This window comes from Lotus japonicus, chromosome 2 (genome assembly GCF_012489685.1).
Source record: "Lotus japonicus ecotype B-129 chromosome 2, LjGifu_v1.2".
NCBI classification, from domain to species: domain Eukaryota; kingdom Viridiplantae; phylum Streptophyta; class Magnoliopsida; order Fabales; family Fabaceae; genus Lotus; species Lotus japonicus.
Genome location: NC_080042.1, coordinates 90,224,445 through 90,295,093, shown reverse-complemented (window position 1 = coordinate 90,295,093; position 70,649 = coordinate 90,224,445). Strand labels below are relative to the sequence as shown.

The 70,649-nt window shown below is 36.7% G+C and overlaps 7 protein-coding genes and 1 pseudogene across 10 annotated transcripts; 1 reads left to right on the top strand and 7 right to left on the bottom strand.

Annotated features, from left to right (window-relative positions):
- Positions 1–25,721: 25,721 nt before the first annotated feature.
- LOC130737256 (phosphoenolpyruvate carboxylase kinase 1-like) lies at positions 25,722–27,461 on the bottom strand (annotated as a pseudogene).
- A 1,919-nt stretch (positions 27,462–29,380) lies between these two features.
- LOC130737255 (uncharacterized) lies at positions 29,381–30,084 on the bottom strand. Its single transcript, XM_057589009.1, has 3 exons — positions 30,019–30,084; positions 29,582–29,935; positions 29,381–29,470 (listed from the first exon to the last, which is right to left on the bottom strand). The coding sequence occupies exons 1-3, from the start codon at positions 30,082–30,084 to the stop codon at positions 29,381–29,383; spliced, it is 510 nt and encodes a 169-aa protein (XP_057444992.1).
- A 2,179-nt stretch (positions 30,085–32,263) lies between these two features.
- LOC130737254 (uncharacterized) lies at positions 32,264–35,645 on the bottom strand. Its single transcript, XM_057589008.1, has 3 exons — positions 34,112–35,645; positions 33,131–34,001; positions 32,264–33,020 (listed from the first exon to the last, which is right to left on the bottom strand). The coding sequence occupies exons 1-3, from the start codon at positions 35,643–35,645 to the stop codon at positions 32,264–32,266; spliced, it is 3,162 nt and encodes a 1,053-aa protein (XP_057444991.1).
- Positions 35,646–41,571: 5,926 nt separating this feature from the next.
- LOC130740877 (protein NONRESPONDING TO OXYLIPINS 2, mitochondrial-like) lies at positions 41,572–42,541 on the bottom strand. Its single transcript, XM_057593594.1, has 3 exons — positions 42,328–42,541; positions 42,135–42,253; positions 41,572–42,050 (listed from the first exon to the last, which is right to left on the bottom strand). Exons 1-3 carry the CDS (start codon positions 42,462–42,464, stop codon positions 42,043–42,045), a joined length of 264 nt encoding a protein of 87 aa, XP_057449577.1. The 5' UTR covers positions 42,465–42,541; the 3' UTR covers positions 41,572–42,042.
- Positions 42,542–43,478: 937 nt separating this feature from the next.
- Positions 43,479–51,463, bottom strand: LOC130740876 (WD40 repeat-containing protein HOS15). Its single transcript, XM_057593593.1, has 14 exons — positions 51,221–51,463; positions 49,782–49,927; positions 49,325–49,658; positions 48,495–48,589; positions 48,354–48,400; positions 47,447–47,597; positions 46,736–46,799; positions 45,664–45,822; positions 45,454–45,575; positions 44,971–45,045; positions 44,788–44,841; positions 44,615–44,688; positions 44,116–44,190; positions 43,479–43,937 (listed from the first exon to the last, which is right to left on the bottom strand). Exons 1-14 carry the CDS (start codon positions 51,279–51,281, stop codon positions 43,718–43,720), a joined length of 1,677 nt encoding a protein of 558 aa, XP_057449576.1. The 5' UTR covers positions 51,282–51,463; the 3' UTR covers positions 43,479–43,717.
- A 1,330-nt stretch (positions 51,464–52,793) lies between these two features.
- Positions 52,794–59,803, bottom strand: LOC130740875 (solanesyl diphosphate synthase 3, chloroplastic/mitochondrial-like). 3 transcript variants are annotated; one of them, XM_057593590.1, is made up of 12 exons: positions 59,423–59,803; positions 58,193–58,282; positions 57,732–57,812; positions 57,538–57,609; positions 57,122–57,256; positions 55,415–55,501; positions 55,228–55,299; positions 55,028–55,107; positions 54,597–54,729; positions 54,324–54,413; positions 53,370–53,468; positions 52,794–53,115 (listed from the first exon to the last, which is right to left on the bottom strand). In XM_057593590.1, the coding sequence occupies exons 1-12, from the start codon at positions 59,567–59,569 to the stop codon at positions 52,936–52,938; spliced, it is 1,266 nt and encodes a 421-aa protein (XP_057449573.1). In that variant the 5' UTR covers positions 59,570–59,803; the 3' UTR covers positions 52,794–52,935. The 3 variants fall into 3 exon arrangements, with proteins under 3 accessions (XP_057449573.1, XP_057449572.1, XP_057449574.1); XM_057593589.1 differs by having other exon boundaries at positions 55,022–55,107; positions 59,423–59,802; XM_057593591.1 differs by having other exon boundaries at positions 55,022–55,107; positions 58,193–58,305; positions 59,423–59,540.
- Positions 59,804–61,617: 1,814 nt separating this feature from the next.
- LOC130740874 (cytochrome P450 81E8-like) lies at positions 61,618–64,125 on the top strand. The gene is made up of 2 exons (XM_057593588.1): positions 61,618–62,671; positions 63,344–64,125. Exons 1-2 carry the CDS (start codon positions 61,772–61,774, stop codon positions 63,953–63,955), a joined length of 1,512 nt encoding a protein of 503 aa, XP_057449571.1. The 5' UTR covers positions 61,618–61,771; the 3' UTR covers positions 63,956–64,125.
- A 56-nt stretch (positions 64,126–64,181) lies between these two features.
- Positions 64,182–68,107, bottom strand: LOC130740873 (uncharacterized). 2 transcript variants are annotated; one of them, XM_057593585.1, is made up of 6 exons: positions 68,037–68,107; positions 67,075–67,522; positions 66,550–66,993; positions 65,673–66,302; positions 65,360–65,487; positions 64,182–64,518 (listed from the first exon to the last, which is right to left on the bottom strand). In XM_057593585.1, exons 2-6 carry the CDS (start codon positions 67,432–67,434, stop codon positions 64,515–64,517), a joined length of 1,566 nt encoding a protein of 521 aa, XP_057449568.1. In that variant the 5' UTR covers positions 67,435–67,522; positions 68,037–68,107; the 3' UTR covers positions 64,182–64,514. The 2 variants fall into 2 exon arrangements, with proteins under 2 accessions (XP_057449568.1, XP_057449569.1); XM_057593586.1 differs by having other exon boundaries at positions 67,830–68,053.
- Positions 68,108–70,649: the final 2,542 nt, after the last annotated feature.

Below are 70,649 nucleotides of genomic sequence, written 5' to 3'. Positions count from 1 at the left end.
AAATGTAACTTGTCTAGTATCATCAGAGGATAATACATGGCTTTGGCATAGGAAGCTAGGGCATGCATCCTTAAGGACCATTACTAAAATCATAAGTAATGACTTAGTACGTGGTTTGCCAAAACTATCTATTAAATCTGATACTACATGTTCTGCATGTACTCAAAGCAAACAGCATCGTACCTCCTGTCGTGCTAAAAACTTTGTCAGTACTAGCAAACCTCTGGACCTCTTACATATGGATTTGTTTGGTCCCACTAGGGTAGCTAGTGTTTCTGGAAAAAGATTTTGTTTTGTCATTATCGATGACTACACAAGATTCTGTTGGGTCTACTTCCTAAGAAGCAAGGATGAAACATTCCAAGCATTCAAGATCTTCAGCAAAAGAGTTCAAAATGAAAAGGGCTACTGCATCACAACCATTCGCAGTGACAGAGGAGGAGAGTTTGTGAATGAAGATTTTGAAAAATTCTGTGCACAAGAAGGTATCAGCCATCAGTTCTCAGCTCCAAGGACACCACAGCAAAACGGTGTAGCTGAACGGAAGAACAAATCACTTCAAGAAATGGCAAGGACAATGCTCAGTGAAACTTCCCTACCAAAGTATTTCTGGGCTGAAGCTATTGAAACTGCATGCTACATTCAGAATAGAATATCTATGCGACCCATGTTGAAAAAGACTCCATATGAACTATGGAAAGATAGAAAGCCAACTGTATCGTACTTTCATCCATTTGGATGCAAGTGTTACATTCTCAACACCAAGGACAACATCGGAAAATTTGACAATAAGTCTGATCAAGGAATTCTCCTTGGATATTCTTCTCACTCCAAAGCCTATAGAGTTTACAACTCAAGAACAAAAGTTGTTGAAGAATCTATCAATGTCAAGTTCGATGATAGTTCAATCAAGGCCGTTGATCGTTTAGAAAGAGATTTTCTCAATCTAGACCTATCAGATCATGATGAAGCAGATGACGACACAACAAGAGCTCAACCATCAGAATCAGTTCATGAAGATCAATCTCCGTCACCTCTTGGTACTATTCCTGAACAGTCTGACCAAGTCATGACTTCAAGCGGAATCTCACTTCCAAAGGAGTGGAAGTACAGAAGTGATCATCCACCAGAGCAAATCATTGGAAGTGTATCAGAAAGAGTAAAGACCAGATCAGCATTCAGAGAAGAATCAAACAGCGCATTCATCTCAGAGATTGAACCAAAGAACGTTGAAGAGGCTCTACAAGATGAAGGATGGATTCTGGCTATGCAAGAAGAACTAAATCAATTTGAAAGAAGTCAAGTATGGACCCTAGTTCCAAGACCAACTGGAAAATCTATCATTGGTACTAAATGGGTCTTCAGAAACAAGATGGATGAAAATGGGAAAGTCACTAGAAACAAAGCGAGACTAGTAGCACAAGGTTACAACCAACAAGAAGGAATTGACTACACTGAAACGTTCGCACTAGTTGCAAGAATTGAAGCAATAAGGATACTCCTAGCTTTTGCATGTCAACATTTCATCAAGCTATATCAAATGGATGTCAAAAGCGCCTTTCTGAACGGAGTAATTGAAGAGGAAGTCTATGTGAAGCAACCTCCAGGCTTTGAAGAACCATCCACTCCAGACTACGTGTACAGGTTGAAGAAAGCTCTGTACGGTTTAAAACAAGCCCCAAGGGCTTGGTATGATCGTCTAAGCAACTTTCTCATGAAGAATGGTTTTTCAAGAGGAAAGATTGACAACACCCTCTTCAGGAAGCAATTGAAGGACGACTACATCCTTGTACAATTGTATGTTGATGATATCATCTTCGGTGCAACTAGCGATAAACTGTGTAAAGAATTTTCCACTCTCATGCAAAGTGAATTTGAAATGAGTATGATGGGAGAACTGAAATTCTTTCTGGGACTTCAAATCAAGCAAGAGAAAGACAAGATCTTCATACATCAGTCCAAGTACATAAAGGATATGCTCAAGAAATACAACATGCACAAGTCAAATGAGATGAGTACTCCTATGTATCCCAACACTGTTCTGGACAAAAGTGATGAAAGCTCACCAGTTGACCCAACATCGTACAGAGGGATGATTGGTTCACTTCTTTATTTAACGTCCAGCAGACCAGACATAATGTTTAGTGTTTGTCTATGTGCAAGGTTTCAGGTAAACCCACAACAATCTCATCTTAGTGCTGTTAAGCGAATCTTTAGATATTTAATTGGTACTGCTAATCTTGGTCTATTATATGAGAAAGGTGAAGATTTCAGGTTGAAAGGATTTTGTGATGCGGATTATGCTGGTGATCGAGTTGAACGGAAAAGCACTAGTGGAGGATGTCACTTTCTGGGAAACTGTTTAGTATCCTGGACAAGTAAACGTCAAAGCACTATTTCCTTATCCACTGCTGAAGCTGAATATGTGGCAGCAAGTTCTTGTTGTACACAACTCCTATGGATAAAGCATCAACTTGAGGATTACAACATTCATGAAAACAAGATACCTCTTTTATGTGATAACACAAGTGCTATCAATATTGCCAAGAATCCAGTTCAGCATTCAAGAACAAAGCACATTGAGATCAAACATCATTTCATTAGAGACCTTGTGGCAAAGGGAAACATTGATATATCTCATATACACACAGAAGATCAACTTGCTGACATACTCACGAAACCTCTTTTAGAAGGCAGATTCTCAGATCTAAGAACAAGGATAAATATGCACTCTGCTCAATAAAAGGTATGGAAACAAAGGTTTCTATTTTGCAGGTTTCGTTCTTCGAAGAACATCCGCACTGTTCTGTCTCCTCACTGTTCAACCAGTAGATCAAATCGTTCAACAACTCTCTGTTCAATGAAGTTGCTCTCAAGAAATCTATATCGTTTGGTTAACAGCTGGCAAAGACATTGTTTAGTTCAAGCATCATTACTCCTGCACGTGCTACAACAGTGAACTTTGAAAGGTCTCATCACATTAAATGCGAAGCAGTTATCTCGCTTACTTTTAACGCGCGTGGTCTCAACTGCTCAATTGTTTAATAGTTTCTCTCTCATGAAAAGAAAACCGCCATCTGCACACCATCCAAAACTGCCATTCCTTATTCCAAATCAAATATATCCAAAAGATTTCCTTCTCTCTCTTTCACCTCACTTCATTTGACACTTACTCTCTCTCTCTTCCAAGTAAAGAAACCCTAAGCCTTCTCTGAAACTTCCTCTCATTCCCAAATGGCCGGAGTTCTTGCTACCTCTTCCAAAGCCCCTTCCAAATCTAAGGCCCAATCCAAGAAAGGTGGTAAAACACCTTACTCTGCTGAAGAAATGGAGATCATCCAGAGGAGATCAGAGAGGATCAACCGCCAACGCTCTGTTCAACTCAAGGAGGTTGGAGCCGTGAAAACTGAGAAACTGGGTGACAACTCTCTTGTGTCCCCAAGGTACTTTGATCTGAAGGTGTTTGCCTTCGTGAAGATGGCTGGGCTTGCAGACTTACTTCATCAGGACTGGGAGACGGTGTACACCATGGATCAGCGCGAAGTGTATGTGCCTTTGGTAAAGGAATTTTATGACTGTGCCGTTGTGATAAATCACAGACAAGTCATTAATTCCAAAGTAAATGACAAGATCATCTCAGTGACTCTCAACGACATGGCTGAAGCACTGAATGTGAAGTTGGAAGTTGGTGAAAAATGTAAGATCAAGTTTTGATCTAGTAGTACAACTCTATGTTTTGATGATTACAAGTTAACCTTTTGATATGAACAATTGTGGTACTCTAACGTGTTTTTCTGAGTGTGCTATTTACAGGCTCTGACCCTGACTCAATTTCACACAAATCAGAAGCACTGTGTATAAAGGGTAACCCAAGCAACGCTTTCGCATTCACCATGTTCAGTATGAACAGTGGAAAAGCTTCAGAAGATCTGAAGCTATACAAACTCTGATGAGGACTCAGTCGCTAGAAGCTCTGATGATCCAGAAGTTCTGACAACCAAGAAACACTGAAGGTTCAGATGTTCCGATGGTGTAGAAGACTCTGAAGATCCAGAAGCTGAATAGTGGAAACTCTGAAGTCCAGAAGCAAGAAACTCTGAAGGCCATGTTCTTCCCTCTGAGTTCAGAATCAGAAGATACAATGGTCAGAGGATCTGTGCTTTCCCTCTGACTCTGATCAACCTGCTTCTCAAGTTCCAATACGAAGCATTCCTCTGATCAGAAGTCTCCTAGGTTAAAAGGTCAAGTCGCTATCCAAGTACAAAAGCAAGTGTACCTTCCTGACGACCTACCTAACGTTCTCAGCCACAGCAGAAGCTGGATTTTCCAGAACTGCCCTCCAACGGTAGCATTTCCATGCAACGCTCAACCCTAATCCTTGGAGTATATATAGAGGCTGAAGATTGAAAGAAGCGGCTAGAAGAAGAAAAAAAAAATATACAAGAAGCAATACACACGCGCAAGACATATTCTAAGCTTTCTTTTATCTTGTAATTTATTTTAGTTTACACTCAGCTTATTCAGAAGCAAACCCTTGTAAACACCAACCTCAAACAGTTGTTTGATTTTCCTTTAGGAGATCAAGGTTGATCGGATCCTAGAGAAGACTAAGAGAGTGAATCTTAGTGTGAGCTAAGTCAGTGTAATTGTTAGTCACTTGTAGGTTTCAAGTGCAGTTGTAACTCTTACCTGATTAGTGGATTGCCTTCATTCTAAGAAGGAAGAAATCACCTTAACGGGTGGACTGGAGTAGCTTGAGTGATTTATCAAGTGAACCAGGATAAAATCCTTGTGTGCTTTTCTATCTCTATCTTTTGCACTTAGTTCTCGAAAAGATTTGTTAAAATCTTTAAGGTGGTAGTTTTTGTACTGAAAACGTTATTCAAACCCCCCTTTCTACCGTTTTTCATACCTTCAATTGGTATCAGAGCGCAAGTTCTGATTACCACACCTAACAGTGTTCAGTGATCCGGGCCGGTGTGAAAAACAATGGCTGCCACCACCAGTGAAACTCAAAGAGATGGTTACAACGCAAAGCCTCCTATGTTCGATGGTCAAAGGTTCGAATATTGGAAAGATAGACTGGAAAGTTTCTTTCTGGGTTTCGATGCAGATCTCTGGGATATTATTGTGGATGGCTATGAGCGTCCAGTTGATGCAGATGGCAAAAAGATCCCAAGGTCAGAGATGTCTGCAGATCAAAAGAAGCTGTACTCACAACATCATAAAGCAAGAGCAATTCTTCTAAGTGCTATCTCCTATGAGGAGTACCAGAAGATTACAGATCGTGAGTTTGCTAAAGGCATTTTTGATTCTCTGAAGATGTCTCATGAAGGAAACAAGAAAGTCAAAGAATCAAAGGCATTGTCTTTGATCCAAAAGTATGAATCCTTCATCATGGAGCCAAATGAGTCCATTGAAGAAATGTTCTCCAGATTTCAACTGCTTGTAGCTGGCATACGTCCTCTCAACAAGAGCTACACAACAAAAGATCACGTCATAAGGGTCATCAGATGTCTTCCTGAAAGTTGGATGCCTTTGGTGACTTCAATAGAGCTCACGAGAGATGTTGAGAATATGAGTTTAGAAGAACTCATCAGCATTTTGAAATGCCATGAGCTGAAGCGCTCAGAGATGCAAGATCTGAGGAAAAAGTCCATAGCCTTGAAATCCAAATCTGAAAAGGCTAAGGTTGAGAAGTCAAAGGCTCTTCAAGCTGAAGAAGAAGAATCTGAAGAAGCATCAGAAGATTCTGATGAAGATGAGCTGACTCTGATCTCCAAGAGACTCAACCGCATCTGGAAGCACAGGCAGAGCAAGTTCAAAGGCTCTGGAAAGGCAAGAGGAAAGTCTGAATCCTCAGGTCAGAAGAAGTCATCAATCAAGGAAGTCACTTGCTTTGAGTGCAAAGAATCAGGGCACTACAAAAGTGACTGTCCAAAATTGAAGAAGGACAAGAAGCCAAAGAAGCACTTCAAGACCAAGAAGAGTCTGATGGTGACATTCGATGAATCAGAGTCAGAGGATGTTGACTCTGATGGTGAAGTCCAAGGACTCATGGCTATTGTCAAAGACAAAGGAACAGAGTTAAAGGAAGCTGTTGACTCTGACTCAGAATCAGAAGGAGATCCAGACTCTGACGATGAAAATGAGGTATTTGCTTCCTTCTCTACCTCTGAACTGAAACATGCTTTGTCTGATATCATGGATAAGTATAACTCCTTGTTGTCTAAGCATAAGAAGCTGAAAAAGAACTTATCTGCTGTTTCTAAAACTCCTTCTGAACATGAGAAAATCATATCTGATTTGAAAAATGATAACCATGCTTTAGTTAATTCTAACTCTGTGCTTAAGAATCAAATTGCAAAGTTAGAAGAAGTTATTGCCTGCGATGCCTCTGATAGTAAGCATGAATCTAAGTATGAAAAATCTTTTCAAAGATTCCTGGCTAAAAGCGTAGATAGAAGCTTAATGGCTTCAATGATCTATGGTGTAAGCAGAAATGGAATGCATGGCATTGGCTATTCTAAATCAATTAGAAATTAGCCTTCTGTGTCTAAAGCTAAATCCTTGTATGAATGCTTTATTCCCTCTGGTACCATATTGCCTGATTATGTACCTGCTGAAGTTGCTAAAAACCCTCTTAAAAAGGGATCTTTCTCTATGACTAAATATCATGCAAATATTCCTTTAAAATATCATGTTGAGACACCCAAGGTGATCAGAACCCTTGGGGTAACTAACAAAAGAGGACCCAGAAAGTGGGTACCTAAGGACAAGATTATCTATGTTGCAGATATCCTTGATAGCTCCACTGAAACACCAATCATGGTATCTGGACAGTGGATGCTCGCGTCACATGACGGGAGAAAAGCGTATGTTCCGAGAGCTGAAACTTAAGCCTGGAGGCAAAGTTGGCTTTGGAGGAAATGAAAAGGGTAAAATTATTGGTACTGGTACTATTTGTGTAGATAGTAGTCCATGCATTGATAATGTTTTATTGGTAGACGGCTTAACACATAACTTATTGTCTATAAGTCAATTAGCTGACAAGGGTTATGATGTTATATTCAATCAAAAGTCCTGCCGGGCTGTAAGTCAGATCGATGGCTCTGTTCTGTTTAACAGCAAGAGGAAGAACAACATTTATAAGATCAGATTATCTGAGTTGGAGGCTCAGAATGTGAAGTGCCTTCTGTCTGTTAATGAAGAGCAGTGGGTATGGCATAGACGGTTAGGGCATGCCAGTATGAGAAAGATTTCTCAGCTGAGCAAGCTAAACCTTGTCAGGGGCTTACCCAATCTGAAGTTCGCTTCAGACGCTCTTTGTGAAGCATGTCAGAAAGGCAAATTCACAAAAGTCCCTTTCAAGGCAAAGAATGTTGTCTCAACCTCAAGGCCGTTAGAACTTCTGCATATCGACCTGTTTGGACCAGTGAAAACTGAGTCTATAGGTGGCAAGAGATATGGGATGGTTATCGTTGATGACTATAGCCGCTGGACATGGGTAAAGTTTCTAACCCGCAAGGATGAGTCTCATGCTGTGTTCTCTACCTTCATTGCTCAAGTGCAAAACGAGAAGGCTTGTAGAATTGTGCGTGTCAGAAGTGACCATGGTGGAGAGTTTGAGAATGACAAGTTTGAGAGTCTGTTTGATTCCTATGGAATTACACATGATTTCTCTTGTCCCAGAACTCCTCAACAAAATGGTGTTGTTGAGAGGAAGAATAGAACTCTTCAGGAGATGGCTAGAACCATGCTCCAAGAAACTGGCATGGCTAAGCACTTTTGGGCAGAGGCAGTAAATACAGCATGTTACATTCAGAACAGAATCTCTGTGAGACCAATTCTGAAAAAGACTCCTTATGAATTGTGGAAGAACATAAAACCCAACATTTCTTATTTTCATCCTTTTGGCTGTGTTTGTTATGTTCTCAATACTAAGGATAGATTGCATAAATTTGATGCTAAATCTTCTAAGTGTCTATTACTTGGTTATTCTGATAGATCTAAAGGTTTTAGATTTTATAATACTGATGCTAAGACTATTGAAGAATCTATTCATGTTAGATTTGATGATAAGCTTGACTCTGACCAGTCAAAGCTAGTTGAAAAGTTTGCAGATTTAAGCATTAATGTTTCTGACAAAGGCAAAGCTCCAGAGGAAGTTGAGCCAGAGGAAGATGAACCAGAGGAAGAAGCTGGTCCCTCTAACTCACAAACTCTGAAGAAGAGCAGAATCACTGCAGCTCATCCTAAGGAATTGATTCTGGGCAACAAAGATGAACCAGTCAGAACCAGATCTGCCTTCAGACCCTCTGAAGAGACCTTGCTGAGTCTGAAAGGATTGGTGTCCTTAATTGAACCCAAGTCCATAGATGAAGCTCTTCAGGACAAGGATTGGATTCTGGCCATGGAAGAAGAATTGAATCAATTCTCCAAGAACGATGTTTGGAGCTTAGTGAAGAAGCCTGAGAATGTCCATGTTATTGGAACGAAATGGGTATTCAGAAACAAGCTAAATGAGAAAGGAGATGTAGTCAGAAACAAGGCAAGGCTAGTTGCTCAAGGCTACAGCCAGCAGGAAGGAATAGACTACACTGAAACATTTGCTCCAGTAGCAAGACTGGAAGCAATCAGACTATTGATTTCTTTCTCAGTAAATCACAACATAGTTCTACATCAGATGGATGTAAAGAGTGCCTTCCTAAATGGTTATATCTCAGAGGAAGTCTATGTTCATCAACCCCCAGGTTTTGAAGATGAAAAGAAACCAGACCATGTGTTCAAATTGAAGAAATCACTCTACGGTCTGAAGCAAGCTCCCAGAGCATGGTATGAGAGACTTAGCTCATTCCTTCTGGAGAATGAGTTTGTAAGGGGTAAAGTAGATACAACTCTCTTTTGCAAGACTTATAAAGATGATATCTTAATTGTGCAAATTTATGTTGATGATATTATATTTGGTTCTGCTAATCAATCTCTATGCAAAGAATTTTCTGAGATGATGCAGGCTGAATTTGAGATGAGTATGATGGGAGAATTAAAGTACTTTCTGGGAATACAAGTTGATCAAACACCAGAAGGAACATATATCCATCAGAGCAAGTACACTAAGGAACTTCTGAAGAAGTTCAATATGCTGGAATCTACAGTGGCCAAGACTCCAATGCATCCAACATGCATTCTGGAAAAAGAAGATATAAGTGGTAAAGTATGTCAGAAGCTCTATCGTGGCATGATAGGTTCACTTCTGTACTTAACTGCATCTAGGCCAGACATACTATTTAGTGTTCATTTATGTGCTCGTTTCCAATCAGATCCAAGGGAAACCCACTTAACTGCTGTTAAGAGGATCCTAAGGTATCTGAAAGGCACCACTAACCTTGGCTTGATGTATAAGAAAACATCAGAGTATAAGCTTTCAGGTTATTGTGATGCTGATTATGCTGGAGATAGAACAGAGAGAAAAAGTACTTCTGGAAATTGTCAATTTCTGGGAAGCAATCTAGTCTCATGGGCAAGCAAGAGGCAATCAACCATTGCTCTATCAACTGCAGAGGCAGAATATATCTCAGCAGCAATATGCAGCACTCAGATGCTCTGGATGAAACATCAGCTGGAGGATTATCAGATCCTTGAGAGCAATATCCCAATCTATTGTGATAACACTGCTGCAATTTCGTTGAGCAAGAATCCTATCTTGCATTCAAGGGCAAAGCACATTGAGGTAAAGTATCACTTCATTAGAGATTATGTGCAGAAGGGCGTACTTCTTCTGAAGTTTGTTGATACTGACCATCAATGGGCAGATATCTTTACAAAGCCCTTAGCTGAAGATAGATTTAATTTTATTCTGAAAAATCTAAACATGGACTTTTGTCCAGAGTGAAGATAGATCAGAACCTCTGACTATGATACTTCTTGATCAGAAGATGTCTAGTCCAGAAGGTAACTCAATCAGAGTGTGTGTGCCCACTGGTACTGACTCTGAAGCTGAGACAACAACACGTGCGTCAGAATTTCTGATGCATAGTTCCTTGTGCCCGTGTGACAGTCTGTTGTGATTGCGTGTAGATATGCTTATCTTCTGTGTGTGATTGTGTATTTTACTGTTACTGTCTATCTTTAATTTTCAACCGTTGATCTTAAAGTGCTTTTTGAATCAACAACGGTTACTTGATAAAACCCACTATACACACACGTTCTCTCTCACTTCCGGTTTTCACTCTCGCACTCCCTGCTTTTCAAAACCGCCTCCTTCGTGATTTCTCTCTCGATCTCTCTTCATCCTTCAAACTTCATCTTCTACCTCAAACCTTCAACCTCTTCAAAATGGTGAGACAAACCAGAAGATCTACTGCAGATGCACCTCAGTTCCCTCACATGGTAGTCGGGTTGGCAACGAGTCAACGGGGCTCTGAGAACCCAGCACAAGAACAAGCTCAAGCTCAAGAGGAGATTGTTCCTATTGCAGAACGGGGCTGTGCCGTTCACTGTGTATTTCCTCCTGAGGAACTCCAAGTCCTTGCAGAATGGAGATTCAACCTCGACAACTTGGCTGCAAATGGGTTTGATCTCCGTCCTGAAGTCCAAGCTCAAGGTTGGGGAAACTACTTCAATCGACTTCGAGGACCGGTGTATGAGAAGCTGGTAAAGGAATTCTGGAAGCACGCTGATTGTGATGACACTCAGGTGGTCTCTTACATACTGGGTAGGAAGATCATCATCACGGAGAAGTCATTCGTGAATCTGCTAGGTGCAGAAACTGCTCATGGGTATCGGTTCTCACTGACGGAATCGAAGCTGAAACCCAGAACCAAGGACATCGTCAACAAGGCCCTGTACACCACCTTCAAACCGGGCAAGACGAGCTACAAAGTGATGGACCTTCAACCCAAACTCAGGGTCTGGCACAAGATCCTGCTCAACTGCATCAATCAACGACCAAAGGGCAGTTCTCCAGACTACATCAACTTCAATCAGAAGGCGATGCTGTTCTTCATTCAAGACAAGGAGAAGATCTGCCTTCCCTACTTCCTGTTCTCCTATTTGAAGGAATGCATCCGGAAGTCTCGCACCACCTCCTCCATCAAGTCAGCCATCAAATATATCCCTTTTGGGAGGCTGATCTCAGACTTTCTCATTGAAAGCAACTTGGTGCAAGATTTGATCAATGCTGGTTGCACAGAGGATTTGAGCACAATTGTTAGCGATGTCTTCACTGCCAACTCTCTGAAGAAGATGGGTTTGGTCCAGAAGAAGATTGCTCCTGCTCATGAGGACACATCTTCTGAGATCAGAGGAAGAAGAATGCCTCTGAATGACTACCCTCTGTGGACTCAAGCAGACCATCCTGAAGCCATCAGATGCTATGTTGAAGACCTCAGGGCTCAAGGATTCGAGATTGACCTTGATGATTTCGTCAGCAGACTTCCACCAGCTCCAGAGTTTCCTTCTCCTCCCAAGAAGAAAACCAAGAGGAAGATGGTTCTGGACGAATCCTCAGAGGAATCTGATGTCCCTCTGGTCAAGAAGGCGAAGAGCAAGCCTGATGATGATGATGGTGATGATAGTGAGGATGGTCCTCCAAAGAAGAAGCAGAAGAAAGTCAGAATTGTGGTGAAGCCTACTCGGGTGGAACCAGCTGCTGCAGAGGTCAGAAGGACTGAACCTCCTGCCAGAGTGACTCGATCATCAGCACATACAAGTAAGCCTGCACTTACCTCTGATGATGATTTGAATTTATTTGATGCACTCCTAATTTCTGCCTTACTCCAACACTCTTCAAATCCCCTCACTCCTATTCATGAATCCCAGCCAGCCGCACAAACCACCTCTCCACCACATTCCCCAAGATCTTCATTCTTTCAACCTTCTCCTACTGAAGCACCACTCTGGAATTTGCTTCAGAACCAACCCTCTAGGTCAGAAGATCCAACCTCTCTCCTTACCATTCCATACGACCCATTAACTTCTGAACCCATCATCCCCAACCAACCAGAACCCAAACCAACAGAACCACAACCCAGAACGTCTGATCACTCTGCTCCCAGAGCATCAGCACGTCCTGCTGTCAGAACCACGGATACAGACTCTTCATCAGCCTTCACACCTGTATCCTTCCCCATCAATGTCTTTGACTCTCCTCCCTCCAATACCTCTGAATCACTTAGAAAATTCATGGAGGTTAGGAAAGAGAAGGTATCTGCCTTGGAAGAATATTACCTTACCTGTCCAAGCCCTAGGCAATATCCTGGCCCTAGACCTGAACGTCTAGTTGACCCAGATGAACCTATCTTGGCCAATCCTATCCAAGAGGCAGACCCCTTAGTCCAACAGGCTCACCCTGTCCCTGACCAACAAGAGCCAATTCAACCAGACCCTGAACCTGAACAATCAGTATCTAACCAATCCTCGGTTAGATCACCTCACCCTCTGGTTGAAACTTCAGACCCTCACCGTGGAACCTCTGAACCCAACGCTCCCATAATTAACATTGGTTCTCCACAAGGTGCCTCTGAAGCTCATAGCAGCAATCACCCAGCCTCTCCTGCACCCAACCTCTCCATCATTCCCTATACTCACCTTCAACCCACATCTCTCTCTGAGTGCATCAATATTTTCAATCATGAAGCCTCCTTGAGGCTCCGCAATGTGCACGGTCAGACTGACCTCAGTGAGAATGCTGAAAATGTGGCTGATGAGTGGAACAATTTGAGCACTTGGCTGGTGGCTCAGTTTCCCGTTATGCTGCAGCTCCTGCATGCAGAGGGAAGTCAGAGCATTGAGGCTGCAAAGCAAAGGTTTGCTAAGAGGGTGGCTCTTCATGAACTCGAACAGAGAACCAAGCTTCTTGAAGCCATTGAAGAAGCCAAGAGACAGAAAGAACAAGAAGAAGAAGCTGCACGTCAAGCAGCAGCTCAGGCTGAACAAGCCAGACTTGAGGCCGAACGTCTTGAAGCTGAGGCTGAGGCAGAGCGACTTGCACCAGTTCTGTTTACTCCTGCTGCTTCTGCTTCCATTCCAGAACCTCAAGCTGCTCAGAACGTTCCTTCCCGCTCTACTCCGACAAGCTCATCCAGACTCGACATCATGGAACAACGTCTTGACACTCATGAATCCATGCTGATTGAGATGAAGCACATGATGATGGAACTTCTGCGCCGTACTGACAAATCTTAGTTTTTAGGATCTCTTCTTTTTCTTCCTTTTCCTTTTTATTTAACGTTGTTTTATTTAAACTCTGCTTATTTACTTACTTTAATTTGTTCATTTGTGATTCTATATGCATATATCTATATATATTTGTGGCACATATGTTTGCAAAACCTGTTTTATTCATAATTGTTCTATGTTTACATCATAATTCTTTCCATCATACATTATTCCCTATATCTAGAATGGAGGATCCTTCCTCATTCTTCTGCATTCTTGGCGCTGCTCCACTCTTTCCTTCTCCAGACGATCCAATGCATACTCTATGTTGCCAAGTTTGATGCTCAGATCATCTTTTTCTAGACTATCTTCTGTCGTCTTGAGTCTCTTTTCCACAGTCTCCTTCTCTTCCAGCAGATTCAGCTCCCGCTGGCAAAGCTCCTGAATCTCTTCCACGAAGCAGAGGAACTCCTTCAGATCTTTCTCCATCTCTGGACCAAGATCTTCTTCAAGCAGTGTCTTCGTCAGCTCTTGTATGGTCTTTGTACTATCGGGATGCCTAATATTGAGGAACATATCTTCCTCAAACGCCTTCCTTCTGAGCTCTTCTAATGCCATTCTGTATGATGCCATTTTTTTTCTGAATATTATTCGAGGTGTGAAGCTTACCTTTCTCTCCAACGTTTTTATAGGCTTCACTTTCTCTCTGAAAGTTAATGCTCTTACAGTTTCTCGAGGTTAAGTACTTGGTAACTGACCCTTCTATTTCCTCACTTGACCGGTGGTAAACGTTCATCCCTTGCATTAACTCTTCTATTTATTATCGCCTCACTCTGATTCTTACATCGTCTTCATTTTCTTTCAACTTAGACCTTCTCTAAGTTTTTCACACCCCAAGCTTTTTGCTTATGACAAAAAGGGGGAGTAAACCCAGTTTTTGATGTGTAAGATGTGTTAGTGTGACTTATTTTTCTTTTGGAGATTTTAAGAGTTCCACCTTCATGACCATAGATGTGTCACTGGGCAAATACAAGGAATACATTTCACTTCTTCTGAAGTGATTCTAAGTTGTCTCTGATACCCAAGACTCTGATACCTTGTCCATGACTCTGATCACTTATGCGCTCTGATTATTCGTTTTTCATCTATGTCATAAGCTTTTCACTCTGAACTCTTATATGATTTAGCTCAGAATCTAGACTTTACTAACGTTTTCATCAAGTATTAGATTCAGGGGGAGCTAAGCTCAGAATCAAGCAGTGACTTGAATTCAGAATGAGCAAGATAAACTATTCACATCAGGATAAGTCTTATTCTATATCTCTAAACTCTGAGTGAATTCAGTTTAATGTTTAAGAATTGTTCATCAAAAATCTTAGTTTTGTCATCATCAAAAAGGGGGAGATTGTAAGATCAAGTTTTGATCTAGTAGTACAACTCTATGTTTTGATGATTACAAGTTAACCTTTTGATATGAACAATTGTGGTACTCTAACGTGTTTTTCTGAGTGTGCTATTTACAGGCTCTGACCCTGACTCAATTTCACACAAATCAGAAGCACTGTGTATAAAGGGTAACCCAAGCAACGCTTTCGCATTCACCATGTTCAGTATGAACAGTGGAAAAGCTTCAGAAGATCTGAAGCTATACAAACTCTGATGAGGACTCAGTCGCTAGAAGCTCTGATGATCCAGAAGTTCTGACAACCAAGAAACACTGAAGGTTCAGATGTTCCGATGGTGTAGAAGACTCTGAAGATCCAGAAGCTGAATAGTGGAAACTCTGAAGTCCAGAAGCAAGAAACTCTGAAGGCCATGTTCTTCCCTCTGAGTTCAGAATCAGAAGATACAATGGTCAGAGGATCTGTGCTTTCCCTCTGACTCTGATCAACCTGCTTCTCAAGTTCCAATACGAAGCATTCCTCTGATCAGAAGTCTCCTAGGTTAAAAGGTCAAGTCGCTATCCAAGTACAAAAGCAAGTGTACCTTCCTGACGACCTACCTAACGTTCTCAGCCACAGCAGAAGCTGGATTTTCCAGAACTGCCCTCCAACGGTAGCATTTCCATGCAACGCTCAACCCTAATCCTTGGAGTATATATAGAGGCTGAAGATTGAAAGAAGCGGCTAGAAGAAGAAAAAAAAAATATACAAGAAGCAATACACACGCGCAAGACATATTCTAAGCTTTCTTTTATCTTGTAATTTATTTTAGTTTACACTCAGCTTATTCAGAAGCAAACCCTTGTAAACACCAACCTCAAACAGTTGTTTGATTTTCCTTTAGGAGATCAAGGTTGATCGGATCCTAGAGAAGACTAAGAGAGTGAATCTTAGTGTGAGCTAAGTCAGTGTAATTGTTAGTCACTTGTAGGTTTCAAGTGCAGTTGTAACTCTTACCTGATTAGTGGATTGCCTTCATTCTAAGAAGGAAGAAATCACCTTAACGGGTGGACTGGAGTAGCTTGAGTGATTTATCAAGTGAACCAGGATAAAATCCTTGTGTGCTTTTCTATCTCTATCTTTTGCACTTAGTTCTCGAAAAGATTTGTTAAAATCTTTAAGGTGGTAGTTTTTGTACTGAAAACGTTATTCAAACCCCCCTTTCTACCGTTTTTCATACCTTCAAAAAATATTCCCCAAATTGGTTTGCAAAAGTTGATGACTGGAAGTGCATTTGGAAGAACCAAGAGGAACCACTGACTGTGGAAGTGGGCAATCTCATTGATGATGTAAAGTTCAACAATGCTGTGATTAGCAAGGTTATCTTACCAAAGGATGGTGCAAGAAATTATGTAAATGCGCATGCAAGGTACGCATTGTACAAGATCTTGAAAAGAGTGAAAATTAACCCTGCACACTTGATGTGGAACTACTTGATCAACTATCTGGAGAAAAGCCAAGGATACCTTCCTTTTGGCTCGCTGCTGACCGTCATTTTCGAAAAGAAAGGTATTATCAAAGAGTTTATGGAATCAGAGGATCGCTTGAATGAAGATGTGATCTTTCCTTCACCGATCAGGCTGGGAGATGTGAGCAAAATGAACATTCCCTTTGATGCCTCTGAAGTTCCTGAAGAATTCTTGCCCAGAACAAGGAAAACCACCAAAGGAAAAGAAAAGGTATCTGCTGAACAGACTGTCCAGACAAGGAAGAAAAATATGACAGAACTGTCCGATGTGTCAAAGAAGGAACCGTCCAAGAGAACTGTTCCTGCATCTCTCCGCATCGCACCGTTCCCTGAGGACGAGGAAGAACAGTCTGTTCGAATCAAGATTGTGAAGAGTGGTGAACCATTGCAGTCTCAATCCAACCCCATCGCTTCAAGAACCAGATCAGGAAAAGGTTCTCCGCCTGTCAAGAAGGCTGAACCCAAAAAGCTAAAGAGATTGAGGAAGCAATTTGAAGAATCTCAAGTTACTATTGTACCACAACCTGCATATCAGAAAAGGAAGATTCTCTCTGCTGAACCTGAGGAGCCCTTCTTTGATGAGGACATTGTCCTTCACACAAGGTTAGCAAACTCTCTCTTACCTTATCAAGAAATTCCTTCTGAAATGTCCAACAAAGAATTTCTGGATTCACTGTTTGTTGACAATACTCAAACACCACACTCCTCTCCAACACATTCACAACACCACACTGAACCATTGCCAAAACTCCAACCAAACACAAACCTCAATGAACCCTTGACTGAAACAACAAATGAACCACTCACATCTCAACCAAACTCTACCATGAACACTGCTTTCATCACTGACCAAACTGTCGTTGCACAAGAGAATGCCTCTGCATTCCAACTTGCTCAATCTTTGCCTAAGTCATTGATTGCTGATGAGCATATGACTTCTACTCTCAAACCGTTCACGGAAGCAAGCACTAAGAAGGCAAGCAGATCCGATACTGTTCTCTATTTTTCTCAAGCAAGAAAGAGGCGCCTTCAGACGCAAGTGTCCTCTGCTATCCAACGCAGACGCACCTTGAGGACTACCAAGGGATCGTTCAAAAGCTACCTGAACCTTCTGGCAAGAAAGATTGACAAGTCTTCAAGCAATCAGCTCACCGCCACATGGAAACGACAAGAGGGTGACAACTACTTGTTCCAACTTCACGCTTGCAAAGTTCCTGATCCAGAGTTCTGGAAATTGAGTGTCCCTGAGGGATATGTTGGTACTCTGCCATATTCTCTCATGAATCGGACCTCCGCGCTCTCACTGAAATTTGGAACTTGGGTGTTTGTACTCCTACCCACTCACATTCCTGAAGTTGTTTCTCATTCTAAGAAAGCCAACGCTGACAAAGGAAAGGAGAAGATGCTTGAAGAAGCAGAAGATACAGAGTCACAACTGAACAGTTCTGCTGATGGAAAAAAAGAAGATGAATCTGAGGGACTTCAAGCTGATTTCAAGACTGAAGGTGGAAGCTCAAGTGCTCAAGTCTTGGCGACTCAATTTGTCACCAGAGAAGACTTTGAAGACCACCGTGACCACATCAACCAGCAGTTCATGACTCTTGCCCAGAAAATCGATCAGCTGCTGACACGCTTTGGCTAATGGCCAACTCTCTATCCTGAACAATTCGCATTTACTTTTATGTTTTCAGACAATTGTTCACTGATTATGCATATTTTATCGTTCCATCATGCTTATCGTTTTATAACTAACGTTTGCCATGTTTACTATGCATATTATACCTCTCTACTACATTCTTTTCCCTTTCTTTTTAATAATGCCAAAGGGGGAGAAAATAGGAACTAGGAATTATAGAAAAGTTAAGATCAAGTTCAAGGTTGTTTCCTTAACCTAACACCAAAGTTTTATACAACTCAGGGGGAGTAATATGTTTTGAATAAGTTGTTTTTAACATTTATCTTACCCAATTTAGGGGGAACATAAATTCTTTTTACTCTTGATCATTATCCTTTTCAACAAAAATTGTCATTATCAAAAAGGGGGAGATTGTTAAGTTCAAACGTGTTACAACGTGTTTCAATCTTATTTTGATCCTAACAATTTTTATAAATACTTTTCTCTACTAAAATCTAATTCCAGATGTTAATGACATTTTTCAGGAAATATATATTATAAGGTCGCATGCTTCAACGAATATGTCTAAGCCTTATAAGGAAAAAGAAGTTTACACAAGATATGACCGCATCGTCCAGTAAACAAGGAAGACACTTATTCTGTATCGTTTCATGCCACGTCATACCTCAGAATTTCAGAAGATGCCTTTGAGCGGGAAAGTCAAAATTGTATCTCAACTATCTGCCCCATGCTTTAGTCAGAAGGAAACTAATCTGGTCACGTGCAAACTGATTTACTTTTGAAGAGAGAAGTCTCGATGACCAATGAAGAGGAAAAAGGACAACACGTCAACATCACTTTTCCAAAATGTCTCTCTTCTGCAAAGTAGCCCAAAGCTATCACCACCTACTAGCTGACAAAGTACACCTTTTTGGCTAAAGGATAGCTTTGAACAGCAGCATGCATTTAATGAAGCTACCAACCGGAGATTTGAATCAATGGTTAGATGACACTCACAACGGCTACAAACAACGGCCAGATTTTGTGTCTCAACGGCTACACAACTAGCAAGATCATATATAAAGGACATATCTGAAGATTGAAGAAGAAGAGAAAAATTTATTGCAAGAAAAGAAAGAACTCAGAGCAGTTAATCAAAACATTCTTCAAAGCATTAAAAGCTCACAGCAGATTTCCTAAGAGTCAAATCCGATCTCATACCTCTGCTAAATCAAGAGAGAATACCAAACCTTAAAAGAGTCAAACCTCTTCTCTTACTTCTCTCTTAGATTCTGAACTCCTGTGTGTTCCAACGTCCTTTCAGAACCCAAAACACTTGAGAGTTCCAGTGCCATAAATTGTCTACACCAACTCTTTTAAGAAGAGATTTCTTGTAGAGCCAAACAATCTTGTTGATTGTAGGAGGAGTCCTGTACAATACTTGGAGAAGTCCGTGATAATACTAGGAGGAGTCCTGTACAATACTTGGAGAAGTCCGTGATAATACTAGGAGGAGTCCTGTACAATACTTGGAGAAGTCCGTGATAATACTTGGAGAAGTCCTGTCTAATACTTGTATTGGAGAAGTCCTTGATACTTGCTAGTGAAAATCTTGGTGGTGGCCAAGTACTGGACGTAGCCCAATCGTTTAGGGTGAACCAGTATAAATTCCTGTGTGCTGATCGTTCTGCTTTATTTACTTACTTCCGCTGCACTAAACAGTTTTTGAAAAGTCACCAGAACAATTTTCTTAAGAACTCATCTTCTTTTCATAAACTAAAGTTTTAACAAGTAATTTTTAAGAACACAATTCAAACCCCCCCTTTCTTGTGTTACTTATTTACATATCAAGTATTTGCACTAATAGTCCCAAATTTTATCTAATATAGTTTCAATTTTCAAAGTTAAATCTCTCTACTTCAACTTTTGAACAAATTTGATCATATAATAATTTACTATTTAATAACTCATGAATTCACAATTTATATATTACATAATTGATATTTTAAGATGATTTATACCGCCTTAGATAGCATGCATGTCAATTTGTATAATTAGTTATTGAATGGCAAATTAACATCTTGACTAGATTTTTAGTCTTGAAAGTAAAATGATTTATATTGAGCAATTGGAATTGTAGGACCAAAACCACAGAAACTACATGACAAAAATGTAACTATGCCCTAAATGTATTAAAGAATCTTTATTTATAAAAAAACGTATATATAATGAAAGACGGCATGTCAAACTTTTTTTTGAACGTGGCATGTCAAACTTTGAATGCAATGAAATAAGTGCTATAATTTCCCTAAATCACAATTTACAGTGGAATATAATTTTAGAAGTCAGATATTTCAAATATACATATGATGATGCACATGAGAATATACATATGATGATGCACATGAGACAAAAAAAATATAATGATAAAAAATATTAAACGCCTTACATTCTGTACTTAGACCAATAATAAACACATGATATGTCATTTGGTGTTTCAAAGTTTAGGAAAATAAGTTGTAATTTGTTATGATTATAGAACGAAATATAATGATATAAATTAAATGATCAGGAGTAATAATATAGATTAATGAGGAATAAAGTATAATTTAATACTAATGTGCCATGTTTTTATTGGTTTAAGTAGAGAATGTATTGAAAGTTGAAACCACTTCTTATGGAGAGGCACTTCAGACTCGATAGCACTATATTTATTATTTAAAACCTTGGAGAACATTTACCTTAATTAGTTTTTAAAAGGTCCTTCATGTCAATGTCACCGGTTGTTATAGGATATTCAAAGTGAGATGGTTGAACTTTTTTTTTATAAGAGAAGCGCCAGCAAAAACACCTTTTTAAACCTGTTTCTAACACAATCTAAGCTAATGTGATTGGTCTATATGCAACATACTTCTCTCATTTATTAAAAATGTGTTGTTTTTTTTTTAAAAATTAAATCAGTTACATTGAAATATGTTAAAAGTTTCTTCCAAAGAGAGTTATGACAGTTGCATTACGGCAACAATATTTTTTTTAAAGTAAAAGTATATTAATATAGAGTACTAGAGTACTCCAACCCACTCTATAGAAGAGGAATTATTAATCAATATTTATCATATCATAGTATTAGTTTTTTTATAAGCCATATCATAGTATTAGTATATTTATAAAGTTGAAATAGTAAATATTATTACTCTCTCCATTTCAATATAAGTGTCAGCATGAAGTAAAAATATTTGTTTCATAATAATTGTTTACTTAGAATTTTAAGTTTTCATTAATTGATGTTTTTTCATATAATACCCATATGAGAACAATAGATGAGAAGAGATATAAATACACCTTAAATTAAGAGGTAAACTATTAAAATAAACAATATATTTATAATAAGAGTTAGTAATATGTTTCTTATCTTTCTAAACACTTATATTGAAACAAATGGAGTTCATGTTAAAAGGAATGGTAGGAAGTTTTTGATGAGACTATTTCGTTGAATAATTTATTTAAATTTATCTTATAACACAACATTTATACATGTGTTTTGAGTTTATTTATATAAATTGCTTAGAATAGCTTATGAATAAGAATATATATATATATATATATATAATATTTTCAACTATTTTGATAAATTTCTCAAATTAGTTTATGAGAAAACACATATATATTTTCCAAACACACGGGACCGTTATTGTCATACCTTGTAATCTTTGGTTATAAGAAGTTTAGTGTAAGAGAATAGTGCCGCAATATAAAGCAGAGAAAACTGTCAAGTTCATACACCACTTTTTTTTTTATCATTGAACTTCCCTGTATTCATGGGAAGAAAGGTGGAGTTTTAAAAAGTCTACAAAGACGTAAACTAATTTACCCATCCTCAAAGGAAACTAGCGGAAGTTCAAACTTACGACCTATCATCAAACTGTGACATGCTAACTCCATCATACTAATCCCTTAATGTGTATACATTTCATTTTTGAGATATATATATTGTAGTATTGTGTGCCGCGCGCACTTACATAAAATATTAATTTGACCACACAATATTGATTGGTGCTTGCTACCATACCACAAGAAAAATTGTGGGTATGATACATGAGCTGATGTGGACCAGTAGAATTTAAGTGGGTTAGTTTAATTTATCATTTTTCGTTTTATTGTATTTTAATATTAAAAAGTTGGAAAATAATTTTTCTTAACCCATGGTTAACCAACCCTAGTTAGATTTCAGTAACTTATTGTATTCCCAATACTTTAAACAGGGTTTAATATTTTCTCCTTCATCCCCTTCCTCTTACTAAACTTCACCTTGCTTCCAAACCATCTTCAAATCAAACCTCATCCTCTCCCTGAAACCTCCTTGCCACCCAGCCACCATCAATCCCACGGCAACCACCCGCCAAAACCCCACGAACCCACCACCCACGACAACCACCGTCCCTTCCTTCCTCCACCTCCAACACCACTATCTTCTTCCCTCTCACCACCACCACCACCACTAGATCTGTCATAGCCGAACCAACACCAAACAAATTCCTTCTTCCTCGTACCAGATCTTCATCTTCTCCATCTCTGGGTACTGAGTAACCCATCTTCAATCGCCGCATTAACCTCGCGGCCGTCGGCGAAGGCTGCGCTCCAGCGGCGGTCGCACCGCGTTGACTGCGGCGGCGACGAGCTCGAGATCCTCTACCTCTCCCAGATCTCGCCCCTCCTACGCCACCAACCCCGACTGGTTCAATGAAGCTCAGATCTGGTTATTGAAGCTTAGGGTTTGAGATTCTGGAGACTGGATTATTTTAGTTAATTTAAATCTGGGTTTTTTTGTTGCTAGATGATAAAGATGGATGAGGGAGATGAAGATGGGTTTTGTTTCTGTTGTGTATGGTTATAGTTTTTTTCTATTCTCTAAGGCCCTTTGATATCTTGATAAGCCCCTAATTCTCATTGTACTAAAACGTGAAACTTCAATTTCCAGAACTAATTTCTTCACATTGTAAATCTGTTGTAATATTGTTCAATAACCGCACAATAAAGCTTTCACTCTCAATCATGAACTTGACAATTATAAAGCTGATTTTAAGATGATGAACATGAAGCTTTTGGGATGTTGGGGAGTATTGGGGAAGGTTAACCTTAATCTGGTACATCAATGGTGAATATGATGAATCTGGAAAAAGAGTGGGAGAGAATAAAGGAAGAAGAATGGAGATGAACTCAGAAGAAACTAACTCATCAATTGATTGTGCAAATAAGCTGCCTTTGTGAACTGAATTGACAAATCCATTGCTAATTCTCAAGAAACGGTAGAAGGAATTGGGAGAGGCTGCCGTAGATCCCTAATTCTCTCCATGCTATGGTCATTTAAATCTGAATAGTGACTATTTCTAGTTTCTATTCTGAAATTGTAAACTAAATAACGTGATGGTTGAAAAACAAAATGCAAACAGTATATCTATGATTAAAATAATATAATATTTTAAAAACAAATACAACATTAAGATTTCATTAGAAAAAGTAAATAAAATATTTTTAAAATAAATACAACATTAAGATTTCATTAGAAACAATAATATAATGTTTTGAAAATAAATACAACATTAATATTTTATTAGAAAAAAATAAACATAATATTTTGAAAACAAATACAACATTAATATTTCATTAGAAAAAAAATGAATATAATATTTTGAAATTAAATACAACATTAAGATTTTATTATAAAAAATAAATATAATATTTTGAAAATAAATACAACATTAAGATTTCGTTAGCAAAAATGAATAAAATATTTTGAAAATACAACATTAAGATTTCTTTAGAAAAAATAAATTAATATTTTGAAAGGTAGTTAGGGTTGATGACACACTCAGAGAAACTAATCACTAAGGGAAGGGTGGAGAGGTACATAGGGTTGATGACACACTTAGAGCAACTATTAACTAAGGGAAAGGTGGGAGAGGTACATAGGGTTGATGACACACTCGAAGCAACTAAGCACTAAGGGATGCGTCAAAGAGGTAGTTAGGGCTGAGGACACACTAGGAGCAACTAATCACTAAGGGAAGGGTCGGAAAGGTAGTTAGGTTAGGGTTGATGACACACTCGGAGCAACTAAGCACTAAGGGAAGCGTCAAAAAAGTAGTTAGGGTTCATGACACACTTGGAGCAACTAATCACTAAGGGAAGGGTCGGAGAGGTAGTTAGGGTTGATGACACACTCGGAGCAACTAAGCACTAAGGTCTAAGGGAAGCGTCAGAGAGGTAGTTAGGGTTGATGACACACTCGGAGCAACTAATCACTAACGGAAGGGTCAGAGATGTAGTTAGGGTTGGTGCCTTAAACTAAGCGCGACTAAGCACTAAGGGAAGGGTCGGAGAGGTACTTAGGGTTGATGCCTTAAATTAAGCGCGACTAAGCACTAAGGGAAGCGTCAAAGAGGTAGATAGGGTTGATGCCTTAAACTAAGCGCGATTAAGCACTAAGGGAAGGGACTGAAAGGTAGTTAGGGTTGATGCCTTAAATTAAGGGCGACTAAGCACTAAGGGAAGGGGCGGATAGGTAGTTAGAGTTGATGCCTTAATCTAAATTGTTTTAACTTAAGCTAATTAAGATATTAATTATTGATTTGCACACTTTACATAACTTAACCAGTATCTTAATGGTACATGTGGTTGCAAATTTATCACTTGTCCATGGTTCAATTCTTGTTGAGTGAATTTATCCTCCATTATACCCTTTTCTTTTATTATGAATTGATTTTTACGAACTATTTTATTAATTTATCAATATCTTTTAACAAAATCATACCTAGTGGTGTAGTGGTTACCTCTATGCTATAAATATGCGAAGTCCTGTGTTCGAAACCTTACTTCTGCGTTTTTTTCCTTGAAAAAACATCATTAACATAATACTTATATGACTCTTGGAGCCTTAAATAAAAAACTGTCAACGTAGTACAATGGTTGGTGCTTGGGCCAAATACTTTCAGGTCTTGTGTTCAACACCTATTTTCCTTTTTTTATTATTAAATGCAACCTATACTTTAATTTTTTCTAATAAAAGATGAAAGGACAAAAGGGGTACCATATTTTTTTTTGGTAAGCCAAAATGTATTATTACTAGCACAAGGGTTGCTACTTGCTAGAACCAAGTACATGAAAAAAAGAAGCCACAAAACAGAGCACATTAAAGTACCACTGATGCTGCCCAGAAAACTTACAAAAGAATCAAAAGATTAAAAGAAAGAACACTAGAAGCAGTTTGCAAAACAATTCATTAAACCCCTTAGGAGACATATACCAGCAGCCCCAAAATTACAATGTGCAGTAACCAATAGAGCCCTTCATCATTCCTTTTGACAACAAACCAGAGTTATACCAGTATCCTCACCAATTCCATACTTCCACATATATTGCTAAGTAGAAATTCCCTTCCCCACAAATGCTTACACTATATTGGACATACATGCCTGTGATTCCCTGAACCAGTCTTGAAAGGAGTATTTGAACTCTTTTTAAAGGGGTACCATATAAAATTAGATAACTCAAAAAGGCCAACCAAAGGGCATTTAACCATGTCTGAAGCATAAAAATTTGGCATACACATACAATGCCTTTCTAACAATGTCAATATATAATCTTAACCAGCATGATGATCACTCAAATCATGTTACATACCATGGAGTTAGACACACTCAAATCCAAAATTTATTTGCATATTCACAAAAGCTACATTGAAAGCATCAAACTCTTCTCTTCTATTATGAAGGAGATTTGAAGCCATTCAGATTTTTCACCCCTCTCACTTCTCAGTTCCCATGTTCCTTTACATGAAGAAAATATGAAAACCAAACAGAGAAGATAGAAGAAAAACCCCAAAAGACAAAGACCCTCTAAAACTCACATCTAAGAGTCTTCACCTCCCTAAACCCTAAAAACACAAGAAAAAACTACTTGCACCGCATCACCAGAATTTACAGCAACCTCCTCTGTTTCCTCTGCCAAAACTAGCTACATGTAGCTTCAGGTCATGTCTCTATTTCCTTCCAGTAAAACCCTCCACATTTTCTAAAGTCACACTAGCAGTATCACCAGCACTCAAGAACCAAGGGTGCCCTGAAAATCAAAATCCACAAGAATCAGAATCAAACCCCATTGAAATTAACCACACAAAAATCAAAATCTCAATTGAAAGTAACAAGAACATACTCAATGCTTGTTCTGCAGAGATTCTGTTAGAAGGGTTCCTGCAAATCATCTTCCTTAAGAGATCCTTAGCAGCAGGAGAAACATTCCGGAAGATTCTAAAGGAAACCTCAGATTCCCCCTAATAACCGCCTCAAAAATCACTCCACAGCTCCACACATCCACCTTCTCTCCATTCTCCCACCCCATCAAAACCTCCGGCGCGACGTAATACGGCGTCCCAACCACCCCACTCATCCTCCTCCCGTCACCAAACCACTCCGCCGAACCAAAATCCGCCAGTTTCAGATCTCCACCGGCACCAAACAAAACATTATCCGGCTTCACATCATGGTGCGCGACGCCGAGCCGGTGACAGTGCGTGATGGCTTCAAGAAGCTGCTTCATTAGGCTAGCAACCTCAACCTCCGGGATGGGGCCGCCGCCGACGACCAACAACAGCCCAGATGATGAACCCTGACTCTCTCTATTTTCCCTCTTCTGGAAACTTCAATAATCTCAATTTTCGTATCATCTCCTTAATGTTGAAATTCAAAATCCTCATTAATGTTAACCACACTAGGTTAACTTAACCCAAGCTGACAATTTTAATTATCAATTTTCTATTTTTTTTTATATTTTTAGATATTTTTTAAAAAATAAAATAAAAAGTCAAAACTTACAGTCAAACGTTTTTTAATTGGTACAAGTCACTAAGGTATGATACAATTGTGGTATGGTAGTATTTACCATATTGATTAATGGTAAGATTCAATAAAAATAAATTTAATGTAATCATCATTTATATATTGTAGTTTAATAGGAGTACTAGAATATTCTTTCACTTCTTATGTTCCCATTTCCTACACGTACACACTCAAAAGGGCAACAATATGGTACTCAATAACAGTTAATCCATATTTAATTTTAACTTAAGTTATGGTGTCACGGACACTTCATTATTGTGCTGCTATTCTTATTTTGGCTTGGATATAGATTCTTACAACAAACCTTAAAATAAGTTTAATGAAGCAAGTGGCAGTCCCAATCGGAGAAAATCATAATAATAATTTTTTTTGTTACAAAATCATAATAATACTAGTAATATAAAATTAAAATAAATTAATTAATCGTTTGAACTTCAAGTTTCCACCAAGGGAAACTTCCTGTGGTAAGAATGGTATAACATTAAACTTCTGTGTGTGTGACAAAATTACAAACATGGTCGACGACCAAAACATTATCAATTTTTATTGACTGGGCTTCATCAATTACGTGAACATTACAGATTTTAGAGTGTGGTGCCGTCAAGAAACCCTGTTTGAATAAAAACTACATGCTTTGTTATAAAATGTAATATTCGATTTGACCAACTGCATGTACTTCCCCTCTCTTCGTTTCCGTGGTCAATTGCCTCTCTCTTTGACACATTGTTTCAATTTTTTGCAGTTCAGTCTTCAAAAACAGGAACCGAACCTTACGCAGCCATATGTTAAATGTGAGAAAATGATTGATGAGAAATTTAAATTTGGCATGCCCAAGTATGCGCGCAGAAGGTCATAAATTACCTTAAAAGGCAGAAACCTAACATTTATTCTTTTAGAAATAGAGAGCTTTCGTGCACGGTGATGAATGAGGGGAAGAGTGCGGCGGAGTAATTAAGTGAATTCACGGAAAGCTGAACACATTCTGACGCTTAAGTCAGGTTAAAATCAGAAAGACTCAAAGTCTTACAAGAGCATGTAACAAATGAGTGTGCTTAATTATGTTATGAATTATCAAATCTGAATCTATAGTATTCTAGATGAGTATGTGATGAACGTGTTTAACCTTTGTTTAGCTAGCTGTGAATAGTTTTCGGGATAGTGACTTTGCTTGACCGATTAGTTTTACTTGTGCTTGGCTAGCTATTTAGATGACTTTGGCTGACTATTACGATATTTATTGATTGTTAATCCTCTAAACTGACCATTCCCATATTGGAGCTTGTGCTCATTTAATTTGAGCTGGCAGAATAGGTGAAAATATATAAATTAAACAAGTTCAGAACAGAAGAAGAAGGAATTAGATTTAACTAAAATGGGATCAAGGCCTGCCCCTATAGCTGTAACATATAGGCAGTATAAAACCATCTATATATAATCATATTCATAAGTTTTCATTTAACATGCCTGCTTCAAGCCTTCAAGGATGCATTATCTTTCACACGAGACAATTGTAATTGAGTTTAGAATATTTGCATTATGGCACGTTAACTCAACTTTCATAGTTGAGTTATTTTTTATTCATAAGACCACTACAGCATTTTTCACATACAACAACGCCTGAAAAGTGTAGCCTAAACCAAAAAAACCGTTGCTGAAGGTTCTAAGAACGGTTTTCCGTATGTCGCATAAAAAGCCGTTGCCTATACCTTCCAGCAACGGTTTTTCATCTTACGGCAACAGTCCACCTAAACCGTAGCCTTTGGTACAGACTCCAACAACGGTTTTGCTTCTCCTTAACGGCAACGGTTTTTACTTGCAGCTACGCATTAAACATGTTGTCTAAATATTAGGCAACGCTTCTTGTGCTCCATTACAGCAACGGATTCTTCTTTCAGCTACGCATTAAACATGTAGTCGATATATATTAGGCAACGGTTTTAAATTCAAACAACGCAAAGTTTTCAGTTTTGGCAACGGTTTTGTAGTTATAGGGGACTTTTTCTAACGGCTGGTATTTATTTTTGCAACTGGTTTTTTGTTTTTTGTTTTGAAAAGATTTTTGCAACTGGTTGATAAAGCAGAATTGATGTTATACATTACCAATATTTTTTAAACCATTTAGGTCATGCACATCTACTATGTTATTCTAGAAAACAATAAATTATTTAGACATAATGATATATGATGATTATATAAATATTTCTATTAATAAGATAAACTTATTTGTAATCATTATCATCAAAATTAAACAATTGTACGATAAAAGTCTCAACTAATAATATAAAATTGCATGAATTTGTTCAAAGTATGTCAATTAAAAAATAGTACCAACACCATATTAATCCCTAAATAAAAAATTGCAAAAGTTTGCATATGCTATTTCAAAATAATGCATCCACGTGCGCGTAAACAACATCATTCTTCTCCAATATCTTGCGGTTCATCTTCTTCATCAACCAAATTTTGCTGCACACATGAAAAATGTGTATTAGAATATTTTTTTTATTTTTTTAAAGCAAAAGAAACATATAAGATATAACACACCCTCACAAGTGTGGATAGCTGAATTTAAAACATCAACATCATATAATATAATTTTTTTTTGAAAAATAAGACACTAACCTTATGATTTACACTAGTAACGTACCAAAATATTTTACAGCCAGAAAACTAAACCAATAAGAAGTTAACAACCGAACAATATTGGAGTGACTAGAATACCAAAGTGCGCCTTGAAATGAACAAACTTTCAAGCTCAAGAGTGCAAGTGAAAGATTAACATATTCCAAAGCCAAAACAGTGATCAGCACTTTAAACTCTCCACATAATGCAGATAAACCAACTTTTGCAGCTTGGTGATTTCATAGGATGTTAAACAAGCATTAAGACCAGTCTAATTTCATAATGAAAACACTTAATTTCATAATGAAAGAATTAAATCAATATTCAAGACATCAGGAAATCAAAGACAAACTAAAAGACAGATTAACAATAGGAATTATACCTTTTCGTAATTAGGATTATGGGTTGATGTAGATGAACGAGGCGCTGCACTACTTTCATTGCTTAAAGCATTTTCCATTATATTATTCAAAGCTTCATCATCCAAATTTGGATTGACTTGCTTCATCAAGCATCTTACAAGCCCTTCAAGCCCTTGCATCTTCTTGGTCATTTGGTTCATCTCATGAGAATGTTGTTTATTTATAGCAGCAATTTCTTCATTTCTCTTTAACATAGTTGGTGTGACTGTTCTTCCTAAGCAGCGAACTCTACCTGGTTTTTCTTCACCAAAGAGTGATTGGAAAGTTTTCCCAGCAGATTCACTTGAATCTTGAACTGATTCCTGAAGTTTAGTCTAATAAAAAGAGCATCAACTTCAAAGTTAATATCAAAACTAGTTTATATATATATATATATATATCATATAACTAGACTTACTAGAGCAACTTGTGTATCTTGATCCACTTTCTTTCCTTTTCGACTTTGGCGAGTTTCGATAAACATTTCAGCTTGAGAGATATCCTCTCCATTCTCCTTCTTTGCACGCTACATCAATTATAGTTTGAGAAATAAGAAACAAATATTGAAAGTGAGAATTACTTGTTTTAGTTAAACAAACATAGATACATTACCAATTTGGCACGGATTCTGGAAAAATTTGTGGGTCCCATGCGGTGCCTATATTTCTGTTTAGCCCTATTCAAAGCATTTTTTTTGCTGATATTCTGCATTACGAAAGAAATCATGTAAGTCTAATAACAAAACGCAAGTTTAAAAACAGTTTCAGGTATGGACTCGTCATACTTGGACAACATCACTTCTCCAATAACTCATCAACTTTCTAAAATGAGTTTCAGGAATAGACTTGGGACGATTTTTAAGCCTTTCCGCCAAATTTGAGTACTTCAAGTAATGATTCCTCTTGATAAAGTTCTTATAGCGTCTCCAAGCATCATTTATTCGAGCCAGTACTGCTTTCCTTCCAGCATCAGGAATAATAAATTTTTCCTGTGAAAAAGAAATAACATCATCAATTTTTTTATAAACAATTCAGTATTCAATAAAATCTAAAATTGGTTTACACATACATTAACAAACTTCCATATCCGCTCCCTTTCATCTATAGTCAAGGCTTTGAAGCTTGTGTAAATTAGAGGGCAAAAGTTTCCATTCCTTGCCAAAGTGCCTAAAAAATAACTCAGATCAGATACGACTTGATCAGTAGGCCCAATCGGTTTTCCATTTTCATCTAATGTGACTTCTTGACGCTCTTCAACTGGTCTTGCATGTATTTGTAAGCATCGTGTTGGACCTCGTGTTCTTTTCTTAGATGTACCTATTTTGTTGAAGTAGTAAGAGTTCAAGATAATTAAAGAAAAACAAGTAACACATGATAAAATACCAAATATGGTGAACATATAAAAGAAGGACAAGGTAAAAAGAACAAATAACCAGATTACGCTTTATCTTACCAGCACCTTCCTTCTCCAGTACATTTTCTCCTTCTTCTTCTCCTGCTACTTCCTCTTCATCATCCATTTCATTTTCTTCCTCCTCTCCTTCACTTCCCACTCCATTTTCTTCAAGGAATTCATCAATTAACATGGCTGGACACATTGGTATTCTTTTTATCTTCTTTCTTGGGCTGCGCTGCTTTTCATGTGAGTCATTATGTTCAATCATTCCCTTTTTCAAGGGCTGCCTAGAGCTTTGATAATTTTCCATTAACTCATTAGCTTCAGCAACAATCCTCTTTGTCGGATTCCTCTTGGGTTCTTGGATTTGTAAACATCCTTTTCTTTGTGTCTTACCTTCCTCCATTCTCATTTGATTTCCATCCATGCATTGGCTATTTGATTCTAGAACTTGTCTAGATCCTTTGCTTTGATTTGGGGGAATCAGCCTATTTGAAGGTTGTTGGTTGCTTCCCTTAATTTGTCTTTCATACCCTTTTGTTTTGGATGTAGCTGGGGTAGGATGAATTTGTATTTTTGAGGGTTGTTGGCTACTTCCTTCAATTTTTTTGTCAAACCCTCTAGGTTTGGAGGTAGCTGTTGTGGAGGGAAGAATCTGCCTAGTTGAAGGTTGCTGGTTGGTTACTTTAGTTGCCTTCTCAAACCCTCTAGCCATGGCTTCCTTGGTTCCACCCACATTTCTCATCATTACTTTCTCCTGCTTAATTTGAAACTTCCTAACTAACTCAGCACTTGATCTTACCTGTCCTCCAATATTGAAACTCCTTGCTTGAGCATTCTCATGATCAATATTCATTTTCTGTTTGGAGCTTGCTTGCTTCATATTTTGTTTGGAGCTTGCTTGCTTCATTTTCTATCTGGATATGAAAACAAAAAGGATTACAGATTGCCTTCCCTCTTATGAAAAAAAAAACTAAAAGAAATAGATCATCCTTGCAAAACAAGTATATATATATATATGATACAAGAACATATAATTAAAATAATAACTTTAAACAAGATTACACAACTGAAATAGTACTATATGTCTTAACTTTCGACACTACCACATTAGCTTGCAAATAACAAGAAAAATGACTTATTCTCATTTGTTTAAGTCAATCTAACATAAAATTTTGTAGCCAATAGAAATTACAAAGGAAATCAGCATAGTTCATTTATATAAATAGTAAAAAGACAAATGAAAGTAACATGACTCATTTAACACATTAGTCCATGTAGTCCAATAACGTGTCATCAAAATCTGAATCTTCTTCTATTTCTTGCACCGGAGGTGGTGTAGGCATCTCAGTTATTGTTGCCGGTATATCTTCCCTGACTAAGTTGAGTTCATCATCAGTATTTGGCTCATCTACACTTGTACCATCAAACGGTTCACTCTGATAAGCATCTTGAGCATGCAACTCTGATTGATCAGCCATGTTGAATAATTCTCGTGGAACTGTTTTCATAACATAATACCTATTTTCTTTCAAAGGATCTTCAACATAAAAACACTGGTGGACTTGAGTAGGTAGCACAAAAGGATCATTTTGATAACATTTTTTGTTGAAGTGTACACAAGTAAGTCCATATTTGTCTTCTTCAGCTTCAAACCAATCACACTGAAATAAGACAAATTTGAAGTGCCCATAATAGTCTAACTCTATTATATCATTAATGGCTCCATAATAAGTTACAGGTTCAGTCTTGGGATTTTCATCCTTAGAGCTAGCAAAACTTGAAGTCAACGAAACCAAAGTAACACCAGAATTCTGAGTTTTGCGTTTCGCATCTCGTTGTGCAGTATGGAATCTATATCCATTAATGAGGTAGCCTGAGTACCTCTTTGCCACAGTATTTGGTCCTCTAGAAAATTCTTGAAGTTGGAATGGTACATCATCTTCTGCGGCTCGAGTTTTAAACCACTCACTAAAATCTTGACTTTGAGCCTTGGCTTTAGCCCACTTTCGTTTTTTAGTGCGACTGTTAACAATATGATCATGTTCACTACAAAGACACAAATGCTACTAGTTAGTCTAAATTTAAAATAAGTTTTTGGAGAAGAGTAGGGAGACAAGGATATGATTGCAAACCTGATGTAAACTTGAACACTATCACAATTGAATAAGAGATATCGATGCGCTTGGGCCATAGACTCTATATCCAAGGCAAACGGTTTCCCATTTTCCCCCCCTAATGGACGACCAATAATTGAAAAGTAATCAGCTTCATCTACTTCACATGAACCATGGTTATCGTCGTTTCGACTCTTTCTATTCAACCTTGTCTGTACACTTTTATGCAAGTATCTTGAGCAAAGAGTCAATGCTTCTTCAGCCAAATACCCCTCAGCAATTGAACCTTCTGGATAATTTCTATTACGAACATAACCCTTAAGCTTACATAGATATCTTTCAATGGGATACATCCATCTGAACTGAACCGGACCACCCAATCTAACCTCATTTGAGAGATGGATAGGCAAGTGAACCATTATGTCAAAGAAACTAGGAGGAAAAATCATCTCCAATTGACAAAGTATTTCCACAATCTCTGCTTGTAAGTAATTCAGATCTTGCACTTGGATAACTTTTTGGCACAGAGAACGGAAAAAAGAACCAAGACGAATGAGAGGTGACTGCACTCCATTAGGCATTGTGCTTCTTATTGCTATCTGTAATAAGTAATGCAACATGAAATGTGCATCGTGACTCTTATAACCAGATATTTTCTTCTCAACGACATTCACACATCTTGAAATATTGGATGCAGTGCCATCTGGTAATTTGGCAGCCTTCAAAACACCACAAAAAGTAGACTTCTCTTCTGAAGTCATTGAAAAACATGCTTTTACAAACTCTGCACGACCTCCACCAACATCCCTAGGATGAAGATTTTTTCTAATGCCCATGTCTTGCAAATCATAACGAGCATTAATATGGTCTTTTGTCTTCCCTGGGATATCTAACAAAGTCCCAATAATGTTATCACAAATGTTCTTTTCGATGTGCATTACATCAAGGTTATGACGTAATGTATTATGGGCCCAATAAGGCAATTCAAAAAAAATTGACCTCTTCCTCCATGGACCATCAAATTTTTGCTTTTTGTCTTTCCAAATACATTGTTGAAATTCTTTAAGATTTCTAGTATCTCTGTCCCTTTCAACAAAGGAGATGCTGTTCTGAATTCCATCTTGCCATTAAATAAATTTTCAGTAGTTCTCCAAGTATGGTCTGCTGGCAAAAAAACACGATGATCCATGTAACACATCTTATGACTATGTTTCAAATAGGTTGAAGAAGTGTTATAGTTGCAACAAGCACACGCCAACTTTCCTTTCGTGCTCCAACCTGACAACATGGCATATGCAGGGTAATCATTAATTGTCCATAATAGTGCAGCATGCATTTGGAATGTTTCTTTTCTCGAGGCATCATATGTCTCTACTCCTACTTCCCATAATTCCTTCAACTCCTCAATCAACGGTTGAAGATACACATCAATATTTTTTCCAGGTGATTGTTGACCAGGAATAAGTAATGACATCATCATGTACTCAGACTTCATGCACAACCACGGCGGATAATTGTATACCACCAACAAGACAGGCCAGGTACTATGTGATATGCTCATCGTCCTGAACGGATTGAATCCATCACTAGCCAAACCAAGTCTTACATTTCGAGGATCGGATGCAAAATCAAGATGTAGCCCATCAAAGTCCTGCCATGCTTGGCCATCAACAGGATGTCTCAACTTCCCATCCTTTGAACGCTCTTCTTCATGCCACCTCATTGAATCAGAAGTCCTTGAACACATAAACAACCTTTGAAGCCTAGGAATCAAGGGAAAGTGTCTCAGGACTTTTGCAGGAACTTTATACTCACTTTCAGATTTCTCAAATTCACCGGCAACTTGAGGAAATTCTTTCCATCGTGAAGCTTTACAAGTTCTGCAGGAATTGTCATTTTCGTACTCTTTCCAATAGAGCATGCAATCATTTGGGCATGCATGAATCCTTTTATAATCAAGGCCAAGATCCCTAATCATGCCCTTTGTTTTGTTAAAGGATTCAGGAATATTTAGATCAGGCATAGCTTCTTTCAGTAACTCTAACAGGGCGGTGAATGACACATTGCTCCACCCATGAGTACACTTCAACAAGTACATTCGAATTATAAATGATAAGGTAGAGAAATTTTTGCATCCTGGGTACAATTCTTTTTGTGACTCATCAATCAAATTGTAGAATTTTCTAGCATCCTCATTAGGACCCTCTGGCTCTGCTCCTGCCACATATTTAAATGTTTCGTACAACAATCCATCAATGTCATCATGATAGTCCTCTTCCATTTCTTCATCAATTTCCATCATTTGCTCCCCATGATGTATCCAAACATTGTAGCCTTCTAGAAATCCCGTGCAGATTAAATGATTGTAAATCACATTTCTTTTTTCCCAACAACAATTCCCGCACTTAGCACATGGGCATAAAATCTCATCTCCTTGAGGTCTTCCTTTTGTATAGGCAAAATCTAAGAATGATTCAACACCATTGATATACTCGCTACTAAACCTTGGTTGTTTAGTCCACTCTTTGTCCATCTTTTTAAATCTAAGTAAAAATGAGAGTTCATACATATGCTATAAGTCACCATGAGAATACAATTTTGAATCTAAGAAAAGTTATTACTTGGTATAAGCATAGTTAGTCCTATTAAAAGACATCATAGGCAAATCAATATTTTCAAACTGATAAGAAAACTATAATATGTCAAACCAGTAGGTACCATTATGGATATAAAAAATCAGGATTTTAGAGGATTCCTATGAATTCAGCTACAATTGAACAAAGTGAGACAATAATATGATTGTCAACCTTTAGGGATCTTTATCTAGTGTCACTTATGATATCAGTAGACCATAGCAATATGGATCAGTTACCATGAAGAATCACTCAAGAATCTACCTAGTTTATGTAATTCACTGATTTGAGGGACCCCATAACAAGTCTAAACTTTACCCCACCACCTTCCAAAATACTAAGCTGAATAGCCCCACCATTCCAATTGAATTCACGCAGGACCAGAAACAATGCTTGAAATCAAACCTCCATGGTAATATCAAAAACAACACACGGTTCATCTACATAAATACAATAAGCATTCAAGAATTGATACAAGCAATAAACATCCACATGTGGTGTTCTACAATTTGCCAAAATATGGGTTCCTAGTTACAATATATCATAATCAGATTAAATTAGATAACACAATAAAATTGGATTTTTGTTAAATCGATAAATTCACATGAATAATGAACTTCAAGCATGAATTGCAGACAAGCAAATACAAATACAACAGTCAATTAAAAATTCAATGAAGAGAAAAGAGAATACAACTAAAAGGGGTTTAGATATCTAACATATTGAGAAGAGCTTGAGTCAACTGGGTGAGGTTCTCTTAAACCAAAGAGGTGAACTGCAAATAACAGAAAAGAGATGGAAATCAGAATCAAAACGGAAAGAGGCGGAAATCAGAATCACATGAGAAGAGAGAACGAAAAAATCACTTGTGGAGGAGAGCGTTGTGTGAATTACGAGTTGCTTGTTGCGATCAGAAGGCGTGAAGAGAGGGCGATAACTGGTAGACAATACGGGAAGAGAAAAGGTGAAGACGTCAAAAACATGAAGACCTGAAAACGTGACGGCGTGAAGAGAAGTACCTGATGGTAGACGTGAAGAGATGAGCGCTGATGGAATCCCTAGAGAGGAAGATGAACGGCGTGCCATGCCATGGAGAGAAGAGGCTAGGGTGTGCGTGAGTACTGTTAGGGTTGGGTTTGGGGTTTTCAGAGACTGGCAAATGTGGGAGGGAAGGAATTAGCGTTTTAGGGAAGAAAAAAAATAGAAAAAAGAACCGGGAAAGATTAGCGGTTTTTTTTCTCTTAAACCAGATTTAATTTACTTCTTAAAATTAATAAATGTTGCCTAATTTTTACTATGAGAACGGTTCATCAATTGTCGTTGAATATTAATTAGGCAACACTTTACAAGTGTAGCACTTGTCCAGTTTTAAGGACAAGATTACAATTGTAGCCTTTGATCTAGAACACTGTTGCCTAAAATTGCTTGTAGAAACAGTTACCAAATTGTTTTTAAAAAAATATCAAGTTTTATAAAACCGTACTCGTTTTATGTTCTAAGAACATTTAAGCAATTGTTGACAAGTCAAATGGCTACACTTCATTAAACCGTTGCCTCATCTATAATACAAGAACAATTATAAAAATGTAGGTACGAAAATTATGTACAATTAAAAAACCGTTGTCGGATCAACTTTTCAAGAACATTTTTTTGTTTGTTGCTGAGGCATATGTTGCCTAAAGTCCAAAATGTTGTAGTGGACTCAATTAAACTTGAGACATTGTTGAAGAGGAGTTAAACATGTACTATTTGAACTAACTATCCGTTAGTGCCTTACTTTTGTTTTTGACTAGTTTTTACTTTTATTTTTTGAGAAACAAACGATATACATTGATAGAAATTAAACATAATTAATACAATACAGAAGTCCAGCAACAACAGATACTACAAGGAAAAAGGAAAAGGGGAAAACAGCCCCATTAACGAAAGAAGAAGCTAAAAAAAGACTAGAAATTAAAGCCAGACAGGAAGCCACAGCAGCTACCTAGGGAAGACAGAGAGAAGGCAACTATCAGATACCGATCGATATGCAACGAACCAGAAAGTGGCAAAACAGAAGGAGGAAAGACAAATTAAGGTCATTTTCAAGAAAAGAAAAATTAATCATCATTATTGGCCTTGGTCTTATCAAATATCCGTAAGAAATTCCGTGAAGAATCAAATCCTCGTGCTTTGTTGGGGTCAGATTAAAATTTCGTCTAAGCTAGTAAAATTTTGAAGCTAGAGATTTGTGTCGAGGGCATAATCACTTTAAAAATTAAGCTGCGTAAGACATTAATATTTTGCATGTTACTTTGGTAGGAACCGCTGCTATATATTTATGCTTATATAGTTCAGATCATCATCCTTTTCAAAGTGGTCCTAACCTCGAATTAATGGCTTCCTCTAATGTAGAACCGCAAGCTATAAAAGGTAGACAGACATGCCCTAAGTAAATGAGAGTGGAGCTTGTTTAACCCGTGAGGATTCACTTGTCTCCCTCCAACATGTAGGGGGGAAATTAAATAATGTTTCATAATTGCCTTATGTTTTTTAAAATAAAAGTACTGGATTTCTATGAAGAGATATTTATTATTACTCAATGACAATAAAATTGGATGTTCTATTTTCTTTTAAAAAAAGAGTTTAATTTTTATGTATTGACGGTGTAAAATTTACACTATCAGTGCATCATTATTTTTCTCTTAAAAAAATTATGTAACAAAAGAAAAAAAAAGATGTTTAGCGGAATTAAAATAAAATAATCTATTATCCTAATTTTTGTAAAAATGTATAGCAACAAGAAGAAAAACAAAATTAATAAACTTAACAATTTCAATTATTAAAATATATATGTAACATCATGAAAAACTTTAAAGCAATTGTGGGTTGACAACTTGACATAGTAGTTCAAAAACTTTGTATCTTAAGCGAATCGTTGAGGTTTGAATCTCAACTCTTGTGAATAAGAAAAATTCATTAGGTAACTCCTATCGCTTAGTGCGTTGAACTTTAATTGAGAAATTAGTTTCACGCCTACCAACTGTATGAATACTTTCATAAAAAAAGTATTTGATAAAAGTATCAAATTTTGTGTAGATTTATTTATTAAATATAATTTTTTAATTTATGTAAACAAATTTATTTATCAAAGAACTACCGGCTTTGGTGGTCTTGTTTGTAATGCTTCGACTTCTTGTTTGATTTCTCGAGTTTCTCTGATGGGTCTTATGCGCTCTCGGCTGAGTTGATTGTCATCAAGCATGAACTTCTCTTAGTTTGGGAGTAAGATTTTCGGCATGTCATTTGTGATAGTGACTCACTTAATGCTTTTCGGATGTTAGATTATATCCCTTTAACGTCGCACTTAAGAGATTTGCTTCAAGAGATTTGCTTCATTGAGGTTGTGTTGTCAATTTGATCTCTGAAATTTGTCATTACCGCCGACTGAGTTGATCAGTCTACTTCTTACTTTGGACAAACGTTAGTGTGTTGATCTTATTTGGTTTGTTGCTTTTTTTTAGTTGCATAGAAAAATAAGCTTTCTTGGTCTTTAATTCATTTATTCACTAAAAAATTCTAAGGTTGTATTATAAGTTTTTAGGGTATACATCTTATCGTATCGGTATATATAAATTAAATCCATAAAATATACATAAAATAATAGATAAAGAAACGGTTGATATCAAAGATACTCTGTCATGCATTAAGAATGAAAATATATTCATAGAACTATTCTCATTTCAGGAAAAAAACTCAAATCTAATAATACAGTATTTAATTATTCATAGCTCCTAGAATGCGTCATCTAATATGTCCCTTTAACTTTTCCCTCTGGTTAATTATCAAATTTTGTCGGAATAAGAAGTACTCCATGAAAAGGAACATATATATATGCCACAGATACATAGAAAAAGCCATATAGATGGGGGGATAAAAAATAATAACATGTCTCTTACATTTAAATTATGTTTATAATTTAGTTACGTAAGACATTTCAAGGATGGCACTCAATCTTAAGAGTATGAGATTACCCGGAATCATAATTTAATTACCATGTGTAAATCACATTACTGTGGCTTGATGGTGGCTACAATTTTATTTATTTTTTGTATCTAAAGCACACCACAAATATATTTCAATCAAACCAACTTATTCAAGTTAATTAAGTACCATCTTTGTAGATGATAAATCTTCAAATATTTAGGAGTTATGATATATACACACCTCTTCACTTTTTTTCCACCTCCATTTCTATCTATTTCTCTTTTTTCTATCAATCAAATCACATATCACATGTTTACTTTCTCTCTCATTTCTTCATATTTCTCTCTTCTTCCACCTCTCTACACCTCAAAAATAAGGTGTGAAAATATAATTATTCAATATTTAACGCAAATTTGTGCCTACATTCAAGCTTGAAAACTCTGATTAAGTTGCATCATCCTTCCTAGAGCTAGTAGTAGCTAATTAATAGTGGTTGGCGGCTACTAATATACTAACAAATTAAGCATCAATGTTGTTTGATACAAAAACATTATTCACATCACTATTGTGTACTATTTAGAGAGTAATAAAATAAAGGGAAAAAATAACTATTGCCTAATCTTAAACGTATAGTACTCTTGGTGCAGAGTAACTTATATTCTACGGGGTCCAACAGGCGGAAATGTATTATACCAAGCAATTGGTTGAAAAGCAAAAGGAATCCGATTATCCTAAGACGGCAGGGAAGGCTAAACAGACGTGTTAGGAAGTCTCAATCCCTCCAATAGATTTTTTTTTCTTTAGATTAGAATATCCACTCCTAACAGTAAAGAATTAAGGACTAATTTTTTAATATATAATAATGTCGAGTTCCTTATCAATTTAATTATGTACGTTCATACATAGTGCAGACTGCAACATTGCCACGACATCAACTTATGACCTAATAATCACATTTCATATTACATGTGAGTTTTTTTTATCATATTACATTACTTAAGACATCAAAAGATTCAAAATGCCTTAAAATCTCCATGGGGAAAATTAGAAGAAAAAAAAATTAAGAGAAAAAACTAGAGCACTCGCATGTGTTTTAGACAGTTGGGCATGCTTCTGACTAAGCCCAAAGCCTGAACCATGGATCGATATTGGTCCAAATACAAAACCCAGTTCGGGAAGTTTGATAACAAGGGCCCAATGAAGTGGTAATCTAGAAGATGATATGATTGGATGCGGAATGTAAGTGTCATTTTTTTTACCACAGGACAAGAAAGAAAACATACAACAAACAGAAACAAGACACATGGGTTAACTTAACTAATCTCGAGTGAAACTAGTTCCCGTATCTTCGCCAATGTAAGATACATTTGATAACAGGATGTTAATTTAAGCACTGCTCACTGAAAAAAAGTTTAGTATCTAAATCTAGCTTAGTGTGAGTGTTACCTGATGAATGAATATACAACTTTTTTTTTTCACATTCAAGCCAGACACTACATTCTCAAGCACCATGTGTGATCAGAGTGTCATTAGTCGGGCGCTCGACCTTCAACCCCATAAGACGGGGACAAATTGTCTCAGTATTCATCAATTCCAACCCAAAGTAACGGTATGTCTAAAGTAAATCACTAAACTTATATACATGAGAATTGAGATCAGCCCTGCCCAGCTTCCAAGCAATACCATAACTAGGTGTTACAGAGAAGGGAGAACTCTTCAAACGCTTACATGGAGGAAGCTGAGGCAAGGTATCAGGCTGAGCAAAGCTTTAACAATGACATTTCTGAACACATAACTATATGCTGTAGAATATGCATCATATAATCATATTTGATAATAATAATGGATCGCATTAAGCCCTGAGTTAGAATGGAAGGAACTCTGATTCAACTAAAATCATAGAACTTCCAAATTTGGTTCAAGAGCAAAACAAAACCATTGCGAGTTTGCACCTGCTCAAACGATGATGAGACACTATCAACTAATATCTACACATCCACTTAACCCGGAATCAAAACAAGATTCAGGACCAGGACCCGTTATTATCTTCTACAAATCAAAACAAAGTCTATAAACCTTCAATTAGGTTCAAAAGTTTCTTAAATCCTAATAATAGAAGAATGGATATACTTATTTAATTTTGATAAAAAGTATAGAATAATTGAAATGCTAGTCAAATTCACTACCCAAACCTCAATCAAGACCATAAAAACAGTTTTGAAAAGTGAGAGCAGGCTTCCTGCTTCACAGAATCCACCATCATTTCTATGTCCAACCAACCAACCAAACATGTGTGCACAACTGGTGCTGATTGCTGATTGTAAAGGCCATTCAAGTACCTATTGGATGTAGCATTTTAAGAAATTAAACAATGAAAGATGCATATCCAGCAATGAATTTTGAGAATTAGGAAGCAAAACTACCTTGAGACAATTCGCAGCAAGCGCGCAATTCGACGGAAATGTGGGAAGTGAGACGAGCGGCGGCGTCAGCGCTGTGCAGCGGCAACAGCGACTGCGTGCACCCTAGAATCCCCATAGTTCTACAAAAACGAGCATGAATGTGTGAAAATGATGTAAGAATGAAAAAATGGAGAGAGGTGAGGTTAGTTGTTACCTAGGGACAGTAACGAGGGGGCGGCGAGGGTGGAGAAGATGAGAGCGAATGGAAGGGCGAGGGATAGAGGAACGGCGAGGTATGGTTCTCGCGGCGGAGAGCAATGACCTTGAGAGAGATCCGGAGCGCAACGCCATGTCTTTGCTTTTGCTATCACTGGAATACAAGGCAGAAGAAGTAGGGGTGTAGACAGAGAAATGGATGAACGAAGCTAAACCCTACTGCGGTTAACGGAATTTGTATCAACTTCAGCCCACATTAGGCCCAGGCCCAAAGAGAGTTCTTTTGTATGACAAAAACAAATCAGTATTTTTGTCTATTGAGTGAGTAGTCTTACACTCTTACGCCTATGATGTGCTCTTCGAGTTCCTCTTGAGGGAACATGTGTAGAATCTAAATTGGATATTATCATATGTTCACTTTTTGCACCATGTATCTCACAGTCGAAATTCTCTTGAAACTTTGAAATCACATTAAGTTGATAAGCCTCTCACAACAGACAGTCATAAAACTAATTTCTGAGACTCTTAAATTGTGTTAAGAGGATACGTTTCTACCAAAAAATCATTCTCTATATGCACCGGCTAAGGATCGAACCATTGATTAAATACTTAAAAAGTTCAGCTATCTACCAATCAGTTAGACCTAGTTGGTTTTTTTTTTTTTTCTGGAATTCATGATCAAGAGTCAGATGATAGCCTTTTCATTAGGAAATTATAAAAATTTCATGGTTATCTATCTTCTAGCATTAGTTAGTTTTAAAAAAAAAAAATCTTCTAGCATTAGCTCTACATAAAACATAGGTTGGTTCCTTATCTGCTGAATGAGAGCGTAAATTATCTTGAAACTGAAATGACCTAGTACCAAATCAAAACAGCATAAATTAGGGGAGCTTGCCTATGCTCTTGTAATGCTATAAATTTTTATAGCATTTCAATGCAGCTCAGCCTCAACGCATATATCTAATGCCCACTGAATTCAACAAGTACTAGCCTCTCTCAACTTCAATACAAACAACTGCTATTTTTATTTACGAAAATGTTCTATAAACTATGTTTCTTCTGTAAAAGGTTAACTTTTAAAAAAATCCTAAGCGCTGATAAAAGAAAATATGAATGGCGCATTGAAAGGCGCGAAGATTATAGAGGATCTTGTCCAACTAAATCTATATAAATATAAATTAAGAATGTATACTCCGACTGGCTACTTCTTTCTACAGATTATGTAGAATTACGTCAGGATCCATGAGCCCTGAGTCACAACTACAACAAATCAAGTTAATAAAGAAACCTACCCACAGAAAATACACTTCCACAGATCTTCATCTAGAGGGAAGATTAATAATTTAAGTAACTAGCCAAAACAACTTGGTGCTTCTTCTCAAGGAACTTTACATTCTGAAATCCAGAACACAAACTGTATTATTGGCAAAACAGGCAGCGATCTTGTCACCCTCCTTATTCCAACAGACCTCAAAAATGCCACCGCTGCCAGTGTATGTTTTCACGATCTTGCCTTCCTTCAACGACCATATATGAATGGATTTATCAGGAGAGCCACTTGCTAAATACTCACCATTGGGACTGAATGCAACAGAATATACACCATCCCTGTAGGACCGAATAAACAAAGTCGAGATCAAAAGAAGGTACAAAGTATTTTCAAACACATAATGGAAGTAATGGCTTCAAGTTTATAACTTAGAAACAGAAAGGAAAGAGGTGATTCTAGCAATTTTATACTTCTGTTCTATCCATATTAAATAAATAAGGTAAAGCTAAAAGATACCTATGTCCATTCAAGCTGTAGATTAGTTTCCCGACTTCCACATCCCATAACTTTACAGTAGAGTCAAATGATGCACTGCACAAAAAAGATGACTCAGTAGTTTTAAAATGAAACAAACATTTATAAAGAATCAAGCTACAAGACAACAGAGAGTCAGAGAGTAATATCCAGGCAAAGTAGATATTTAGCAATGTAAACTGGGTGTTGACTGTATATAATCAAGCATACTGGAGAGGCAGTAAATTAAGAACAACAGAGTCAGACAGCAATATCCAGGAAATAATAATCAACTGGAATCAGTAAAATGCCAAAGGTGGCGCATTAATCTATAGCACAATCGCTACCTATTTCAGTTTAACAAATGCAGTTATTAGTCAGCAACCTAAGATTTTTCAGTTTTAACTTTTAACTGTCAGGAAACACAGATTAAAGAATCAACCAATTCTAAATTTCAAGACAATAGTAAATGCATGTAAGCGCAATCAGGCAGCTGATGTACCTAGCCAAGACCAATTTTTTATTAGGATTACTAGTACCAGGACCAGTCGGGCTCCATCTGATAGTATATATCTCCTACAAAACAATAATTTAGTTTTCCCAACAATCTGGATAACTTAATGAAATTTAAATGCAAAAATAAATACAAAATTAAAAAATATTTGAAATTGGTACCTTGGTATGCTCCCTAAAATCATGAATAAACTTATCTTGCTTCATACTCCATATCTATGAAACAAGAAACAAGTATATAGACATTTACAGGATAAAAAGTATTATAAAATAAATGTTTGACTGCATAAACCAGCAAAAATATGCCATTATGAGATGAAAAATAAAATCTGTCACTAATATTACCTTCGCAGTGGTGTCATCAGAACATGAGGCCAGTAAAGAACCTGTAGGATCCCATTTGATACAATTAACTTCACTCTGAAATTGCAAAAAGGTCATTATCAGTCACTAAACACTTAGCCAGGAACTACTTTGTATTTAAATAAAATTTCTCAACACTCAATGTAATGCAGGACCTATAAACTAGTTAAGTGGAATTCAGTAATCAAAGCAGGTTACTAACTACGGACTTAGCTATCCAATTAACGCATTGATGACTTTGATAAGAAATTAAGACCTTAGAAAGTCAACATTCATCTCAAAGGCACCATCCCGGAGTTGTCTCCCATCTGTGTAGTTAATCACTTAATCTTGCTAGCTATTTTTAATTTTTAATAAATGAAGTAGGGATGAACAATTCTAGATCCTAAAAGTATAATCTTTATCTCAGTATCGTTTCTATTGATGCATGGCATACTATCTCAGAGCAAGGTCAGGTGCACAAACCTGGTGCCCAGCAAAAGTTTTTATAGGGCGGTTATCACCAATCTTGCAAACATGTATCATTGTGTCAGTGGAGCTTGTTGCAAATGACACGTTATTGCGCCAGTCCACATCAAGTGTTGGGCCTAAACAACGCCAAAAATAAAAAGAAGTCATCAATAGGCATGGTTTTCAAATTCTCCCTTGCTAAGAAAAGTATATTCCAAGCTTTACCAGAATGAAATTCAAATTGTTGTTTCCATTCCTCTGCTTTCACATCCCACACAATAGCAGTTTCATCACAACTTCCAGTAAGAAGATAATCGCCTTTCTTATTCCATTTCAAAGAAAATATGGGTCCTTTGTGTTTGCTTAATGTACTCTTCAGTTCACCTGGACAAAGATGATTAAATAATTACTTTGAGTACAAATTATACAATTGTAAGAACAAATTAAAATACATAATCAAATTCAATGAAGGTATTCACACAAAAAAAGATGGACAGCTAAGGACACACATTCAACGAATCTGTACAATCTCTGGACCAAAATCTCGTTGATATCATGTCTAGAACTTATAAACAGATAGTTTACATAAATAATACAGATTCAATCTCCAATCCAGAATATATTCTGTATCACTAAAATCAATCAGTCTCACAAACTTTTAGCAAGAAATTGTGTCCGCACAGAAACAACTGTGATATTTTACACCCAAAATGATTGTAGCCTGTAGGTGTGCCAATATTTATTAATGAATAATAATAAGCTGAAAACTACAGCTAATTAATATCTCTTAGCTTATTTTCAAATCTCAAGTTCAACTCACTATCCAGCCTATATCCAATAAATACACACAAAATAGAATTGCAGCTTTTGGATACCAAGTTACATCCATAATTTTCATTATAATTTAATATGTTGACCAAACTAATCCCTTAAAAAATGCAGAGATGGACGTGCATAGTGATAACAACTACCATCTGACTGCTTGGGAATTGGATGCCGAAAGGAGATGGGGAAGGAAAGGTATATATTTAACTTCATCTTGTTAGTATGTCTAATAAAAATTAGAAACAATAAGATTAGGAAATAAAAATCAATTTGCTTTTTCTAGCTTATTTATTTTGAGCAAAATTTGGAGATAAGTATCAATCATTTCCACTTTAAACATAAATTTAAGTATTCCTCGCCTTCCTGTCCCGTAAATCTTGTCTTCATGCTAACAGTAAACACCTCTTAACTTTGATTGTTTTAATATAACTCCCAAAATGATTTATTGCAAAGTATAGAAGAAATGGCCTACCGTCAGTGGTCCAAATTCTTGCTTGACCATCATAAGAGCCAGTTGCAAGTAACGTCCCCTCCCCCTGCACAACACAAACCAAAGATCGAAGCAGTCCATAAGACAAATAATTAGTAATATATATATAATTAAATAATAAATAATACAAACAATAACCATGAATTTACATTATCTTATAATCACAAATAATACCTAAGCATACTGGGGGAGAACAAGGGGGGGAAAAGAATCATACATAAAACGTATGAATTAAATGTTAAGGAGGAAAAGCATTCAGTAAAACAAATTGAGAGACCACCCATCTATTTTCTTGACTTTCACATAGCATCCTTGCATTTTTAAAAACTACACAAACGTTCCTGGGAACAAACAAATTGTTCCTTCTAAACTTAGGGCAACTTGGTGCTTTCAAGCTCTCGGTATGGCAAGGTCCAAGGAAAAGGTTGGACACCTTACATTTGCAAAATGCTAAATCTACAACTCAAACTTGTGGTCTCAGTCACACAGTAGCAACTCTAACCATTACACCAAGGCTTTTCTTAGTGCCTGAAAAACCTATTAATTTTTTTGTGACAAACTTTGCATATTCTAATTAGTTAACATGGCTTAAAAAAGATAGAGAAGGATGGGGAAAATCAGAAACAACAGGGAGCTTGAAATCACTATCAGTAATCATCTTTGAATCAAATCAGAATATGCTATCAAACTCACATTCCAATCAAGTGTAGTCACATCTTTACTCTTCTCATTTGTTTTACCCTTAACATGCTTCAACACCAACGCATTCAAAGGGTCATCCTGGGAACCAGGTTTACTTCTCCCCCCTGCTATTGTCCAAATACGAGCTGTCGAATCTCCAGACCTACAAGGAGAAATGATGATAGTAAAGTGAAATAATATCATACGAAGCCATCTATCTGGTTCCTGTTTTCACAACACTTGGCGGTCTCAAACATTGCATGAGAAAACAATAAAAGCTTTCTTTAAAACAAGTCTCAGAACAAAAGAAAAAAATCAATGCCATCTAAAATTCTATTCACTTTCCATTTACTATAGAAGAAAGAGAAAACAAGGTCATGTAATCAGCATTCATTATCAAAAAATAAATTATCATGTCCACCTAACATCACATGCCTTTAGAAATTTATTACTAACAAAACTTAAGGCCTTTTAATCATGTTCTAGTTCAATTTTTCAATAAAATAATTGAAAAACAAAAATGTTCAAAGATTTACTGTTTATACAGTGCTCTAGGAAACAACCGAAAGAATTAGCTTGTTAAAAGAAAAGCACATTGTCATAAATATCATCAAGTAATCATTTTTTTAAATAGGGGGAAACCATGTGCTTCAATCTATTATAAGCTTCTATTAGTTTCATTTAACAAATGCAGAAGCTGATGTAAGAGTGAAAGAATTTAGAGTAGACTCATAGCAAACAATATTACCATCATCCTCAAATTAATATGAGAAGCCAAAATAATAAATGCAAGTAGAGCCTCCTCATCAAAATAGGAATTGTAACCAATGAAAATATTGTATGCATCATTAGTTCATTACTATAAAGTAAACAACTGCATCTACATTTTATGCAAAAAAAATCATTTGAAGATACCTACCCTGATGCAAGAAGAGATCCAGTAGGACTCCATGCACAAGCGCAGACCTAAATAGACAATAACAGGCTCATCAACAAACAGTTTTACAAAAGTAAATCAAAGAAGTTTACAACCGAACGAAGCATTGATGGAACACTGAACCTCTGAAGTATGCCCTTCCAAAACTGTCACATCGGACATAGGAATTTCCAATGGCAGAGTTATTGATGTCGTACAGATCTCCATAGGCTCTGGTCCTATAAAAATTGATGAATACTATTAATTCTTCTTTTGAGGGGAGAATATTAATTGAAACAGATAACTAGTATGCATTTATTACAACTCCTAGAGAACAGTTGGGAAGAGTGGCTCTAGTGCTGTAAAAAGGAGAGCTAAATTAGAAGTTTCATTGGCATATTCCCAAATAAAAAATTAAATAATCAAGTTACTGAATAAGGCCACAAAGCTAATAAAACATGACATGAAAGAGAACATTTCTAATCTTAAATCCCACATTAGTAGCTAGTTGTAAACTAAGTTTCCATAGAAATTCACCAGGGCAGAAATCCCGATACACAGCTTTCATTGGATTTAAAGTGACAAAATAATCCTTTTTTTAGAAGTATGGTTAAGTAGAGAATGAATAAAATACAGCAAATGATGAAAAAAAAATCAGATTTACTAGCTATCCATTATCAGGGAGTCAATTTTATTCTCCCCATACCCCCTTACTATTGATCACCTAATCACAACATGCAAGCAAATATATTATAAATTTTATAAAAGTTAACACAGGAAAAAAAATGTACACATGAACTGAAAAAGAATATTATAACTAACACTGGAAGTGAGGAAAATAGTATTCTACGAGATAGACATTTAGAGAAATACATTGATAAAAAATAGTGCAGCAACACTACATGAAATGCAAAACATGCTACACAAAACACTTTGATAAAAGACAATATAAACCCCATGGAACAGATGATTACCTCCTAATGCTCCGTTCTCTTCATGCTTTACATTGAGCTTATCTTCTTGAGCTGTGACCATTTCTCCACTGGTTTGATTTTCATGGTGTTGCTCTGGCTCTTTAAGATTCTCTACCTTCTCTTTATCTTTTTCACATTCTTTCTCCCTTTCCTGTCTTTCCTTTTCTCTTACTCGCCCATGGTCACCTTCAGTGCCCTTTTCAGATTCCTTATTTCTATCCTTCTGTAGTTTTTTCCTTCTTTCATTTATCACTTTCTTAAGTTCATTAACATCTTTTGTGATAAGATCCAAAGGCTGTAAGAATGAAAAATCTTCATCCAGGTCTGCATCACACTGGCAAGACAAAATTTATCAACATGAAACCTAGGCTATGGATATTTAAAAATTATACTCAAAAAGATGAAAGTTGTGCTGATAGTGAAAATAAGAATACAAAAAAAAACTATAGATGCTAACATTACTCATGTTGGCTTCCATTTCCAAGTACTGCAGCCCCCTTTGAACAAATGTAACAAGAGCACCTGGTGGTACCAAATTTCCATCAATGGGGCATTTGTTGATACCACCCTCATTCCCAAACACAAAAGCAGAATGTGTGAAACCTGAGAACATTAATGAAAAGTTAACAATTTCAAATTATAGGGACAAAAAAAGGTGAAATTAGAGGGAATTGAAGTGTATCTTCATATTTACAATTATGACTCTCAAATTTCAATGGAACAAATTACACATGATATTGATAAACATAAACCTAAGAAATATTACTTCCATTAAAGCACTAATGTGCGAGTTTACACAACAAATACTTGGACACATTATTTCTCATTTCCTCAAATTTATAAGTGTAGATAGTTTTACCCTTTTTATATATCTTTATTCTTTAGTTGCCATTCTACCACATAAGTTCTGTGAGTAATTCTTGCAAAGAACTAAACTACAGCACGACCAAAACTTACATACAACATTCATGTCTTTCTCACTCAAACACTACACTTTTGAAACATACAATAAAACCTATTCTTTGGATTTGGGGTGCACTTTAGAGAATAACGGGTGATTAGAAAAATCAACTGTCAAGAAAACACAATGCATGCACTAATATACGTGTTTGGAGTGAGAATAACGGATTTGGGGTACACTTTGAAGTAGTAAAAACCTTATTGGTTGATTTTTGGATTAATGGTTAAAACTCAGAATCTTATCCTCTAAAGTGCAACCCTCTTCAATGGAGCATCAGCACCTTATTTGGACCTATTTTGTTTCAAGTTCTTATGTTCTAGGTGGGAGCTAGATCTTTCATTCAAATTCAATGGCCAAAAACTGTATCTCCTCTTTAGAGAGGGTTTTAGCCAACCTCCACTCCTGGCCTGAATTACGCGAGCCATAAATTATACCAAAAAAACTCCCACTCAGTGTTATCAAATAGCTGCGCTATGCCGCTTTAGCGTAGCGGATTGCCCACTATAGCGCGCTATTCACCGCGATTGTTGGCTCACCGCGATCGCGATTTGACAACACTGCTCCCACTACACTTCTGAACTACAAAATTTAAGTCCTAATACCAAATATCAATTTTTAAGCACTAGATCTAAGTATCTAACAACTAACATTCCTCCTTCTACCTTACAAAGTCCAAATTGAATTGCTATGTGCATTTTTTCAGAGCAGTAGCAAACCCTAATCTGGTTGCAAACAAAAATTAAAGCCCTAACTCGAACCAGCACGAACCCATCAGCGTTCAAAAACTCAAAATTCGCCTAAACACTAAATCCCTAACATCTAATTGACCCCAAAGGAATATGAAAAGACAGAGCGAGAAGAACAAGAAAAAAGCATGCACAGAAAATTCGCAATTGAAAAAGGAGCAAGGAGGAGGAAAATTGAGTGAAGAAAACCTGATTCCTGAAGGTAGCGAAACACGAGATAGTTGAGCTCGACGGAGGTGATGGAGGCCATGGTCGCCGAGCAAGGTAAGCGACTTCGAGAAGGGAAGGTTAGGCAAACACCATGAGTAGAGAAGGCACTGTTGCGTGAGCGTGAATGAGGGAGGAGGACGAGGAGGAGTGAAGGGAGGAAGCGGAGGAGGAGGAGGTGGTGGTGGAGAATGGAAAAAGCTTTGGGAACTGTTGTTTACTTTCGTTTTATATCCCTTCTGTTTACACGGAGCTTCCCTTTTTTTATTTTTGGTTTACCTTTTATGATGATTTGTTTTGGTTATAATTTATTTCAATAAAAATAAAATTAAGTACTCGTTTGGTGGTAAAGATATGATAGGAATAAGATAAGATTGAGAGTTAGATAAAAAAAAAAATTAACAAAAAGTTAGATAAGGTCAGAAAATGATAAGAGCATCATAAATTTTTATCCTATAATTTTAAAGAGTAATTATTTTATTAAATTTAATTTCTTAACATTTTTATAAATGAGCCTATATGAGCAATTGATAATAAAAAATTTATTTTTAATATGAGTAAATTCATCATTTTCACCATTTATAAATTCATTTATTTTTTGACTAAATTTATGAGTAACTAATTAAATATTCTTATCTTAGCAATGACAACTAACAATTGTTAAATAATAAAATTAGTATATTACTTAATATTTTTATATTTATTAATTAATAACATTATAAATTTATAAATTATATAAACATTAAAATAAATAGTTTGAGGTTAGTATATTAAAAAGGAATAACAAATCGTTATCCTATCCTGTCAAGATTAGGTCTGACTCAACTCCCCCTTTAGAATAACTTTTTCACATGATAGACATGATAAGATAATGAACAGGATTGTGTTACTATATTTTGTTGGTGCAAACAAACAACAGATTACATAGTAAACTATCTTATCTTATGTCCTTATCATAACCTCCAAACAAGCCCTAAGGATTCACGAGAATTGGTTTCGTATTGTAATTAATAAAATTATTTTTAGAGTTTTGATTTATTCGCACAAACTGTATCTTATCGTAATTTTATTCGTTTCTCTCTTTTTTTTATCACATACTAATCACATTTCTCATTTTCTATCTTCTCTTATTATCTCTCACTTAGTGAGAGTGTATATATTTTTATTTATTTTACGGGAATTCATAATTACAATTTAGATTAATATATAATTTTTGTTTACAAAAGTAAACATTTTTATTTATGGTGGATGTATATGTAGCAAGTAACTATATAATTTTATTTGTTATTTATAAATCATATGTTCGTTGTAGAATAAAGTATTATCTTTCTGATGTATTAAAAAAAGTATAATAAAAATATTATGCGATAAAAATATCTTAGTAAATACTAAATGAACAAAATTTTATTGTACCAAAAAGGAATGAATACAAATTTATCTATTTATTAAAAATATCAAACAAAAGGTCAATTTTTTATTTTTTATAATCAAGAGACCCCATTCAAATATAAAATGACCCGGTTTTCAAATACAGACCGGTGCTGACAAGTTTAAATAATTAAACTAAACAATAATTAAGAAATTGAATAACGAAAGTAATCCTACAAAAAACTTATTTTCCCTCATTTTCGGGGAACAACTGCAGCTAAAATTGAAAAATGGTAACAGTACAATTTTTGCTACTTTTACTAAGCCTTTCATTTCGTTCTTGTAATGACTCTCTGAGTAAGATCCACAAGAGCTCTCCTTGATAATCTTACTTCCCCATCATCACTTTCAGGTAAAGAATCAATTGCTGCTGCTGCAAGGTCAGCATGCTTGATGGCTAGCTCCCTTGTCCTTTGAATACCTCTGCTCTTTCCAAGATACTCCAGAGCCTACAGTTGCGAAAATAGCAGTACATATAATTTGACCAAGAATAGAAATAGATAAACATTTTCACCCATGGTCATGTTGATGCCCCTATGATAAGATTCACATTTATTCTTGTTTACTTTGTTGACAGGAAATTGTGTTAACATTGTTTAGTGGGACAAGAAACTTCTGAGTAAGGTTTACTTTGTTGACAGGAAATTGTGTTAACATTGTTTAGTGGGACAAAAAACATACAGCGAAGCACATATTAACTTACAATATCAACATTTTCCGGGTTGTCAAAGCCCTCATCAACAACTGTCCGCAACTGAGGGAACTCCTCCATCGCAAACAATATTGGAGCTGTTACAATTCCCTGCAATAATTTTTTTGACCAACAGTAGATATCACAAACTCACTATCAAAGGAACACATAAAACAAGTCATGAGAAGCAAGAAAATTTAGATTTAATTGTCTACATTAAAAACGGTTTGATGATGAGACTGCAGATAAAACCCTACCACAAAACTAAAGGACATCAAGAATAGAAGTAAGAATTTGAGCAAGGATAGAAATTCGCACCCTAAAAAAATAAAGGCCAAGAAAAATGTGAATAAAATAAATAAAAAATGAAATCAACCCCAAAAAAGGCTTTCAGCATAAACATCAATGGAAAAATAACAGTAGATATCAGTTTTGGTGCCGGACCAAATTAGAAACCATACAGGTTGCTGTTATCACATGAAATTTTATTTTCTATCCTTTTCATGATTTCATCCAAGGTTGTACAACACTGCATAAGGGTTTACTTGACATCATTAAACCCCACATGTTTGCATTTGATGAGACCAAGAATGGACGTCCCTACTTGGGTTGTCAATTTCTAGCCAAAGGTGAACTAAACAAGAAGTAAAGATCGTGTGGGGCCTAAAACCATTCACCAATGAATGCAATATGGATGTCTAACGATAAAGATCGTTATTTCATCCAAACCTAAGATTATTTCCATCAAAAAGCATATATGCATCATGTAAAAATAAGCAGAGACTGCATTCATGAAATGCAGCTACTCAGATGAAGAATTATGGTTCTCATGGCAAGGAGTGTATCACGCATTTGACTAAATTGACCATCAAGGATTCATAGGCTTTCATCAGATAATTTGAATTACATAGAAAAGTCAAACTCAAGATTGGTGGAATTTCGAAAAACAAGAAATTATGAAATTACATGGCGAATGTCTGACAAAGAACCCTTTCCGAGGGAAGCAGAGGTGCCTGTGAAGTCAAGAACATCATCTATCAATTGAAACGCCAATCCCTGGGAAAAAAGGAGGGGGGAATTTAATTATGCCATTCAGAAAATTTCAAAAACAGGCATGTATATAACAAGATACGTCTTTGAGGCTTACTTTCATTTATTCTTGTTGTGCAAAGATTCACAGTTTTTATGCATATTATTTACAACGAAAGTGCCTCATTATACTTAAAATCTAATACAAACCAGATTTTTTCCATAGTCAAAAGCAAGCATTGCAACGTCAGCTGTTTGGCCAGCAAGGATGGCTATTGCCTTGCAACTATTGGAAATCAATGATGCAGTCTTGTAGTATGTCTTTTGCATATAATATTCCATACTGAAAATATAAACATTTGTTAGAAATCAAAGATACCTTAAAGTACCCTATATATCTCTAAGGATTCAACGCATTCTTAAGACTTTCTTACAATTATGTGTTTTGTGCTTGAGAAAATTAAATGAACTTTCGCAATTAACTACTAATTATATAGATACGGAATAAACAAAGAATTTCATCAAGAACCCATCAATCACTTATAGTAAATTAGTAATACAAATTATGTAAACTAAAGATAAATTTTTATGTACATAGAACATAGATGCACGTGTGACACAAACACAAAGCATACCTACACCTTTGATCTGATGTAGTACTCATTTGCATGGTCTCCCCTGTTACAAGATGCTCTACAACTTTTGCCAACAAAGATACAACCTATAGAAATGCAGTATTTAGGCAAATAAAATGCTCAAGGTGCATAATTATTTCATCATCAAGGAAACTAGATACATCTTCAGAATATTACATATACAAAATCTCGCACATTTACCTTACCTCAGTGTTTTTCAAAGAAGCCAGCGCAACACAAGCCCTTGAAAGCAAAAAATCTCCAGCTAACACTGCCAACTGCAAAAGAATATAGAAAAAAGCAACCACCTCAGGCAAGCTACATCCACGACAAAAAACATCACAAAAATATTTTTAAAAAATGCAGGAAAAACAAACACAAGTTGATATATACCTTGTTGCCCATTACAAAGTTTAATGAACCAATACCACGTCTCGTGTCTGCATCATCTAAAACATCATCGTGAAGAAGGCTAGCCACCTATGGCAAAATTATAACCCAGTTAGTTTGATTAAATTAATATTTTCCTATTTTCTCGCTGGTAGGGGATAAAGATGGAAAGGAGCACAAGGCTGAGTAAAATTTTGCACCATAAAAGGTGTTTCAATATTACCGGGTACTTTGTCTACTTTCAACCTAAACAATGATTTAAAACAACCAGTTCTTTCAGAAAATAGTGGCAAAAGACAGCTACCTTCATAGAGAAAAGTTCATAAAATGCTTAAATTCATCAACTTATAGAAGGGAACAAACGCAAGAGATAGTTAATATATTACTTGAATGCAAAGTTTTAGAAATCTTTAGAGAGTAAAGGTAAAGCAATGAACAGACCCAGTGATGCTCCTACACCATTTAAAGGACAAAAATATATTGCGGTGGCATTGTTGCTTGGTCCAAATGTATGAGCTTTGAAACGATTTTGTCACTATTACAGGTCGGAGGTAGCTATTCATTTCATGCACAGACAATGTGAACTTGATGGAGCCTAAATAATGCATAATAATACTACATCAGCCCAAAAAACAATCTTATACTACAAGAACTAGCAGCTCAGTGAATTTGATAAGATTGCAGTTATTTTTTCTCATAAGCAAGCTTTTATTGTCACAGTTATCTTCCCATTTTTGTTCTCACATGCCATACCTAATAAATGATGGTCCTGGGGACCAACAAAATTTACAGATCTTAATATAATTGGTAAGATAAGATAATAATATAACAAGAATGGAGGAAAAAATTAGGAAGATGTCTATGACTCAGCAAAGGAACTTAGAATTACTTCGTAAAATCACCCTCCAAAATACAGCAGTACCGGATAGCTAATAAAAAGTAATTCTTTTAATGAATTTTTGTAGAGGAAAAAGAGGAACCAACAAAAAAGTGGTGTATTAGGAAAACCAAATTGAAAACACCGAGACGAAGAGGTTAGAAAGTGCAACAAAGTTGTCAAATCTCGAAGCCTGACAGGAATGGATATTCCCTTAAAACAGCCATAAAAAAAGTATCAGAAGGAGATCATAAACACAATTCACTGCTTTCTTCTGTCTTATGACAAGTACAAGCGCGGTCTTCCAACTCGAACTACCAGCTAATGAACATAGTAAGTTCTGATTTACGGTACATCTTACATTTCTTAATAATTTCATAATTCAATCATGAGGCAAAGAACACATAGATCGATAGCTGGATACCAAACAAGTCCAAGATTGAATAATGGTGGGTCATGTTCAAGAAAGGATGACAAAGAGGAACCGGTACAACCAATTAAACAAGAAAACAGTAACATACAAGAGTCATTGACAACATAGCTAGAAAAGAAACAACAAAAGCAAACTCATAAACGAAAGCATGGAAGATGGCAGAAACAGTATAAACAAGAAAATTGCATGTATTTTGAGAATCCCCTTTCACACATTTGAATCTGCACTTTATGTGTTAAGATATTTGAAGAAGTATTCGTAACCAAGGTATAAACATAAGAAACAGTATAATTGAGTGTCCGACAAGAAAAATAAATCAGTATTTATTCTTCTTAAGATAATCAACATTATTATGAAAGCATTATTTACTTAACAAAAGGAATTTTTCTAAAGAACTAACATGAATCATCTCTGTTATTTCAGCTATGCGTTGCTGTCTTGAGCGTAGATCAGCTGTAAAAGTACCTCCTAGGTCATTAGAAGGAGGTGGTTTGGGTATTGGTAGATTTAATGCTGTTGACATTAACAATAAAACCTGCATAAATAACCATCCATTAACCCATATCTCGCACATGAAAGCATTGAAGATATTAGATGCACTCAAAATTATACATTTTACCACTAAAACTATGGGAGTTAATTGCATGGGTAGAAACTAGAACTAAATAAGCAAGGAGAAAAATCAGCATAAACCGAAGTGCGCAGATTAGGACTCAAATTTTACTAGGCAAACCAAGTTATATGAATCCTTAAGCTATGCTAGAAAAAATTAGGGGAGTATTTTAAAGGACAGCTTATGATTAGAAATATTCTTACCGTGGGACGAAATCTTTTTCCTTCCACTCCCATTTTGAAGAAGTATTCAGCACCTGAGGCAAGCTTAGGAACCTGCCATATATACCCAAATTTCACCATGAAATAGACCCGACTTCAACACTGTAATTAAGCCTAAATTTTTTACTTCTTCCAAGCATACATGTATTAGAAGAAAATAAAGAACAGTCTCATACCTCAGCAATTACCATTGCTCGCAAGTTGTTGGCAATAAAAGACAGTTCATCAGCAACCAGTGAAAATGGATCAAGTTCTTCCTGACAACAGTATATGTATCTCAATAGAAGACTAAGAATGAATAAATAACTGAAAACTTGTAAAATTGGACATGAGAACCTTCAATATTGAATTCTTAATAGTTTTAATGACTGAATATATCTGTACTCTGTAGTAGTCTAAAACATCCAAGTTGTTACATAGAATTTTTTATGAGTACCACAATTGAGAAATGTATAAATGATTCAGTTTGAATACTCAGATTATATTCTTAAATTTTGTTCTACATCTATAGAAGTGTAAATGTAAAGGAAATTAAATTTCATATGGCTTTAAACAAGTAGAAATAACAAATCCTCTAAGAAGTGGGATTCAGAGCAGTATACAGAAGAAAGAGGTAAACAAACATAAAGAAACTAACTTCAGAAATGGAGCTGCTTTGATCATGGATTTGATATCTACTACTATGCAATGCTGGCAGGCCCTTTGAAAAGGCTAAGCTTCTCATAACCTGCATCTCACAAGAAGCATGCACTGGTAGAAATCAGAGTAGCAAATTAATTTTTTGTACATAAAAAAGAATTAGTTACAAAAGTCTTTTTTCAAGGGGGGTGGTATAATGGTTAGCATTAATACTAATGATTACTAACTTTTTGGACTAATTTTTTTTTTTCTATTTTAAAACAGAAAAAAGTTTTTCCTAACTTTTCCTTAACTAAAAAGTAAAAACAGAAACAGAGTAAAACAACAATTAACCAATTAATGAAGAGAGATTTCAGCCCCTCTAAATCTACCAAAGAGGCAGGTATATGCAAGATAAAGAGCTTGTGGTTCATATTCTTATATGACCATTCTGCCAGTTAGATTTTAAAGCAACTATTTGTCCAAAAAATACAAAGCCAATTAGCCAAATATATATTTTGCCACTTACTCATTGTTCTGTACTTCATATTATCTTCTTCTTGTTCCAATTATCTAAAATGTACACCTTGGACTCGGCCCCGTTTGGAAGAATTTATTTGAGTTTATCTTATAGCATAAACGCTTATGAAAGTGTTTGGGAAACTTACGTAAATAGCTTATGGCCTACCTGTAAGCTGTTTTTTTGAGCTTATTTTCATAAGTTGTTCAAATTAGCTAATGAATAAAAGCTTATTCTTATCTATAGCCTACTTTCAGCTTAAGCTTCTCAAATTAGCTTATGAATAAGCGGTTACGCGATAAGCACTTAATTAAGTTGTATACCCAAACACACCCTCAATATAGTTTCAGTTTGAGTCAATTTTATTCATTCTTTATACCAAAGATCGTTTTCCTAGACTTCACAACATTTAGAAAAACTAAAAGAAAGGGAAAACCATGAGTAAGCAAGACCAGAAGGCAATCATTATTCAATAATTAAAAATAACAAAAGAACAAAACATGGATAACGTTACTTCAGGGTTCCATTACTTTTTAAGTCCATACTCCAAACCAAACCATGAAGGGAAACAAGCCAATTAATACAACCTAGAAAGCAATGAAATGTGTTGTAAGCAATAAACAACGAAACATTAGATCGGTGTGAAACTCACTGGAATTGGCGGAACATGAATTCATATACTGAACTGAATTGAGAGCTGTGAATGAAGAAACAAACAATTTACAATACCTTTGCAGTTGAGCCTGTAGGTGTATGATAATGATGCGATTGCAAGGACTGGTGATTCTGTTCTTGAATGGAAAGCAATCTCCGAGTTCCGTTCAAGCTGCCTCTGAGATTTCTTGAAATCCGAGAGAGTCCCCGATGAAACAGCATCGTGTTCGATGAGAAAGAAGTTCAGAGAGATGGCGGAGGAGGGAGGAGTAGAGCCAGAAGCGGTGGGAAGAGAAGAACTGGCACGATAACCGCCCTTGCTACTGATGTGAAGCAGCCATGTGAGAATCAATGCGGTGTCGACGGTGAGGCGAGGCCACCGCACCACGTATAATCTAATGTTTGGATTCAATTTTTCCTCTAACAATTTTTTTTGTTAAGGCCACGTTTGACAGGAGAGGTGGAAATTGGAATAGAAGATTTATTTATTTATTAATCGAAGAAATAAAAGATAATCAAGATATTAAAATTATTATGATTAAATATGTTTTTTAAACGAATGGGTGATTAGTTGTCGTACATATTTTATCCCCTAAATAATGTCATAAGTTCGAATTTTGTAGATTGAAAAAATTTTGTTAGATGAATTAATCTCATCATGATTTAGATGTTCTTAGCTTAAACAAGATTACTCTTAAGGAGAATTTTTTTTTTTCCAAAAAGATTACTCTGAAGAAAAATTTATGGTTAGATATGTTTTTTAAACGAACGAGTGATTAATTCAAGTATACATATTCTATCCCCTTAAAAAATTCCTTAGGTTCGAGTCAAGTAGATGAAAAAAACTTTATTGGGTGAGTTAACAGCACCATAATGTAAATGTTTTTTACTCAAACAAAATTACTTCCGAAAGAAAATACTTCTGGTACATATTATGGTTAAATATGGTTTTTAAACGAACGAGTGATTAATTTAAGTGATACATATTTTATCTCCTTAAAAAAATGTTTTGGGTTCGAGTTTCGTAAATGAAAAAATCTTCATTGGGTAAGTTAACCCACCATGATATTAATGTTCTCAGCTGGAACATGATTACCTCGGAAGAAGAGTACATGTGTTTATGTTTTTGTTCATATAAAATATGGTTGGTTCCACTTGTGCAAAGCTTTAAACACAAACATTTTGGAGAAATAATATTATATTCTGCAATTCCTCATAATACCACATAGGCTAAATGTGTTTCCTATTTGAGTTACTTTCAACTAAAAAGTATTTTTAACTCTAAAAAAATTGTTACATTTATTTTTGATGTCTTAAAATATGTGCAAAGTTGGTTTGAAACGTATAAACTGAAATCAAAATATAGTCTAGTAACTTTTTACTAACTTTTTTAGTTCATTCTTTTTTTTTTTTTGGTAAGTTACATATTATATTGTTTACTTTCTTTGGGCCGAATTTAAAAAAAAATTACTTTCAGTAAACTAGCTATAAAATATTTCTCTAAATCTACTCCACATTTTTATTTTTCAGTAACATATTATATTGTTTACTTTCTTTGGGCCGAATTTAAAAAAATACTTTCTTTGGGCCGGGTCCTATTTTATTATTTACTTTTTTCTACCATGTGATTCATTTGGGAACCGGGGAACCAATCTGATAACAATTATTTCATGCAGAAGATCTGATATGATCTTTTTCAAAATGGCCCTCATATAAGTTTATTTTTAAGTGTGTCTGTCTCGAAACTTTATATAAAACATATTTTAATAAGATAATAACTATATAACATTAAAAATTATAATAAAATATGAAGTTGTCTAAATAGCACATGAGAAAATTTAGGTTAAATAATTCATTATCTCGTCACCTTAAAGATAAGTGAGTTGAACTTTTTATATTTTATTTATAAAAAATTATATTAGTCCATTGAGTGTTGGGTTAGTAACCTACATGAGTCATCTAGACAACCATATACTTAATATTTTTTTTTACAGTAGTTAAAAAACAAAAAAGGAAAATGGGAAAACCCAGCCTAAATCCTTACAAAGGAGACACGCATAGAGTCAGCTAATAACAAGAGACTCATCCCATCTAAGGGTTTGTCAATAGAGACAAGGCTATCATTCTGAACAGCACCAAACTTGGCTAAAAAATAAGCACACGCATTCGCCTCCCTGAAAATATGCAACACCACTACACTCCATTCACGGTCCAATAAATCCTTAATATCCTAAATAAGAGAAGCATAAATGTGTCGAGCCCAAGAAGTATAATTCACAAGAGTAACACCATCAAAAGAATCGAATTGACACTCCACATTACAATGAACATGTGTGATTAAGTAACCTCATCGTTCATCTATATATCTCTCTCTCGCTAGATACATATCAATTTAGCTTCAACTCTCAAGTCTCAACCATAACCATGGCCCCCTTCTTCCTCATCGTCCCTCTCATCTCTTTCTTTCTTTTACTACTCACATTTTTCCGCACAAGAAGACTCCACAACCTCCCCCCAGGCCCACCCTGTCTCCCCATAATCGGAAACCTCCACCAGCTCCAACAACCCTTCCACCGCACTTTCCACACCCTCTCCCAAACCTACGGCCAAATCTTCTCTCTCCGCTTTGGCTCCCGCCTCGTCGTCGTCGTCTCATCCTCCTCCGCCGCGCAAGAATGCTTCACCAGAAACGACATAGTCCTCGCAAACCGGCCTTCTTTCCTCCTCGGCAAGTACATCAGTTACAACAACACCACCGTCTTGAACTCCTCGTACGGCGACCACTGGCGCAACCTCCGCCGCATCTTATCCCTCGAAGTCCTCTCCTCGCACCGCCTCAACACGTTCACGGAGCTTCGAAGAGACGAAGTGATGAGAATGATGCAGAAGCTCGCACGTGACAGCACGTGCGGTGACGGTGGTTATGTGAAGGTGGAGCTGAGATTGTTGTTCTCTGAAATGACGTTTAACACGGTGATGAGGATGGTTTCCGGGAAGAGGTACTACGGTGAGGACTGTGACGTGAGTGAAGCGGAGGAAGCGAGGGTATTCAGGGAAATTATCAAGGAGATTGTTATGTTGGGAGGGGCTAACAACCCTGGAGATTTCATTGGTTTGTTGAGGTGGTTTGATTTTGATGGGCTGGTGAAGAGGTTGAAGAGGTTAGGTAAGAGAACTGATGCGTTCTTACAGGGACTCATTGATGAGCATCGTGATGGGACGAAGAAGTGTGGCAATGCTACCACCATGATAGACCATCTCCTCACCCAACAACAATCACAGCCTGAGTACTACACGGATCAAATCATCAAAGGACTTGTTCTGGTAAGAGATTTTATTGATTCATATTATTTAACTTTCTCTTCCATCTTATCGCTTGAGTAAAATCATTTTAGTTGTAGTTAATTATTATTTTAATTAACATGTGTTATGAATTAGATTTTTCCCAAAATAATGGAAGATATCTAAGAGGTGTTAGTTGGATAGTGGAAAGAAGAAATAAATGAGAGTGGTTGATGTGAACAAACTCTAAAGGATACGTGAGTTTCACTTAACAGAAAGTATAATTGAATACGTAATGCAAGTTTAGCAACAAAAAAAGGCAAAACCTAATTTAGAGGTCAAAATAAGAGATATACAATTTTAGAATAAAGTTTTAGAAATACTCTCAAGCCTTGGGTCCATTTTACGAAAGGACAAAAAAGAGAGATGTCAATTATAGGATCTAAATTAAGTAGGCTATAAATGAAATGGAGAAATGCTTCTGCTATGACACGTGATCGAAAATACCACCCAAGCTTAAAAGGAAATTCTATCACAAAGCTATAAAACTTTGCAATGGTGTGTAAGACTAACTATCTATCAATAAAGGCAAACTCATAATATTTAGAATGCATGAGTAAAACGTGGAGAAATTACATATGATTGTAAGGTTTTTTTTATTTTTATCAAATAGGTTTGAGTTCGGTAGTGTTGATATTCTGTCCTACATTTCAGGTTATGCTGCTTGCTGGAACAGACACATCAGCTATAACTTTAGAATGGGCAATGTCTAATTTATTAAACAATCAAGAAGTATTGAAAAAGGAAAAACATGAATTGGACACATACATAGGACAAGATCATCGCTTAGTAGATGAAGCTGATATTTCACAACTTCCCTACCTTCAAAACATTGTCTATGAGACACTTCGCTTGCACCCTGCTGCTCCGTTGTTGCTACCTCATGTGTCTTCTGAAGATTGCACCATAGGGGAATACAACATCCCACGAAACACAATTGTGTTGGTCAATGCTTGGGCCATTAATACAGATCCCAAGTTGTGGAGTGATCCTACTTGTTTTAAGCCAGAGAGGTTTGAGAAAGAAGGTGAAACAAACAAGTTAATGACATTTGGGTTAGGGAGAAGGGCTTGTCCTGGAACAAACTTGGGTCAACGCACGGTGGGATTAACTCTTGCCTTATTGATTCAATGTTTTGAGTGGAAGAGAACAAGTGAGAAAGAAATTGATATGACTGAAGCAAAAGGGGCCACAGTGCCAAAAAAGGTTTCATTAGAAGCCATGTGTAAGATGCGTCAACAGCTGGGAAATAAGGATATTTTGTGATAACTGTTGAAGGCATGCAGAAGGTATAATCATCTTGAAGTAGCTATGAAAGCATGTACGTAGAATAAATAAATATTTGTGCTAAAATAAGTGCAGGATCACTAGTCCACAGTTCAGTTTGATTCTCATTATCAATTATCTATCTCAAAAAAATTCTCAATTTCTCATCATCAACTTTCTATTCCAATTTGGTTAATATGAATGCATAAAAGAAAAATTGCTAGCCTTTCTTCAGTAAACCACAACTAAAACTACCGGAAATATAAAATAAGTTATTAGTACATATCTTTGTCTATAATTAAGGCCAAAACAAAGGACACGGCTGCCGGACTTAGTTCTACAAATCAAAAGCCAAATACTCACTCTGCCAAAACAAAGTACCGAATTTTGCTTTACCTTAACTCAAACTCGAGTACCGTCTTGCTTTGGACCAAAAACCCAGAACAGCGATGTTAACACTGAAGTACTCTTGTGGCAAAATTTTGTAATGATGTATGAAAATATCCTAGAACCTCACAAGCTTCCCCATAGCAAAGAGCTGGTACTTGTATTTGTTAACTTACCTATAAAGAAATCAGGAAAAGGAGAACTAAGTTAACACTCACAAAATCATTAAGCCACAGCATTATGACCATCTCATTAAAAGTGAGAGCTCGAGACAAAATAATCCACCATTTCAGGGTATTAGTTGAAATTCAAAAAAATATTCCCATTCATGGTAGAATTGGGGAAAGTTTACGCTTCAAAACCTAATGTAACCATCACTATTAGTCAACTTCATCACGTGAGCACTAAGAGCATCACATGTCAATTTACATGCATAAATGTAGACAGTAGATTTATGCTCCTGGTGACAATAATACCATATATATATATATGAAATCATCTAGACATGTTAAATTGCAATGTAAGTTGCCATATGGCTAAAGCACAATCCAAAACAACCAAATAATTTGACATAAATTTAAATGCGTCAAGGCATTGTAAAACGTCTCTGGACTTGAACATCTAAAGCCAACCATCATAACACTTGAATTTGTTAGACTTTGGCACTCTTAAGATTTAAAAATATCTAATAATAAGTATGTAGTAACAAAAAAATGAATTTGATTGCATTGGATACTGTTTGTCATTTTCTAGACGCTGCTTGTCATTTTCTAAGTCACTGAATCCTTTATGTTGGTATTTTCATGATTTTGGGTTGCTGTTTAAACAAAGATACACTCAAACTGACTTTGATTTCCATCCACTCCGTATCATGATCTGGGATGATAACTATGGATAGAATATCATTTAAGCAGCTCTGGGACATTATTTTCTTCCTCAAAGCAGAAAACGTGGCTCTTACCCAATCATATTGATGATGTAAAGTGAGAAGCAAAATTTTAAAATTTGAAATCTTACATGAGATGAATGGAAGAAGGACCAGATACAGCAGCAGCTCTTTGTGCGCGATGTGCTTCACCCTTATAAAGCTCTTTCATTTCTTTTTTAACGCGTCGTGCCTCACGCCTTTCCTCCTTCACAGCAGCCTACAAAACAACAGAACTAGTCCTGTCACAGAAGTGTTCGACGTACAAAAGCCGAACATAAACATAGGTGTTTTTCTTAAGGTAATAACAGCTGCTATGTTTTCACTTAAAGTTAATAATTACTGCATGCATAAAAGGAAGTATCTGGACTCTAGTAGGATAAGCAGAGCAAGTAATACAGACACCTTTCGTTCTTTCTTCTCCTCCTTTGACTCTAGGCCATGTTGTTTTCTCTTGTACTGCTCAGTACTTGCATTGCTCGGGCCTTTAACCTTTTCAGTAGCAGGTTTTTTAGCCCCAGGCAAGAAGTCTACAGGGAGTTTCTCTTTTCCCCTCAGGGAAATTATTGGACTAGAGGAACTCAAGGCTGCAGACATAGTTTCAGCCAATTTCTTTTTCCTAGCTACACCAGGAGCTTCAATCTTCCCAGGGTGGTTATCTAGATTTGAGTACGTTGAAACAATAGTCTCACAATCCCAAACTTCTGATTCATCACTACTTTCTTGGACAAGTATAACATCCTTATCTTCATCTTCAACTTCATACCCCTCACCATATTCCTTAGTACGGCGAATCAAATCAGCAGCAAAGTCCTCTTGCTCCTCGCTATTTGGGGCCTCATTTTTCTTCAATAAATCTGCAGGAACCTTGTAAGTGTCGTCATCAGGTTCTAGGCTGTCCATCGTGTGGTTGTTAAGAGAGGCTTTGAGCTTCTCAGCAAGGAACTCATCTTCAGCTTGATAATTTCCATAAAGTTCACCATCATCATCATCATCTTCACCGTAATCATCGGTTGCATACTCTTGACGTTCCAGCTACATCAGAAAACATACTGAGAATGAGAATCTTAAAAGTAAAAAAGTGCAGAATCAGTCAATAAAGTTTAATCTGCAGTTGAAATGACAACAAAGGATGGAATTTGGCAAAAGCATCCTTGGATAAAAAAAAATACAAACAGGCTCAACATACTTCATCAAATAATAAAGTATGAGCAAACACCAGAGAGCCAGAATACAGAATGTGAATAAACTAGATTGGAAATATGTAAATAGCTGAACTCACTAAATCAAATTGTTCATCCAACAAACGACGAGCTCTCGGTTTGTCACCAGCACAGTCCTCTCCTGCTTCGTTATTTGTTACCCCATCCAAAGATCCATAGTCATCTATAACTCTGGAATGAGCAGAAACTTGCAATACTTGTGCATTGTTTTCGCTTCTACTTATCATAGATTCTTCAGCAAATTTTGTACCATTACATATAGGCTCCTTCTCTTCATCATTTTCATCCTCATCAAGGTTAGCTTGTACAACAAAGTCTTCCTCCAAATCTTCAACATCAGAACCAAACCGTGACAAATCAGTATCATCAAGCAGCGCAGCTACTTCAGGATCAATTGCTTTCTGAACCCTTATGCTGGTAGTCTTGGCTGCAACAGTGTATATAGTGTTTTCCTCGGGCTCTTTATCCGCCTCTGAAATTTGTAATCTCGAAGCATCATACGCCTGAATCACCAAGAAAAAAAACTCATAAATATCCATGATCTTTCAAAACAAATCTAATAGAAAAGTGAAGAGCAGCACCACCTTAATATCACGAGGAACGTGTTGAAGCTTGAACTTGGGGTTGTTAAAGAAAGCAGAACCACCACCAGTATTCTTAATTTCCCTCATATGATCCAAGTAGTTATAGCCATCATCCGGAAACCCTAGTTCTAGAATTTCCCTCCTCACATCATCTGGCAACGCACCTTCATCCCCGTTGAGGCTGTCATTGTCATCACAGTCCTCGGGGGCATCATCAAAAATAGAGTCATTGGAAAGGGGATTGTTGTCAACTCGGACGAAGACACGGTCCGAGGTGGAGAATGCTGGGTCCGAGGAGTCACGAGCAATAAGTTGGAAAGTAGCAGCATTTCTCTTGTCAATGAATTTCTTCTTCCCCATTATCTATATTACTAATGCCTATTCCTTTCAACTTTCAAGTGTTTGATGAAATGATAGTAGAGTATTTTTGATTGCGCTTTGTTTGCGGCTGCATATAAACCCCACAATACAATTAGTAGCATGGATTTGAGACTAGGGGCCAAGATCAAAGAATACAATTACCAGCAAATGATATTTTATTTATTCAAGAGCTAGGGAATTCACAGTAGAATAAGACATGAAAATAATCAAAAAAATAAGCTGAATGAAACTCCTCACTGTAAACCTAAGTTAGCAGCAAATTAACATGGAGATTGTATCAAGATACCAGATTATGATCAGAAAAATGAACATGTGAAACTCGTAGCAGTAGAACTAAGAAATTAAGGGTTGTGGGTAAAAGATGCAGAACTAACTACAACAAGTTAGAGATTGAAGCTATTTGCCACTTCAGCGAAACGCCGCCGACCCGGGACGTGTGAGCGCGAAGGCTCGACAGGCCGTGTAGCGAGCGGACCTCGACCTTGTCAGGTGTTCCCTGGAGGCCGGTGCGACGGCGACGCCGGAGTGCGGCGGGAGGGTAGGGGAAGAAAGGAGTAAGGTTTAGGGAGATTCGTACTAACCTTTACTGTGGCTGCGCGAAACGTGTAAGTGTGTTTTCTCTGGCGCTTTTGTATCTTGGATAGATTTGTCGAGCTTGAGACAAAAATAATTTAATCAGTATCTTAAAGGCTTAATTGCACTTTCGGTCCCTTATGTATCATGGTTGTGCAATTTAACTCCCAATGTTTAAAACGAGCGATTTTAATCCCACTTGTTTTAATTTGTGAAAATTAGGTCCCTCCGTCAGTTTACTGTTAAATTGCTAACAGAGTTAGCCTATGTGTCACTAATTAAATGACGTGGATTTGAGAGATTTGCCCATGGGATGCCACATCACTAAGTAAATAAAACAGAAAATTAAATAAATAAAAACAATTACTGCCAAAATGCAGAACGTGAAATCAGTATCTCACAGATCGATCTTCGCTCCCTCACCACCATCTCCTCCGCAACCTCCACCGCCTCCCCTCTCAACCTCAAGTCCCGCCTCCGCTCTGGCGAGACCCTCTGCGGCCTCTTCCTCCTCTCGTTCTCCCCCACTCTCGCCGAGATCGCGGGCTTCGCCGGCTACGGCGGAATCTCCGAAGCCCTCCCCTGCCTCCACGCCCTCGCTGCTTCAAGCACAGTGGCGACCCTCCGCGTCCCGGAGACCGCCGCCGCATGGGCCAAGAAAGCCCTCGACTCGACATGGGTCCGTAGTTGGATCTCAGCGCCAGAGGAAGGTGCTAGCGGCGAGGGAAAAGCCAACATTCTACCATCGATCTCTCACCACCATCTCTGCATCGCTCTCTCTCTCTCTCCACCGCTTATTTCTCCCTCTCCAACAGCCTCACCGCTCTCACCACCGTCGTGGCTTCGATGGGGATTTGTCCTCCATGCTGATTTTAATGTTGTGCTACCTGTTTTTCACTGGTACTGGAACCAGGATCTGCATTCTCCACCAAGCAAATGGGGTTTTGGGTTTGGACGATGGTGGGTCTCCGTTTCTGAAACTCGAATTGCCTTTCAATTTTTGTTTCCGCAGAATCTCTACACGCATCTCTTTCATTTCTTCTTTTCTGATTCTGTCTTCACTCTTTGCTATTTCTGGGTTTTTGGCTTGGGTTGGATGGTGTGGGGAAGAAGAACGGTGGATGAGAACTGAGGGGGAAAATGGGGTTAGGGTTAACAACCATGGTAGTCATATGGTGAGACCGGTTGAGGGTTTTTGGTTTAGGGAGGCGGTGGTAAAGAAGGAGGAGAGGAGGAGGATTTGGGGTTGGAATTGGGGCTTTCACAGTCAAACACCATAACAAGAGAATAAGATTCGGGCGAACATCCTCCACCCAAACAAATTGGTCAAAAACAGACGCATTTCACGCAAGATAGTCATCTACACCATATTACCACTGCGAAGAACAAAGACTCAAAATAAACAGACAAAACACGAGCCTAAACCAAGGTAGATATCTAAATTCAGTGGTAAGTGGTCACTTTAAGTGACTAAGTTCGTCACGTGGATGAACCAACTAATCAAAACTGATAACCTTTTTTATATGCAAAAATTGATTACATTTAGCAAAAATATTTAATTTGATTTAAAAAAAAAATCTCAATATAAAATTTGAAAGTTATTTTCAAATATCCAATTTGATTATTGTTAGAGACCTCAAATATATTTAATTTAAGTCAAACTGTAATGTAAAATAAATAATAGTGCATGCCTTTTTAATACATTTTTTAGGTTAGAGTTAAGCTTTAATTAACACCAATCAAATGAGGGTATATCACCATGAAAAATGGGCAACAAACCTTGAGGATGGTTCTCAACCCAAACATTATGCCTATATATCAAAAGAGAATCAATCACAATGTTAGTTGCATATAATCCAAAGCTTAAAAGTAAAATTATCAATGTATCTTCCTTACTTTTAAAGTTTAAAGAGTATGCATGGTTGATCACTTGGTCAGTTGGATTGTATATAATGTGCAAGGGTAAAAGCTATTGTCATGTTGGTCTGATATGGACTTATTGATTAGTTGGGCTTATCAGCCTAATGTAAATATGGGTCATGCAACCCATGGTCCGGGCGGACCGAAACTCAATCTATAAATATCAGATATCACCCAAGCGGTGGGGGATCCTATCATTTTCACGCATTTTTACTCGCTTTGTTTACTCTCGCTTGCTCTCGATATTGATTAGCCTTAGTCTGCGGTTCCATACCGGAACATTGGCGCCCACCGTGGGGCAAGGTAAAACTTCCCCACTTCCACAAATTCATCCGTCACCGGATCATCATGACAAGCTTTTCTACAACCACCGCTTTCATCCTTTTCCACCGCCAATCAACATCTGGTGGCATCTTAAGTTTCAAGTTCTTCCTCTTAACAAAAGGATAGTGAACTTGATGTCTTTCTTTCCTCTGATGAAGATCACGACACTAGTCTCGAAGAAGAAGATGATGAATTCATCGATTGCGATTTCTATGAAGCGTCTGAATCAGATGATCGTGATGTTGATGATGATGAGTTTAAATCGGATGACAGTGATATTGATGATCAATCCCTCTCCGATAAAGTTCTCTCCCTCTTTCGAGAAGGAAAGGATATAGAAGGTTTGAAATTAAACGAATGCAAAGCGTATTTGCAGA

Coding starts and splice junctions, on each gene's coding strand:
- LOC130737254 (XM_057589008.1), bottom strand. CDS start 35,645: ATGGACAAAGAGTGGACTAAACAACCAAGGTTTAGTAGCGAGTATATC. Junction 34,002..34,111: donor GATGGTCCATGGAGGAAGAG/GTCAATTTTTTT, acceptor GGACTTTGTTAG/ATATCCCAGGGAAGACAAAA. Junction 33,021..33,130: donor AGTGTTCAAGTTTACATCAG/GTTTGCAATCAT, acceptor TATTGTTAACAG/TCGCACTAAAAAACGAAAGT.
- LOC130740877 (XM_057593594.1), bottom strand. CDS start 42,464: ATGGCGTTGCGCTCCGGATCTCTCTCAAGGTCATTGCTCTCCGCCGCG. Junction 42,254..42,327: donor CCCCTCGTTACTGTCCCTAG/GTAACAACTAAC, acceptor TCGTTTTTGTAG/AACTATGGGGATTCTAGGGT.
- LOC130740875 (XM_057593589.1), bottom strand. CDS start 59,569: ATGCTGTTTCATCGGGGACTCTCTCGGATTTCAAGAAATCTCAGAGGC. Junction 58,283..59,422: donor CTACAGGCTCAACTGCAAAG/GTATTGTAAATT, acceptor TGTGAGATGCAG/GTTATGAGAAGCTTAGCCTT. Junction 53,469..54,323: donor CTTTGTCAGACATTCGCCAT/GTAATTTCATAA, acceptor AAATTATTGCAG/GGAATTGTAACAGCTCCAAT.
- LOC130737255 (XM_057589009.1), bottom strand. CDS start 30,084: ATGTTTATCGAAACTCGCCAAAGTCGAAAAGGAAAGAAAGTGGATCAA. Junction 29,936..30,018: donor AAGATACACAAGTTGCTCTA/GTAAGTCTAGTT, acceptor TCTTTTTATTAG/ACTAAACTTCAGGAATCAGT. Junction 29,471..29,581: donor ATAATCCTAATTACGAAAAG/GTATAATTCCTA, acceptor TTATGAAATTAG/ACTGGTCTTAATGCTTGTTT.
- LOC130740874 (XM_057593588.1), top strand. CDS start 61,772: ATGGCCCCCTTCTTCCTCATCGTCCCTCTCATCTCTTTCTTTCTTTTA. Junction 62,672..63,343: donor TCATCAAAGGACTTGTTCTG/GTAAGAGATTTT, acceptor CCTACATTTCAG/GTTATGCTGCTTGCTGGAAC.
- LOC130740876 (XM_057593593.1), bottom strand. CDS start 51,281: ATGGCCTCCATCACCTCCGTCGAGCTCAACTATCTCGTGTTTCGCTAC. Junction 48,401..48,494: donor TGGAAGGGCATACTTCAGAG/GTTCAGTGTTCC, acceptor TTGTCTATTTAG/GTCTGCGCTTGTGCATGGAG. Junction 44,842..44,970: donor CTGATGACACCACTGCGAAG/GTAATATTAGTG, acceptor CTTGTTTCATAG/ATATGGAGTATGAAGCAAGA.
- LOC130740873 (XM_057593585.1), bottom strand. CDS start 67,434: ATGGGGAAGAAGAAATTCATTGACAAGAGAAATGCTGCTACTTTCCAA. Junction 66,994..67,074: donor ACGTTCCTCGTGATATTAAG/GTGGTGCTGCTC, acceptor TTGGTGATTCAG/GCGTATGATGCTTCGAGATT. Junction 65,488..65,672: donor AGGAGAAGAAAGAACGAAAG/GTGTCTGTATTA, acceptor GTTGTTTTGTAG/GCTGCTGTGAAGGAGGAAAG.